Source organism: Hevea brasiliensis, chromosome 1, assembly GCF_030052815.1.
Source record: "Hevea brasiliensis isolate MT/VB/25A 57/8 chromosome 1, ASM3005281v1, whole genome shotgun sequence".
NCBI lineage: Eukaryota > Viridiplantae > Streptophyta > Magnoliopsida > Malpighiales > Euphorbiaceae > Hevea > Hevea brasiliensis.
The window spans coordinates 116,979,999-117,052,087 of NC_079493.1; the positions used below are offsets into that span (position 1 = coordinate 116,979,999).

The window sequence follows — 72,089 nt, forward strand, 5'->3', positions numbered from 1 at the left end:
TGATAACAGGAAATGTAAATTACAGGAAATTAAAATCAACTTAGATCAAGGAACCAGAGGTTGATAACAGGAAATGTAAATTGCAGGAAATTAAAATCAACTTAGATCAAGGAACTAGAGGTTGATAACAGGAAATGTAAATTACAGGAAATTAAAATCAACTTAGATCAAGGAACTAGAGGTTGATAACAGGAAATGTGGATTGCAGGAAATTAAAATAAACTTAGATCAAGGACCCAGAGGTTAATAACAGGAAATGTAAATTGGAGGAAATTAAAATTAACTTAGATCAAGAAACCAGAGGTTGATAACAGGAAATGTAAATTGCAGGAAATTAAAATCAACTTAGACCAAGGACCCAGAGGTTGATAACAGGAAATGTAAATTGCAGGAAATTAAAATCAACTTAGATCAAGGAACCAGAGGTTGATAACAGGAAATGTAAATGCATGAAATTAAAATCAACTTAGATCAAGGAACCAGAGGTTGATAACAGGAAATGTAAATGCATGAAATTAAAATCAACTTAGATCAAGGAACCAGAGGTTGATAACAGGAAATGTAAATTGCACTTACAAAGCAAGCCTAATCCGGACACAAGAAGTTCTTCCCCAATGAAGTGTACTTAACAGCATCCCGAAGGCCAATGATGAATGGAGGACGAGTTGTAAGACTTGACCTATGGCCTCATTTCTTCAAATGCCCCATTTCTGTTTTTTTGACTTTCTCCCGAAAAGCACCCTTGCGGGTTTTCACTTCCCCTTCGTCTATATGACTAGAAGCGCCCTTCCGGGTTTTCACCTCTAGTTTTCTCCTTTTTTTTTTTTTTTTTGCTCGCTCTTTTCAGGACACCCTTCCGGGTTTTCATCCTTCACTCATTTTACAGAAAGCGCCCCTTTGGGGTTTTCGCCTTCTTTCACACATTTTGCTAGGAGCGCCCTTCGATTTTCACTCCTACCCCCCTTTTTCTTCCAGGTCATTTCCTGCAAATCTCATAGTAAAGTACGTGAGGTTATCAATTGTCAAATCTTAATCTTATGGCAAAAAATTTTAACAGATTAATAGCGCATTAAATAACGAGATTGCAGAAAGATAATGTTAAAGAGTGAGTATAAAGGGAAGATAAAAGCATAGGGAACGAAGTATGACTTTATTATAGCTTTAATAAAAACAAAGATAGAGTTTCAAAGGAAAAGGGTACAAGGATAGATCTCACATATTCCTTGTGGTGGCTTTGAAATCCCTTAATCGCCATTATTTCAAGTTCTCTCAAGCCTCATGTCGTGACGCTTTCTTCTCCATCCTCGGTTTCATGCCCCATTCCTTATTTCTCCATTTTGGTTCTTGGGACTCCCTTTGGTTTTTCACCCTAGCGCCCCCTTTTTTTTTTTTTTTTAGGCTCGCTCTTTCAGGACGCCATTGCGGGTTTTCAAACTACACTCATTTTACAAAGCGCCTTTCTGGTTTTCGCCTTCTTTCACACATTTTGTTGGGAGCGCCTTTCTGGTTTTCACTCCTACCCTTTTTTTTTTTAGGCTCACTCTTTCAGACGCCTTCGTGTTTTCATCCTTCACTCATTTTATGAAAATGCCCTTCGGGTTTTCGCTTCTTTCACACATTTTTTGGAGCACCCTTTCGGTTTTCACTCCTACCCCCGCCCCTTTTTTTTTTTTTTTTTTTTTTTAGGCATAGTATCTCTGACGGTGTCGGCATTCACGTGTCTTGGCAATTCTTCACCATCCATGTGGGTCAAGATCAAGGCTCCTCCAGAAAATGCCTTTTAACCACATAGGGTCCTCGTAGGTTGGTGACCATTTGGCCCGAGGATCATTTTGATTCGACAAAGACTTTCTTCGTAATCGGTCCCGGTTGGAATTCGTGGGCGTAACGCTTTTGTCAAATGCCCTAGCCATTCTCCTCTCGGTATAATTGCCCATAAAATCTGCTGTTAACCTTTTCTCATCCAAAGAAGTTTAATCGATCCAACCTTGACTGGATCCATTCTGACTCATCAATCCCTGATTCCTTCAGAATCCTTAGGGAAGGAATTTCAACTTCAATAGGTAATACTGCTTCCATCCCGTAAACCAGTGAGTATGGAGTTGCCCCGGTTGAGGTTCTTATAGAAGTCCGGTATGCGTGAATAGCGTAGGGAAGCATATCATGCCAATCCCTATATGTGACCGTCATTTTCCGGATTATCCTCTTGAGATTTTTGTTTGCGGCTTCCACCGCTCCATTCATCTGGGGACGGTATGGGGAGGAATTGAGATGTCGAATTTTGTATTGATCACACAATCTCTGAATCTTTGGACCATTGAGATTCTTGGCGTTGTCAGTGACGATTTCATTGGGGAGACCATGCCGGCAGATGATATTGTTTCTGAGGAATTTGAGAAACGTGTTCTGTGTAATATGGGCGTATGACGTGGCTTCGACCCATTTAGAAAAATAGTCGATTGCTACCAGGATAAACCTATGCCCATTGGATGCCTTAGGGTTGATGGGACCAATCACATTGATGCCCCACATTGGGAAGGGCCATGGGGAGACAAGGTTGAACAACTTATGAGGTGGCACATTTATCGGATCTGCATAAATCTGACACTTATGGCACTTTCGGAAATACTCGATGCAATCCTTTTCCATTGTAGTCCAAAAATACCCACGTCGCATGATTTGCTTAGCCATCATGTGCCCATTGGCATGGGTTGCACAATTTCCCTCATGAGTCTCAAAAAGGATCTTCTTCTCCTCTTTTGCATCCACACATCTCAACAATTCGCCGTTGGGGCTCCTCTTGTAACGGGTTTCTCCACTGGGGAAGTATTCCAATGCTAATCTCCGAATCATCCTCCTTTCGTTTTTGCTCGCCCCCGAAGGGAATCCTCTGGTTTTGCAGTAAAACAGGATGTCATGATACCAAGGTTTACCATCAAGTTCTTCTTCAATCATGAAGCAATAAGCTGGCTCATTCCTTATCTTAATCTTTAATATCTGAGTCATCTGCCCTTCTTCGATTTGAGCCATAACAGCTAGAGTAGCTAAGGCATCAGCAAATTGATTCTTGTCTCTGCTGAGATGAGTGAAAGAGATTTCTTCGAATTTCTTAATCAGCTCCAGTAAGTATTTCTGATAAGGGATCAGCTTCGGATCCTTAGTTTGCCATTCTCCCTTGACCTGATAAATAATTAGGGCTGAGTCTCCGTACACTTCCAACTTCCTGATTTTCATTTCGATGGCAGCCTGTAGACCCATCACACAAGCTTCGTATTCTGCGACGTTGTTGGTGCAGTCAAATCTCAACTTGACAGCTATCGAAAAGTGTTTTCCATCCGGGGATATCAATACGACTCCAACTCCATTGCCGGACAAATTGACAGCTTCGTCGAAATATATTTCCCATACATCGGCTGGCCCCTCTTCTTCGCAGTCTACTTCATTAATATGCTCATCAGGGAACTCAAAATCCAGAGCTTCACAATCCTGGATAGGATTTTCTGCTAGGAGGTCAGCGATCACGCTACCTTTCACCGCCTTTCGGGTCATATAAACTATGTCATATTGGGAGAGTATGACTTGCCACTTGGCTATCCTGCCTGGCAAGAATGAGCTTTCGAATACATATTTGATAGGATCCATCCTGGAGATGAGCCATGTCTTGTGATTCAACATGCAGTGTTTGAGGCGATTTGCCGTCCAGGCTAACGCGCAGCAAGTTTTCTCTAGGAAAGAGTACCTCGACTCGCAATCATTGAACTTTTTGCTCAGATAATAAATAACCCTCTCTTTTCGGCCAGTATCATCATGTTGTCCCAAAACACATCCCATCGAGTTCTGTTGGACTGCCATATACAGGATCAGAGGCCTCCCCACCACAGGTGGAACCAATACGGGTGGGCTTGACAGATACTGCTTGATTGTCTCAAAAGCCTCTTGATAAACTGAATCCCATTGAGTGGTGTTGTTCTTTCGGAGCAGTCTAAAAATAGGCTCGGCCTTAGCAATGAGATTGGAAATAAACCTTGATATGTAGTTCAATTTTCCCAGGAAACTGCGCACCACCCTTTCTGTTCTTGGGGATGGCATTTCTTGAATAGCTCGAACCTTGTCTGGATCTACCTCTATTCCCTTCTCACTCACTATGAATCCCAAAAATTTCCCTGACCTAGCTCCGAATATGCATTTGGCAGGTTCTGGCCAACCGATATTTCCTGAGTCTCTCTAATACTTTCCTCATCACCTGCACGTGGCTCTCTTCTCCCCTAGATTTGATGATCATATCATCCACGTACACCTCTACTTCTTTATGCATCATATCGTGGAATAATGTGATCATAGCACGTTGATAGGTAGCACCTGCATTCTTCAACCCGAAAGGCATGACCCGATAGCAAAATACTCCCCATTGAGTGATAAAAGCAGTTTTCTCTTTGTCTTCCTCATCTATTGAGATTTGATTGTACCCAGATGCCCCATCAATGCATGAACACCTGCCCAATCCCGCAGCATTGTCTACTAACACATCAATGTGGGGGAGAGGGAAATCATCCTTCAAGCTTGCTCTATTAAGATCCCTGTAATCAATGCACACCCTAACTCCCCCGTCCTTCTTCATTACCGGGACAACATTAGCTATCCATTGGGGATATTTGACTACTTCTAGGAACCCAGCATCATACTGTTTCTTGACTTCATCCCGAACTTTGAGCAGTGTGTCAAGATTCATTCTTCTTAGTTTCTGCTTCACAGGGATTGTCCCCCGAATAAGGGGAATTTTGTGCGTCACTATCTGGGGGTCTAAACAAACCATATCATCATAGCTCCAGGAAAATACGTCGAGGAATTCTCTAAGCAAACTGATCATGTCTCCTGATTCTTCACTCTCCACTATCTTAAGCTCCCTTTTTACTTCTTTAGTGCCTAAGTTTATGGTGCATGTTTTGTCTCCACAAGGCACTAGGGAAGGTTCATCATTTTCACCTCTTTTTTCTGTAAGATCTTCCTCAGATTCCTTGAAGTAATGGCAGTCATGGGGATTTCAAAATTAACCAGAGGAATTTCTGAGTCTATTAAATTATTAGGTGTTAATTGATGAATGGTCCTGAATGAATGAAAATAGAACATATTATAAGGATGGAATTCAAAAGGAAAGAAAGAGAGAATTGGATTTAAAATGCACTATTAATTCATTAATATTTATGCCATAAGAAAAAGGTCCATTTACAGAGTTACACTTGCCACCATGGACAAAATGATCATGTGTAGATAACCAAATGTACTTTACTCGAGATTGAGTACAGGGATGTCCTCTGCTGTCCAGTTGTCTAGCTCTTGCCCCTCAGCTATTGGCGAGACCAGAGCCTCATATAAGGAATCCAGGTGGACGACATCAATGGATGGTTCATCAGGTGATTCTTCCACATCTGCCGGATTTTCAATGACCGGTTTAGTGAAGATCTCTGCGATTCTCGGGACTACCTTCCTTTTTCCCATTTTCTGGTCAAATCTTTGATCCCGAAGCATTTTCCTCATCCAGAATCGCCCATCCATAAGGGCGTCTTCCTCATATCCCAAACCACAATGGCCTACCTTCTGGATAGCCGGTATGGGTTCCACGATTCCCTGTAATGTGGCGCCTAGGCCTTTGCCTTCTTCGTACCCACTCCTCGACATTATCTTGGCTACTATAGCCATAGCCCCTTCATTTCTGGTTTCTTGTAACTCAAGGGCCTGGAAGGAGCTTTCCAACGACTCCTTAGCCGCTTCCACATAAGGGAGTGATTGTGGCTTGGTGACCAAAATGGCTTCTTCTCCTCTTACAGTGATGATTTTGCCGTCCATAATGTATTTTATCTTCTGGTGCAGAGTTGAGGGAACGACGTTCCCAGAATGGATCCACGGCCTCCCCAGCAACATAGTGTAGGCCGGTTCAATATTCATCACCTGGAATGTGACGTTGAAGGTACATGCGCCAATTTGGAGTGGTAAATCAATATCTCCCAACACTTCTCTTCTGGTACCGTCAAAGGCTCTTACCACCATAGCACTTTGACGTAAATCTGATTGGTCAACTGGCAATCTAGCCAAGGTAGCACTGGGCAGTACATTGAGAGCTGATCCGTTATCAATAAGTACCTTGGCTACTATACAACCCTTACATTTCACTGTTACATGCAGAGCTTTAGTGTGCCTTAAACCCGCTGGGTCTATCTCGTCTTCCGAGAAAGTAACAAAACTGGATGCCTGGATTTGTCCCACTATCTTCTCAAACTGCCCCGAAGTGATATCGGGGTTTACAAAGGCCTGATCCAGGATTCTCTGCAAGGCTTGTCGGTGCACTTCTGAGCTCAGGATCAGCGATAACAGTGAAATTCGGGCGGGTGTCTTTCTCAACTGCTCCACCACATCGTATTCACTCTGTTTCATTATTTGGAGCAGCAGTTCTTCCTCTCCTTTATGTCCGGTAGGTTCTACTTCCTCCGTTTTCTCAACCTCCTCTTCTGTATTCTTCAGTAACTCTCCCATTTTTACTTTCCCTTTTCTCTTTTCTTTCTCTTCGTTCCCGTAACACCTCCCACTTCGAGTTATGAACTCGACCTCTTTCTCAAGCGAGGAGGATTTTGTGGCAGCGACGGGCTGAAGATTAACCTGGGGAGTAGTACTGGTGTAACACCCTAGGCAAATCCCACATCGATAAAACACGGGAGAGATGCTGGGTTCATAAGATGGAGGTTCCTAACCCCTATTGACGCGTTTTAAAAACCGTGAGGGCTTCGGCCCAGAGCGGACAATATCACTAGTGGGCCGGGCCATTACATTTGTGGTATCAGAGCTGCTCCGCGTGCAACCTTGAACGATGGTGGGGCAAACCTCAGCGAGGACACTGAGTCCCATAAGGGGGGTGGATTGTAACACCCGAGGCAAATCCCACATCGACAAAACACGGGAGAGATGCTGGGTTCATAAGTTGACAGTTCGTAACTCATAGTGACGCGTTTTAAAACCGTGAGGGCTTCGGCCCAGAGCGGACAATATCACTAGTGGGTCGGGCCATTACATTTGTGGTATCAGAGCCGCTCTGCGTGCAACCTTGAACGATGGTGGGGCAAACCTCAGCGAGGACGCTGAGTCCCATAAGGGGGGTGGATTGTAACACCCTAGGCAAATCCCACATCGACAAAACACGGGAGAGATGCTGGGTTCATAAGATGGAGGTTCCTAACCCCTTTTGACGCGTTTTAAAAACCGTGAGGGCTTCGGCCCAGAGCGGACAATATCACTAGTGGGCCGGGCCATTACATTTGTGGTATCAGAGCTGCTCCGCGTGCAACCTTGAACGATGGTGGGGCAAACCTCAGCGAGGACGCTGAGTCCCATAAGGGGGGTGGATTGTAACACCCTAGGCAAATCCCACATCGACAAAACACGGGAGAGATGCTGGGTTCATAAGTTGACAGTTCGTAACTCCTAGTGACGCGTTTTAAAACCGTGAGGGCTTCGGCCCAGCGGACAATATCACTAGTGGGCCGCCATTACATTTGTGGTATCGAGCGCCCGCGTGCAACCTTGAACGATGGTGGGGCAAACCTCCGAGGACGCCGAGTCCCATAAGGGGGTGGATTGTAACACCTAGGCAAATCCCAAATCTACAAAACACGGAGAGATGCTGGGTTTATAAGTTGGTGGTTCAGAACCCTATTGACGCGCTTTAAAACCGTGAGGGCTTCGCCCGAGCAGACAATATCCCTAGTGGTCGTGCCGTTACATTTGTGGTATCAGAGCCGCTCCGCGTGCAACCTTGAGCGATGGTGGGGCAAACCTCAGTGAGGACGCTGAGTCCCATAAGGGGGGTGGATTGTAACACCCTAGGCAAATCCCACATCGGCAAAACACGGGAGAGATGCTGGGTTTATAAGTTGGTGGTTCAGAACCCTATTGACGCTGCTTTAAAACCGTGAGGGCTTCACCAGAGCGGACAATTTCACTAGTGGGCTGGGCCATTACATTTAGAACCAATTTGAGCCTACATTTATCTCTCTTATTCCTTTAGAACCCACATCAATGCCTAGCCATAAACCCAAACACTTACCCACCCTCTATGAGAATAATTCTTTGAGTGATAAATACACTTAAAAAGAAAAAAAAAAAAAAAAAAATATATATATATATATATATATATATATATATATATATATATATATATATAATAATTAGTTGGGAGAAGTGACTAAAGTAAAAATGCTAGCAAATTCAATTATGGTATGTAAAGTAATTCACCACTCAAGTACACAAAGAAATGAATTTGGGGGTGAATTGAAAGGGACAATTGTAATTCAAAGTCAATGTTATTTATGTAGTCCCTCCAAAAGCTTCAAAATTATATGCTAGCATTAGTGAATAGTTGTAAAGTTCCTTCTCCCATTTGATTCAAATATATATATATATATATATATATATATATATATATATATATATATATATATATATAATTTTGTGTGTCTTGATCTTTTAATAATTTAATTATTCTCATATTTTGTTACCTTTATCCTTTCCTTGTTAGCCACATTATCACCCCCTTAGCCCCATTACAACCCTTGAAAGTCCTTTTGATCTTTTGATGGTGTTTTGCTACACTAGTGGAGATTGGAATAGGAGAATTGCCTATGGGATTGGGATATCATTAATCCATTCACTTACTTCCATCATTATTTGAGACACTTTAGTTTATGGATTACCCTATAGTCTATTTAGGCATGATTATTCTTTGTGATTGATTGGTTTGGGCTTTGATGATATGGATAATTGACCCAAGGCTAAGCGGTGATAACTTTGGTGAGGATTAAACTCTTTGTATCTTAAAAGTGGGTATATGGTTTGTTGGTGGCTAAAAGCAAGCTTGAGAGTTTGGATAAGTAATTTTCATAAATTTAAGGTAAGGTACCCCAAATTGCATTAATTGTTTTTAATTTGCTTAAGGATAAGCAAAGGTTTGAGTTTGGGGAAATTTGTTATACTCATTTCATATAGGCATTTTAGGGTAGTTTTGCATCCATTTTGCCCTTATATTTTAGTATATTTTATGTTTTTAACTTCATTTTAGCTTATTTGTTAACTTTAGATACTTTATATTTGATTTTTATAATTTTATTATTTTTGATAGGATTTTGTGGCAAATCAAAGATCAATGAGTGCATTAGGAAGTGATTTGAAGAAATTTGGAATTCTTTAAGCATAGAGGAAAGTTGAAGAAATCAAGCTTTGAAAGAGCAAGTTAAATAAATTTGTTTGAGACTTTGCTTATGATGTTGCTTAGGTATGTCATATAAGTTTAACCTTAAGCCTGCTCAAGCCGAAAGTCAAGCACGGCTTAAATCCTACATATTCAAGCTTTTACTCTACAACCTACCCAGAATTGCTTAAGATCCTGCTTTGGGTAAAGCGGTAGTGCTTAAGGTGCAGCACAAGTCAAGCTGAAAGTCAAGCATGAGCAGAAAAGTCCATTTTACTCCAAGTATGTAAAGATTTGTTGAGGGTCTACTTAACCTTAACCAGACAGTACAACCAGAGGCTGAAATTTGGTAAGAAGCTGCCAGAATGTGAATAATGCTGCTGACTTGGATAATTTTATACCTCATTTCCTATCCACTCCTTGGCTCCTATTTACTTTTAGGGAAACTTTTTGGGACCATATAAATTCATCATTTCCTAGTTTTTGCCATAAGAGGAAACGGGAGAAAAGAAAAAGGAAAGAAATATAAATAGAGAGGAGGAGAATGCCATTTTTTCTGGAGAGGAGCTGCTGCAACCATCTTTTAGAGCTCCAGAAACCAGAGTTTTGGGTTCTTCTACCTGAGTTTTTCTATTTTAGTCCTCTTATCATGTTTTTCTTTACTTTTCCATCAATCTTTCTTGTAAATACCATTATGAGTGAGTAAACTCTTTAGATTTCAGAGTTGGGAAATATATTTTAGATTAATTTATGAATTTGGACTGGGTATTTCCTTATTTTACATAAATACAAGTTTTGATTCCTTCCTTATGTGCTTGATTTATTTACCTAATGTTGGTACCCATTGGGTACTGTGTTAATCTTTCATTGAAGGACCGAAAGGTGAAAGTCATTGATAGATAATCAAGGATTGGAACTTAAAATCGCCTAGATTAAGAAATAAACTAGGATTTTAAGAGGAATTAATGATTGGTTACAAAACTCAATGGGTTTTAAAGTAATCAAATAACATACGAAAGTAGGTTTGGTTATTTTAGAACATAATTTGATTTGCTTGAAAAAGATATCAAAAGAATTTAAAATCAATTTCCTTCAAACTCTATTTTTCCCAAAAATTGGAATGCCCAAGACAAATCCCAATTAATTTATGCATAAACCTCCAACTCCGGAATCACTTTTAACATAATTAGACTTTGATTTAAATTACCCATTATTAATTTAGTTTAATTACAAACTAGATTTAGAGTTTATTTATTTGCTCTTTACCCATTCTAATTAGATTAATCAATTTACCTTGCTCATTTACATTTATCATTTATTCATCAATCGTTAGCCCAAATAATCGCTTCATTCATAGTTTGGTACTCAAACGGCAAATCCTCGTGGGAACGATACTTGATTCATCACTCTATTACTTGAGACGACCCGTATACTTGCAGATATGCCCATCAGATCGAAAGGTGAAAATCTATGATAGATAATCAAGATAATAAGCTTAATCACCTAGTGTTAGAAATAAACTAGTGGGTTAAGAGGAATTTCAAGTTGATTAAAGTGCTTAAAGGGTTTTGGGTAATTAAACATCGTATGAGAATGGGGTTTAGTTTCCTTTAAAACACACTTTAGTTTACTTGAAAGAAAAATTGAAGGAAATCAGAATCAACTTCCTTCAAACATGTATTTTCCTTAATCTTGGTTTTGCCTACCCAAATCCCAATGAAATTTGAACTTTAACTCTGGAATCAATTTTTACCATTAATTAATTAAATCTTTTGTCACTTGCTGAAATTTTAGCAAATTAGTATAATGCTTAGAATTTTAATTGCTTAATTCATTATAATTTCCTTACTTTCTCAATTTATTTTGCTGCATCTTTTACTTTATTTTTGGAACAAATTATTTATAGCCCAAATAATCGTGACCTTTATAGTTTGGTACTCAAACAACAATTCTTTGTGAGACGATATCTTTTTTTTACTACTTGAACGATCCGTATACATGCGAAATACGCAATCATTTAAATTCTAAATTTGTTTGAAAAATAATTTAAACTTTAAACAGAATTAACTACCTTCATACTTTCTGCAGTGCAATCGGAAACTTGCCATCCATGATCTTTATTAGAGAAAGTCCATGATCCTTTGGATATATGACGAAACATACTTTTGCAGTCGCCAGGAGGATTCTTGGTGACCTTCCAAATTTTAAGTCAGAATAGAAAAGAGAGACTGAAATTATAATAGATGTCTTGATACTACAAAGGAAGAACAGTTAAGGACATAAACTTGGAAACCTGAGAATTCTTTATAAAGTTGTGTCCTTCCTTAAGTGTAGGCCCTATTTCATCAGAAAGGTTGCTAGCAATCAAACCTTGGAGGACAAGACTCGTATCCCATACTTGACTGCCAAAACTCTGCAGATAAATTCATCACTTTATCCTTTTTGCATGCTATTTGTTACTTAATAATCAAGTGCTTTGAAGACAACTATTAGGCACAAAGGGAGTTTAAATACGTAGATGTACAAACAATACTAAGAAAAGAATCGTCCACTTTCAATTAGTAATAAAACAGGAATTTCAGAATCTCTAGCACTATTATGCAGAGAAGGGTCTACCAACCTCCATCTTTATTCCATCTTCTCCAACCCACACATAATCTGCTACCCTAGCAAGATGCTTCTTAAAAGCATTCCCATTGGGATCTTCAACCCAACAAGCAAGCATACATAGTGGCTGTTCCAGTTGAGTCAGCACAAAAATCTCTAGATGATAAGAAACAATAGAAAAAAAATTATCACTACATCCGTTTTTTTTTTTTTTTTTTGGGGTCCTTATATTACCTTTTCCACACATCCAATGGCAATGTATCGACTGTTTTCATCTTCATAATGAATGTGATCCATCGTTGCTTTGAGAGCCTTTTCTCTCAATTTGTTGAAGGGCCAACGAGTGAAAAGAGGCTCACCAAATGTGTAAAGAGCATCCCACATCAATATTTGTATCAAAGTGTGAGGATAGTGATTATCTTCCTGCAATAACATTGTCATTGATCACACTGCTTATCTGAACACAAAATCAAGTTTCACAGGATAGAAAAATGCTTCAAAATTTTACAGACCATTATGTGTGAAGATCAAAATGAATGTCAATTCACCTTTGCACATAAATGGCGCACACTCTATGTGGCGCACACTCTTCCACGTGATTTCGTGATAAGGTTCATTATATATTTCTTCTCTTATTTGTAAAATAAGAGGTGTGATTGGACCAACAAACCTCTTCCCATACAAGTACGACATAGGCATGTAAGTAAGTCGACAGTAGCAAAACATTTTTGCTGCATTTATGTAATAAATGATGATTAGAATGTGAGAGGCATGAGCACACATGAATCTAAAGTATGCAGCTAAATTCAGAAAAGGGATGGCCCAAACAATTGGAAAGATGGATGGGAAAAATAAATTGCAAGCCTGGATGCATGGGAAAAATAGTAGGAAAGACCCAAAACTCTGGGGGCATAGGGTTGCTTCCACTCATAAACACCAAGTATCTGAAATTTCAATCAATTAGAACCAGAGTTAACAAATAAAAGCAATCTGAAAAGAATCTAGCAGACAAATTTCAGGTAAATTATAACAATGGTCAGAAAAACAAAATTATAATTCGGTGATGAAATTGTGAGACATTTGAGTTTTGCGAAGACAATAAAATCATTGTGAATTAGTGACCATTATTATAATAGACCCAAAAATTCTCCAAAGAAATTATTCCTTGGAGATTGGAAATTGATGTAAATATGTTATAAATATAAGCGTACTGATAGCCACGTCTTTCCCCATGAGCTTATGGTAGTGGCACCACCATGATCAAGAATCCATTGTCGCCCTCTTTCACAAGCATTATCCCTTCCACCATCAAGTCCTTGGCCAAGTCCGCGCATACATATATAGTTAAGAACTGTTCAGAACAAGGTACTGTGACCTTCAATGTGTAATCCCCACCCACCATCTTCATTCTACCATTACCATTTACCAAAATCAGAATTCAGAACAAGAAATGAAGAAAAGGGTAACTCTTAATTATAAAAAATATGAGTTCTTTTACACAATTAATTGTTAAACAGCAGCATCACATCTGATGACAGTATATGTAACGTAGGATCTCTTTGCGATGCTCTGCAGAGAACACAGTATTAAGATGGCCTGTAATATACAGAGAGAAAACCTGCATTTGGATGAAAATAGTTACATTGATTCTAACTCATATTATACTTATTTCTTTGCTATTATTTTATAATTTAGATGAAAATAGTAAATAATTTATTGAGGGTATCTGATATAATTTTTATGTAAAAATTATTAATTTAATTTTAATATTGTTTTAATAAATTATTATATTTATGTTACTTTATTAATATTTTATTTTAATATTGATAATTATTAGGAGAAAAGTCTGAATCATATAATATTGGAGAAAACATCATACATGGTTGGACTAAAGGTATGGCAGGTGGGATCTCAGCCGGAGGAGAAGGAGGTTGATATCCTTCTTTGCGTAGGATTTCAAGAGCTAGGTCATAAATGGGGAGTGACTTTTTGGCTTGAGTTTTTTTATGGATGTCAATCCAGGGACAGTATCTGGATAGTCATTATTCTTATTGATATTTTAATGTTAAAAATATATAATTATTTTTTTTAAAGAATACAATAATATTGTAATTTGAGTATAATAATGGAGAATCAAACTGAATCAGAAACAAATTTGAAATGGAAATCAGAAACAAAATTAGAATTGAATTGAAACTGGAAACATTTAAAACTGAATTAGAACTAAAATCAAAATTTAATTCCTCTTTTAGTTCTAAAAAAAAAATAAGGAATTGAAATTGGATTTTAATTCTACGTCTTACAAAAAAATCAAACTGAAATTAGACTAGAACTACACACCCATATATAATTCATTTATAATAATTGATTATATATAATGATTAACAATATTAATGATGGCAGGTATACATCTATAATAATGATTAGCGTATTACTGTTTAGTTTGTCTTAACAATTATAATTATTAATGTATTAAATTAATAATTAATAATAGTAGGTATACATTTATAATAATGGTACGTAATTTTGTTTGTCTTAACAGTTTATAATGATTAATTTAGTTTGTCTTAACAATTTATAATGATCAATGCATTAAATTAAATTTTTTTTTACAAAATTTTATCAATGCTTAAATATTCTAATTACTCTATCATAATAAAATTATAAATATTATGAAACTTTTTTTAAATGTACTATAATCACGTTAATATTATCTCTCTCACTCCACTAATTTTTCTCAACAACTTATAATTATAAATGTATTAAATTTTTAAAATAAATTTTCCTTAATTTTTTTAAACTTTAAGTTATAAATGCATTAAATCAATTATAATAAAGTTTTCTTTTGCTAAGCTTCACTCATATTTAAAGGTTCAAAATATTATATCATAATTAATATACTTAATATTTTGAAACATTAATTTCAAAGCTTGAACCCTTGTTAAATTGCATAATTATACAATTTATTAAAATTAATTAAATTATTACTATATATGAGTAATTATCACATGCGATCATTCAACTTTATGAATGTTTTCATAAAAGACTAAATTTTAATTTCTTTCATAGAATTCAATGAACATTAATTTGATTTCATAAAAGTTATTGTGACTCAAAATTAAAAATTTCAGGTTAACCTTATGATCGATCAACTATTTTACAAATAAAATTACTTAACTAGTATTTGCTGGTGAGGAAGAAACAGAGAAAGAGAAAGAGTTTGAAGGCAAAGGGGGTAGCTGGATGTGTTTTATACATCATATTTTTTTCCCTTTTTTAAAGAAATTAAAAGAATAAGGTAATTTTATTTATCAAGCAATCGACAGATCAGCAGGTTAATTTGAAAATTTTTAATTTCTGCTTATAGTGATTTTTATGAAATCAAATTAAAATTTAAACAATTTTTATGAAAGTACTTGAAAAATTGAGTGACGCGTGTGACAATGACTCTACTATATACTATGACAAATCAAAGTGCCAGAATATCTAGGTTTTTATATTTTCAAAGATACAATATTTCAATTTCAACATTTGATAAATTTTACCATCAATTTGTGCCTAAACCTTGCATGGAACTTCCTCTTGTTTTAGAGAGAAGCAAAAGGTCAGACATTATTTTAAAATCAACTTGTAAAGCCACCAAAATCTTATAAAATCTTAGTTTGGTATAAATTGATAAAATTTCAGGCTAATTATATGTTTGATTTCAAATTCATTTTACATTTTTAATTACTTAATTCTATGAGGTTGAATCTTCTCAGATTTGGTAATTAAATCTTGCAATACTAGTTTAGTAATATTCAAATTTGATTTCGCTTTGATGTTACTAAAATTATTTACCATTTTATTTTATTAATAAATTTGGTTCAATTTTCAATTAATAATTCCTATAATTTTATATTTTTTAGTTATTAATTTTATTATCTTTGTTCTGTAATCAAATATTCAAATTTTTATTAATTAATATATATTATAATTTATTAATAATATATTATTATAATTATTATATTTATAATTTTATTAATAATACAATTTATAATTATTCTTTAACTAAACATGAATTATATTAACTGATAATCAATTGAATATTGTCAATTTCAGTTAAGTTTGATTTTCTTTAAATTTTTATTGAATTTGATTAATATTTTAAAATCAATTAAATTTTTAATTAATTAAAATTACAATTCCTTCATTTCGGGATTAAATGCACACCCCCTTCTTCTAATTAACCCTCTTCTTATATAGAAAAATAGAGTAAGCTTAATATGCCCTTATCTTCTATGTTTAATGACCTTTACAAGTTTCTCTCTTTTCTTTTTTTTCTTTGTATTTTAACAAAAAAAAAATATATATTTTTTTTTTTAATTTAATGGAGGCACAATAAATTGGATAACAATTGGTAAGTTACATAACAAGAAATAATGATTTCCTTTTCTCATCATAAAAGTGATTATAATTTTTTTTTTCAAACCGCCCATAAATGTATTATTTTCCTGTGATGTTAATATGAGGAGAGCCTTGCAAGAAAATAATGCAAAATTAGGACGGATTCAAAAGGTTGGTCTTTTATTTTAAAAGCAAAGGATTTGCATATGCATAAAATTTACTGTATAAGCACACATGGTGCACATGCCATGCTTATACACAAACACACCCTAAGCTAATCAACCGGATCTGAGTCAAGTCCAAAACTAAAAGCCTCACACAATCAGCATGATAGCTTATTGACTCTCTCACACACGAATTAATTTTTCTTTTGATTTGTATATACATATAAGACTTATGTATAAGTATACACATTCAAACAATTACTAGCTAAATAGTATATTTGCCATGCTTATATACACATATCTCAAACTAATCAATCGATGGTCAAAAGCCTCACACAATCAGTATGATGGCTTATTCACATCAAATTGTTGTACCCATAATAATGCACAAATAATTTTAGAGGCTGTAAAAGAGATATTTATCAGAAACTATTTTGACTATTTTGCCAATATAATCAACATAACAGTTGGGCACAATTAATGCAAGTGAAAGATAAGTTAAGTTTTTTTTTTATATTTTTTTAAGAAATATCAAATTTCAAAGTTTTATTTTTTTTTATTAATGGTTATTTTATTTTTTTTATTAGATACTATGTTAAATTAATAATATATTTTTTATATTATGTATAAGTATTTTTATATTTTAATACAATTATTAAATTTCAAAAAATAATTTCCTTCTTTAAAAATAAAAAATCATTCTTTTAAAAATTAACTTAATTTTTTATTAGAAAAGTATTTTTTATCAAAAAAATTTTATAAAATAAATGGAGGCTAAATAAATTAAAATTTTCTTTTACAAAACTTTATTCATACTTAAAGATTCTAATTAATATATCATAATAAAATTACAAATATAATGAAACATTGTTTTAGGTAGACTATGGACATCTTAATATTAAACTCATTCCATTAATTAAAAAATTTGACGGAGAAGTATTTCAAATATCAGAAAGTAGGAGGGCTTAAAATGCAAATTAAATTTGATATAACCGAAAACAGAACCCAATTTAAAGTTTTTTTGGGACGGTAGATGTGCGCCTGACGACCAGATACCCTCATGTTCCTCGTAGACACGGAATCACTCCCTCGCGCCCCACATTGCGGGGAAAGAAATTCTTAAGTAAATAAGAGCCTACCACCACCTAGTTGCAGCAAATATGAGCTCAATTTTTATGAGTAATTTATAATTTTTATTTTTAATATAATAAAAAATTATATTAAATTAATAATAATGTATTGCACTATTTAATTTTAATAATAAAAAATATAAACAATTATTATTTATTAAAATTAATATTTTATTATATTATTTTTAAAAAATATTATATCTTCAAAATTTTATAAATTGTAATTTTTTTTTATTAATCTTATAGATTATAAAATAATTCTTTAAAAATGATTATTGCTTAAATTTATATTATAAAATACACAAATTTCATAAAAATTAAAATTTAAATGAAATATACAATATATGCATACATATTGAAATATCATCAATTTAGTCAAATTTTTCAATAAGGGCAGGGAGTGGCATAAGAGAGTAAACTCTTAGCAGGCTTCTAGGATGGCAAAGCTACCTAGGGTAGTGGAATGCGGGTATAGGAATGAATCGAATCATACATTGAAATGGAGAAAACTAATCACTAGAGGCACCTTTTAGTGGGAGAGTTGGAAGAACTCCGGGATTAAGCGTGCTCGCTTAAGAGAAATGCTAAGATGGGTGACCTCCTGGGAAAGTTCTCAATTCCATATATGGGACAAAACTGTGAGGCTCAGGATGGAGTGGGTCAAAACAGACAATTCATCTAGTGGTTGGAGCAGAGACGTTACAGATGGTATCAGAGCCGGACCTCTTTTAGTAGATGTGTGGTTCGAGAACGAACTAGGCAGAAGCTGGTGGGCTTATGACGACCCGACCTAGGAAAGTGGTCCGATGAGGGCAGAGAGTGGCATAAGAGAGTAAACTTCCGGCAGGCTTCTAGGATGGCGAGGCTATCTAGGGTAGTAGAATGCGAGGCGCATGAATGAATCGAATCATACATTGGAATGGGGGAAACTAATCATTAGAGGCATCTTTTGGTGGAATGACCTAGAGAGTTGAAAGAATTCACTAGTTAAGCGTGCTCGCTTGAGAGAAATGCTAGGATGGGTGACCTCCAGAAAAATTTTCCATTCCACTCATGCAACAAAACTGTAAGGCTCAGGATGGGATGGGTTAAAGGGGATAATTTCTCTAAGGGCGTTACAAATGGTATCAGAGTGGATGGTATCAGAGTCAGATCCCCTCTAGTAGATGTGTGGTTCGAGGACAAACCAAGAGGAAGCGGATGGGCCTGTGATGACCCGACCTAGGGAAGCGGTCCAATGAGGGCGAAAAGTGGCATAAAAGAGTAAACTCCTGGCAGGCTTCTAGGATAGCGAGGCTACCTAGAGTAGTGGAATGCGGGGCACAAGAATGATACTAATCACTAGATGCGCTTTTTAGTGGAATGGCCTGGAGAGTTGAAAGAATTCTGGGGTTAAGCATGCTCGCTTTAGATGAATGTTAGGATGGGTGACCTTATAGGAAAGTTCTCCATTTCACCTATTGGACAAAACCGTGAGGCTCAGAATAGGGTGAGCCAAAGCGGACAATTCCTCTAGTGGTTGGAGCAGGGGTGTTACTGAAGCTCTATTATTGCATATAAATCTATTTGAAAGATAATTTCTACATAAAAATATAGTTATTTAACTAAAATTGGAAAGTAATTCTTTTGAAAATTAATAATAATAAAATGATAAAAAATTAAAATATTAGTCAATGGTGTGGCAACATTGTCCTTAAAGATATAATTTTAACCCAAGCCACCATCTTCCAGGATTCAATACTCCTCTTAATTATATAGGAAATCAGGAATCAATAAAAATATAAATAAGTTTCGATAATGAGACCAATAAATTTTGAATAAAAATAATAAAAATAGAGCAAATCGGAGAAAAATTTAAAAGCAAAATATGAGAAGAAAATATTTTTCTAATAATTTTTTTCTTTTATGTATCTGAAATGATATATTGTGTCAACTATTTATCGGTAAGGAATAAGAAGTCATTTAAATCAAAATTTTATTTTATTATTAATTATTATTTAATTAAAAAATATTAATTCATTGGAAGAAAGTATTTAAAATTAGCCATCTAATATTAAAACATTGGCTAAAGAATTTGACTATTTAAAATAACATATGCAGCACATTATCAATTAAATGATCATAACTCAAATCAAATAAAAAGAAAAAAGAGAAAAAAAAATTATTATCCCATTGTAGTAATAATTTAAACGGTAGTACTCAACTTTTTAAGAAAATTTACATTAGCCATACAGAATGTAACTTATGATTTAGGTAAACTCTAATAATAAATTATATATATGAATTGAAAATTATATATAAATTAAAAAATATAAATGTAAAAATTATATATAAATTATAATTCAACATCAAATACAATTGATATTTGATCAACTTTTAAAAAGTTATTATTTTAATATATATATATATATATATATATATATATATATATATCAATTTATAATATTTTCATATATTATATTATGTTATTATATATATTAAAAATATGAATATAGACACAACTCATTATTAGAATAAAATTTTAAAATTAAATTATTTTTAAATTAAAAATAGAGTTAAAATATTTTAATATTTTTATTAAATTTAATGAGAAATTAGAGTGATTAACTTATAAATTTATTAAAATATTGATAACTAAACTACTTGAAAAGTACATGAATTAATTTATAAGTTTAGCTTGATTTTAGAAATTAAATTACTTTTAAAATAAATTTTAAAAATTAAATTATTTTTAAATTAAAAATAAAATTAGAGCTATTTTTAAATCTCTTAATCAAATTATTTATTTTTAAAAATATAAAAAATTAAATTATAAATTTTATAAAAATATAAAATTTAAATTATGTTTTACTTTACGTTAAAAATTACATCGACGATATTTTTTATATTTAAAAAAAATATTACTGTAGAAATATTTTTATTATAAATAAATAATTAATTATATAAAATTAAATAAATATAATAATTATATAAAAAATAATAACTAAATTTTTGAAATTTTATTGATTGTCACTTCTATAGTTTAATGCTTCGGTCAGACATGTACGTTTATGGCCCACCAACAGGTAATTAGATTTATTTTCAGTAATTTCTCAAGGTGTTGATATTAGGCAAAGAAAATCTGCAAAATTGACATTTCCGTGGCAAGCATTAATGAAGGAAGATGGATCCTTTTATAAAAAAAAGTACCATTAGATAGATTATTTGATAAAAAAAAGTACCATTAATTTTAACTTTTATAGCAAAGAGCGGATATAATTTAATCTATTAAATTTAGTAAATTTACATAAATTTATTTATTTAATTTTTTATATTTAAATAAATCTATAAATTAATCTTTTACTTAATTATTTGATTAATTTATTAAAATATTAACAAAAAAAATAAATAAGTTTTATTAAACTTTAAAAATTAAATTATAATTTACTCTAATAATATTTAAATAATTTTTTTATTAAGCTCATAAATTTAAGATTTTTTTTTGTCAAAAAGTTAATCTATGATCATGTATATACTTAAAAAATCATAAGATCATACTATATAATTTTTAAATTATTATTTAAACTAAAAAAATTTATTTCATTTATTAAGATAGTTTGACATATCATAAAATTATTTGGTAGTCTACTAACACGGAAGGCACTCTCCACGCTAAGCGGACCCTTTCTTGCCGCACTATTTTCTTAAGCAGTGGACAGCCTACCTAAGAATTTCTCCTCTCTCACTCTCACTCTCACTCCAAACTCTTTTAGTGCCACCTATAAATGTAATAAATAATCTAACGAAACTCTAAAACCCTAAAAATATTAAAGAAATTAGGAGTCCTTTTCCATAATATAACATTTGTAAAGTAATTAAATATATACACATAAATATGAATAAGACTTATTCGTACAAAATGGTTTCTCGTCACGTCCTGATAAGGCTGCTCTCTGTTTATCTTTATGTAGCTTTGAGGGTTTTTTTTATCACATAAATATTTAAATTTAATTTACTATCACCTATAATTTTTATAGTCAAATTCTGTTAGGTATATTTCAGCTAAAAATTAATTTGGATATCTTTACATGGAGTAGATATAATAAAAAATAATTTTCTCTTTATAAGTGGAAAACAATCTCTTTAATTATGATTAAAATTCTTTTACTTCATTCAATTTTTCCTTATTGTAGAACAGATCAAATTTTAAATTATTTTTTATTATGTTTAATTTATTTAGACATGTCTAAATCAATTTTTAGTTGCAGCACCCAATAAAATTTAGTCAGATGAATCTTGTATGATATTAAATTAAAGTTTAAATATTTTATGATACAAATTAAAATCAAGGGGACAATAACGAAACAAATCAGTAATAGACTCTAAAAATTTTCTTTGAGGGGCCTATATTTACATATTGAATAAAAATTTACAAATTATAATTCATAATAATGATAATATTAATAAGTTTAAATTTGATTTATTATAATAATGAAAAATGATATTAAAAAAATTATGGACTCTGTATATATATATATATATATTAAGTTACACTTTTTCAAACAAAATTGTATGTAAGTATAGGTAAAATGGAGAAAAAAAATTTAGCAAAAATTTATATAAGTGGAAAATAATAAGATCAAATTAAAATAACAATTAAATACCACATCAATCATAAATTATTTACAACTTAAATCAGTTACATATTGACAACTTATATTATTAAATATAAGTTTGAATCTCATGGTGAATCCGAGACTATCGGCGAACTCTACTCGGTGAGAACTTCGCAATGATATAAATTTTAAAATTTTTCGATACCGAAAATTTGATGCGTCTCGCAAACTTTACAGTTTTTTTTTGAACATTTAATGAGCTTATTTAATTAAATAAAAATTATATTCTAACTCCTAATGTTGCTAGCTTCGCATAGGTACCTTCGTTTCGCAAAAATTTCACCGCGCCTGGATTTGCATTTTTATGCTAGACAAATGAGCCGCTAGAGCCACCCTAGAAAAGGGTTGAAATTACAGTCCTCGCCATCATTTGTAGACACCTCAAATGCATTTCAAGGGTCAGAATTGAGGTAGATAAACTTAAACTTTAAGTTGTTTATTTTTGCCTAATACTGAGTTTATAATAAAAATTTATAAAATATTCGTGGATGGTTAGAAAATTATATTTCTTTTTGTAATAATGTTATAGCATTGTGGTGGATCACGGAGCACAATATTAGAATTTTTAGAGCTAGTTTAGATAATTTTTATAGAATGTCAATTTTAAGAACTATAATTGAATTGTCTGATTATGTGAATTTTGCCTGATTTGGAGGGCCTAGGAAGGGCCATGTGATGTTGCTAAAATATGAATTTGAGGGTTGTGACCTTAGAAGTATTATTTGAGCTACTTTGCAAGTTGGGTAGGTCATAGGTATAGGAAAAATTTTGCCAGATTTTCGGCATAAGTTAGAGTATCTTTTGTCTCTTTAAAGTCTTATTTTGAGCTAGTACAAATAAAAATATGATATAATTATTTAAGTGATCAGAGTCAGCCCTCTTCCTCCTCAGCCGCCACAGCAGCTTTTAGTTGATCTATGAGTAAATATTGATTTTATTTATAATTTCAATATAATTTTATATTCAAGACATGCCCATCCTTTAATTTATAAATATATGTATGTAGTTAATTATTAGACACACCTTGTATTACATATGTATGTAATGAATTTGTTGTACATAGACACACCTCTATGTGTGTGTATTAGCGTGCGTATAGTGTGATTATAGATATGGGTAGGCTGAGACCCTATCTTTTTGTGGATAAGTCAGGGTGTGTGCGACTTTGAGTTGATCTCACCGACCTTCGTATTTGGATTATTACTCGAAGCTTGAGTTGATCTTGCTGGCAGATGTTGAAATTAAGAGAGTTGCATAAGGGATCAGCCCCCATATATACATATATGTATGGATGGATTTGACATACGGGTGTATGAGTGCTCCAAATTACCTTTTATGTGAATATGATTTGATTTGTTTGAAATATGTGAATGTGTTGCATTTCATCTTCGGAGATGCATTAGACTTAGATAGTCATAGAAATTATATATAAAATCAATATCTTACTCTATGAGTCGAATGCTCACTCCTGTTCGCCCCAATTTTTCAGGTTACAGGAGGACCTTTTTGTGATTAACCTGTTTTTTTTCTTTTAGGTCTATTAACAACAAATATGTGTATTTCATTCTATTGATTTGAAATCTAGAACTTCGCATATACTATTAATATTCTGCTCTTGTCAGGGATTGTATAATTTAAATCTTTTGATGTTATTGTAATTTATTATGGTTATGTGGAGATGTTGAGAGAGTTACCTCTTTGGATGAGGGGAGCTGAGCTCCCATTTATTTGATTGACTATATTGAGGATAGTGAGGGTGAGCTGAGCTCTCCAAATTGAAATACGTTAAGTTATTTTATGTTTATAGGTCGAGTGAGTTGAAAGTTCTTTATTGGATAGTCTATTTTATGGCCGGACTCTGTCCATTTATTTTCTTAAAATTGGACTACAGTAATGGGTCTTATAGTTGGTTTAAGAACAGTTAGGCTTACTACGAGCTTTGGGAGCCTTATACTAATCCAAGTCCTAGTGCCGATCTAGCCCATAATTTGGGTCGTGACATTTTTTTACTTCAATATTTAATCTATTTTTTGCAATTGATGGTACATTTAATTTTAAATATTAAGTTTGAAAAAATTATTATTTTCTAATTTAGAGATAAATTTTTAGAAATAAATTAATAAAATTAGTCATTAAAATTAAGATTTTTAATAATTTAAATAATGTAAAAAGTCATTAAATCCTTATTTCTTTTTTTGTTTTATAACAAAAGGTGGTGCTAGGTACTCATTTAAATAGGGACTCATTTACCTATCTCCTAATTTAAAAATCAAAATGATAGGATTTAAATATTTAAAAAAAGGGAATGGGGGAGGGGGGAGCTCTCGCCATGTTATTGTTTCCATCTTTAGTCCTCTTAATTCTAATATCATTACTACTAAAATAGAGTAAAATTCCATATATAAATCATCCACTTTCCATTAATTGAGAAATTTTCTCCCACTAAAAAATTAGAAATTTTGTTTTTCAAATATCATTAGAATTTTGAGTTATAACAAAGTTTCACGTCAACTTAAAACTTAAAAATCATGCATAATTTAAATTTTTAAAAATCTTCGATCATTGAATTTTCATGTTTAAATTAAATATCTTCAATCATCAAATCCTTATGTTTAAATTTTAAATCTTTAATCTTTAATTTTTAATTCATCTTGAATATAGATTATTTTTTCATTTTTACTTTATTAATTTTATATTAAGAGCCTCACATTAAGATCAAATTAAAATAACAATTAAATACCACATCAATCTTAAATTATTTACAACTTAAATCAGTTACATATTGACAACTTAAATTATTCCAGTACTCAAGCTACTCTATCTTGGCGCCACTGCTGAGTTAACAACCTTAAAACATTATGATCAGAAGAAAAATGCTTATGGCTTATTGGTAAGTAAGTTGTTAAAAAGTGGGATACATTCACATGCTAGAGCGTTGGAAATGAAAAAGGTAAATATAAGGCTGGATTACAACATTAAATTGATTAATTATTTTGATATATAAAATAATTTAATTATTTATATAAATTTATATTAAAATGAACTGATACCTAAGATAATGGATTTGCTTACCCATTTAAGGTGTAATCAGGAATTAACACTTCCTTTCACATTCTTTTTTCTTTCTCTATTTTAGTAAGGAAATTAAAACCTCATAAATACACAACGCTAAAAGACATCAGTAATCACCTCCTCTAGCTTCTTTTTTCTTTTCCATTTCCTTCTTTTCTCTCCATTCTTATGTCCTATTATTATATTTCTTTCTCCTTCAGGAAATCAGTCCACTGTCATTGAAACAAATATAACAATATTTCCTCTTATTATATTTATTTGTCACAAAGTTAAACGGGACAAAGTACAAATATTATTATATTTCTTTCTCCTTGAGGAAATTTCACACTCTATTATTAGACTTATATGTAACTTGCCTGATTTCTGTTAGATCTTAGAGTTAAATGGCCTTAAATGAAAAGTTTTTGAATTATTTGAATCAAAATTATGTTTAAATTTAGCTTATTTGGAGTTTGAGAAAAAAATTAAGGGGCTTAATTAAACTTATTTCTACTAAAATTCACATACATTGAGTAAAAATGGTCACTAAGAATTGAGAGAAGACCTACTTTTGGGTTTGATAGTTGTAGCTTTGATAATCTTGTGGGAAGGAGAAGAAAATGGAAAAAAAAAAAAAAAAAAAAACTTAATTGTCTGCTAGAATTTTGGTGGAAAGAAATTTGGGTCTACTACAGATGCACTAAGGGGAATTGTAAATTGCATATGTACCCTCAAAATTTTTTAAAATTTTAGAGGCAGTACACTTGTGGTCGTACGATAAGCCCTATCAATGACTTTTAATTTTGTAACATCTAAGTTATTTTTGGCATTATAAGAATTTAAATTGAAATTAATTATACTGAAAAATTTTACCTAACATTATTGAATACAAATGGTTGCATTTGAGGTATATGAAATACGTCAATTTTCTTTTTTTTATCCCTATTTAAATAAAAAAAGGCACATTTGTCACTAAAATAATTTATATTCTTATTGTTAATCATTTGTAACGCCCTCACCATAGGTAATCCGTACATTTTACTGTTCCGATGACTAATGTCTATTCGGACAATCAAAATGCCTGGAACTACACTTAAACTATAATGAGGAGGAATAAACTGATGGAATAAATGTTAAGAAAATATATAAAAATTTAGAGAAAAATAAAATAAAATTTAGAGAATTCAGTAATTTGTATAAAAATAATAAAAGTGACCTGATATGCATTATGAAGGGCATTTTGATCATTTCACCCTAAAGGTGAATTTTGACCTAAATGTTAAAATAAAAATTTAGAGAATAAAATAATTAATACAAATTAAAAATTATGAATTTGAATTAGAGAAATGAGAAGAGAAAGAAGAAGAAAAGAAAAGAAAAGAAAAGAAAAGAAAAGAAAGGAAAAGAAAAGAAAAAGGTTTATGAAAATTAAAATAAATTAAGTACACATAAATATATAAATATATATAGCATAAGAAGACAAAACCCCACCAACTCACTTCTTCTTCTTCTTCTTCTCTTTCTCCTTGTGCCATCCACCCTTGTGCCCCCTCTCCACCATTTTTGTCAAGGTTTCAAGCTTGATTTCCCAAGCTTCCACACACCTAAACCCATAGTCCCCTTCATTAAAAATACTCCTCATACCCTAAGAAAGCTATAGATACCCATAAAGAAGAGAAAAGTTGAAGTTTAGGAAACTTGAAGTTGGGTCACCACAAAGGTTAGTGTTTTAAACTTTTAATCCCTACTTTAAGCATGAATATCATGCTAAATCAAGTGAAAATGTGCATAAAATAAAAAGAAAATCTTGAGAAAAGAACCCTTGAATTTTTGGCAGCCATGGAACTTGAAGTTGTTGCTTTTAAGTGATGAAAAATGGTTCCATGAGAATGTGTGATGAGTTAAAATGTTTGGGAGTTTGATTGTATAGTGTTTGTGTAAATTTGAAACTTTGAAAACTAGGGTTTGTGTAAATGCTTAAAATTGACCTATTGAGTTGAGATTATTACTTATAGAAGTGTATTGTATGCAAATGGAAGTAAGGAAGTTAGAGGAATTGAGATATTGGGAGTGTTTGATTTTCTGCAGGTTGGGACATAAGGAGTCCAATCCCTTTATTGAACCATAACTGAAAATATGTGACTCCAATTGATATGAGGCTAATTGGAAGTGAAATTAGACTCAAAATAGCCCATTTTTTATGCAGACACCATGCCCAAATTTTATCAAAATTATGACCAATTCTCTGTCCAAACCCCAATGACCAAACACTGAAATCCAGAAAATGACCAAATAAACAGTACGTGTTCATTTGGTCATAACTCTCTTTATACTGGTCCAAATGACCTAAAATTTATATCAATGGAAAGCTTAGACATAGGGCTACACTTTTTATGAAGACCACTTGACCCAGTTTTGTTTTTAACCAAGTCAAATTGTTAGCACAAGTTTGGTCACTAAAACTGCTAACCCAGAAATTGACCAAAATACTGTTCCTTTTGTATGCTTGACCAGTTTTGGCAAAAATGCCATAACTTGGTCTCCAAAGTTGCAAATTGAGTGAAACCAGTGCCAAAAGTTTTATAAGACATAACTTAACAATTTTTTTGACCAAGCTCTAAAACCCATTGCATCCTAGGGAAAATATTAGCGAAAATTAGGAATTGAAATCTGAAAAATGTTAAGTTGAACCCAGAATGCCATTTGATATCCGTGTGTTTATTTGGCCATAACTCTCACTAGGAAATTCCATTTAAGATGTGCCAATATGATATGGAAACATGATACTTAGGGTTAAAATATTGATTCAGACACCTTTGCCAAATTCAAAGTGTAAAGACCCTAAAAAGAGGGTTAAACATACTACCCTGAAGTTTGACTATTGCCTTTATAAGATTAAGAGTCTAGGTTAATACATTGACCATAACTCACTATGCCAAGCTTGAAAAATTATGAAATTGTACCTGGGAGTCCCTAAGACATAGAGGAACATATCTTGTGAAGGAACCTAAGTCTAAAAATGACTATAAAATGATCAAATGACTGGTCAAATTTTATTGACTAGAAATTATTAATTCTAGACAGCTTAGAGGCAAAGGGACCAATTATAGTATTTTGATAATAACTTGAGTTCTATAACCCCGAATTGAGTGATTCAAAAGTTGAAATTCAAGTTTAAACATAGAGGAGCAATTGTTATGAAGGAAGTGTGACCAAATAGACATCCTAACCTAGCCAAATTTCTTGATAAAAATAATACATCAAAATGAACCTAAAGAAAGGTTCATGGAAAAAATGCTATACATGGTAATTAAAAATACTCATAAGGCTAATTAAATATTAAAAATGATATGAATATGTAAATTGGGACTAATGTCCTATTAATATAAAATTAATGGTACCACTGAACAGTATTAGAAAATAGTAAAAGTGAATAGTGCTAAAATAATTAAAAATGTTTAATTGACCATAGTATACTTAGACTTTTTTATTTAGTTTGGATAAATTTGTATACTAATTAGGGACTACAGATAGCAGTACTACCTACTGAAAAAATTATGAACTGACAATATATGTCTGGTATGACAGTTCTATAGGATTTATGCCTACTTACTGACCATTGTGCCTACTTTATTTCTAGCTTTACAAGCCTGATAGCGAATATCGTGCCCGACAGCTGGCCACGTGCCTGACAGATGTATACAAGGTAGACATATGGTTGTCTAACCCGTATACTCCCGTGCATCCAGCTTTTATAAATTGTTATAAGTTTCTTGGACATTGATAATAATTAATTAATACTGAATACACAATAAGTAAATGGAAAAGATCCCAATAATTATTATTATTATTATTTTCAAAGTGCACTAAAAATGTAAAAGACCTAGAAATTATGAATTGCAATTATTATTTCAATTGTTAAATTATTGTTATTATAAAATATGCACCACTAAGCATTATGCTTAGCGCGTTGGTTTTTCATTGTGTAGGTACTGGATATCAGTCCCAGCAGCCGCAGCAGCAGCAGAAGTAGTGCTCACACAGAGACCGATCAGATCTGCCAGTGTTTACTAGTCACCTCTACAGTTGTATTTTGGTAGGACCCATGTATAAAGTAGTATTTTGGTTCATTATGTTTAGTCATGATGTAATTACTAGTTTATGATATATTTCATTTTGGACTTGTAATTAAACTTGAGATTGAAATGAAAACTTGTAATTTATTATCTATGAATTTCCATATGAATGCAATAGATGATACTTCATTTTGAGATCTCATAAATAGTTGTGAATGATATGATAAAAGAGAATATGATATGAAAATGTGTGAGATGACTATGAATATGTTAACAAGTGATTAGTGGAACCCGTCAGATGCTAATAAAACAGGGGAGGCTCTGTCCGGGTCTCCATAGAAATAAGTTATAAAAAAAAAAAAATTTCTACACATGGATTACTACTTTTAAATAATATTAAAAGTTTATAATAGATATGATAAAACAAGATAGAGTGCTCCGGCACCGAATGTAACACTTCTTACTCGGCTATACAGTAAACGGGTAAGAAGCATCACATCCTTATTGAATAAGGCATAAGAGTAGTCGTAGGCTACAAATATGGGATGAAGATAGTGATCATGGGATTATATATTAATTAGTGTATATAATTATTATTGATTAAATTAATTGTGGCCTAAGTGTGGCTATGGAAATAGGGGTTGCCTAAACTAACTAGCATGTCCTTTATGTTAGCAATTATGATACCACTTGTTAGCAAAATCAAAATTGATAGTGTTTTTGTGTAAACTAATTGTAAGTAAGAGTTGGATTGTGGGCGTACCAAGGATGCGCATAATCCTATTTGTAAGTGTATTTACGCCAGTCTGACTTTTAATTGGACCAATTGGTGAGAAATAAAGAATTAAATTTTCTCTTGAATTCTTTGATTTTATTGGGATGTGCTTTGTCAAGATCTTTACTTGATCAACTTAAAAAGTTTGAGAACTGAAACTTGACTGTTAAGAAATTAAAAGATCGCTTATACATGAAAGAGCAAATATTGTGCTTAAAAAGTAAACGCTGAGCATTGTTGATTACTTTGGAAAGTAAATATGTGCAGAAAATATAAAATTTATGCTTGATTGAAAAAATTAACTATTGAGAAAATATAAATATGTGCAACAAATGTAAATAAGAGTTTTGAGAAATTAAAATACTAATTTGCTTAAAAATGTACTTGTAGAAAATTGTTAACTTGTTTGAAATTAAAGAGCTGATTTGCAGAAACTAGAATATGAACAGAAAATTATAAATTTTATTGAAAACTGAAAAGATTAATTATAAGGATATAAATATTTGCAGGGGAAAAGTAAATGATTGCTTGAATTAAAAATAAAATACTAAAATTGAAAATGAGACGAGACCAAAATGTAAAATACTACTTAAAATATAAAGAGATTATTAAACTAGAAAAAAATTGAGTGTCAAGATTATTATTGTGTCCTCCTAAATGAAGCCTAACACATCGATTTATAAAAAAATATTTACTTGATGGTCAAGTTTGGTGGTTATCACTTTCACCACCACTTACACTTTCTTCTCACCATTACCCCACTATCCATAACCACTCATAATTGCTTGTAACTATCCATAACTCCCACAACTAACACCTATTAAATTTTTTGTCAATTTACTTATACGGATAATTATTTAATTAGTTTGACTGTTCATTTTTTTGTCAATTTGAGTTACGTAAGTTACATTAAATTGATAATTTAATTTAATATTTCAAATCTATTAATTATATAGGATTCAAAAATATTAAAATTAAATTGTGATATAAACGGATAAATACATGGAAAGGAAGGAGGTGATTCACACATTCATATCCATAAACATTCACTTTATTTGCATAGCCTTCCACTTCATCTCCATAGACATTTCCATACCCTTCACATGTATAATATAATACAACAAGGTTAGGCACACATTCTTAGATACAAAGGTCTTTGTCTAATCACACATTCCAAGATATACAAATAATTATTTAATCATCCTAATTCAGGTGCTTAACTTTCTATTTCTCTGGATACATGAATATAGTTTATTTTATCTTAATTATTAATTATAGTAATTATTTAGAAAAATCTTACATTGGCCAACACTTCAGACTTGATTTAGATATTTTTGGAAGGCAAAGGAACGTGGCGGAGGTATTCTGCCAGAGCCCACATGGGAAAAATATTCCTATATGCCGAGTAGTGTGACATACAATTCCTCATGAACACTCCCATTATTTCCTGCCATAAATTCATAAGCATGTCAATAGTAAACGTTTGAATATGAAGAAAAAGTAAACTGTAATTTACTAACACATGTTGTGGTTCTTCTCTTTCTCTAATCTTTACCTTTGCTTATTTAATATAATGTCCAATTGAAATCCTATTTCATTTTAAATCTCCATCTATTAAAATACACTCTAAAAGGAAAAAAGGGTTAAGATGGAAATGCAACAATGTTTGATTGTATACCATACACGTATATATATGTTCAAATCAATGAGATATATACCTGTTGTGGATAATCACCAAGTTCTGTCTGAGAATTGATTAACAACATTGCAGCGCGATGTAGAGGTGTAGGGTCTCTTTGGGCCTATCATATATGTACATGAAAATATAGAATTTACTCTCTGAGTTTGAATTGTGGGATAAAAACAATCCAGGAAGAGATTGGATATTAGATGTCGAGTTACAAGTATAAGCTGACACCTGTCCGCCATGAATCAAACCCATCATAGCCAGGGCAGTCTGTACCAAATTTGATCGGCTACCCTCAAGAGGAGTATATACCTGTAACAAAGTATACGCATGGTTGGTGAAGAAATAATCAAAGGAAGCACCTAATTTTAAGTACAAGCCAAAGGGGCTTACCTTCTTTGGGCAGGAAAGGTAACTTTCCCCCCATCCACCATCATCTCTTTGTGATTTAAGAAGAAAATCAACACCTTTACGAATAGCAGCACAATTGTTGTAAGTCTTGCCAGCAGCAGCTAACCCTCCAAGCCCAAACCATGTGCCATAAAGGAAGCATATTCCCCAATTTCCATACCTGTGGTAATCCTTGTTATATATATAACTGATTTCTGCATATATTTTGGGTTTACAACCAGCAATCATTAGTAGATTAATCATACCATGAACCATCAGGCTTTTGTATGTCTTCGAGGAATTGCACAGCATTTACGATGAACGTTTCGATCTCTTTCTTCATTTGCTCAGGATATAACTTCTCGAATAGAACTAAGGCCTGGATTGATGACGAAGTACACTCCACATACCTGGATAACTATTTTACGTCATCTAGGAACTCACATAATCTAGACATTCTAAAGAAAAACTTTGCATGCTATAGAAGGAAATGATGCAAGAATCTCACTCGTGCTCAATTACAAGGTCTTCAAGAAACTCCACAGGATTGAGCCACTAATTAAAAAGGGGAAATGTAATTAAAATCATTGAAAACTTTGGAGGAATGATATATGTAAAAGATTTTCAATTCACTTCTTTAAGATTAGTTCACCATCTTGAATTAGTTACCTCCAACCATAATCTTGCTCCTGCTGGTTCCCAGGCTGATAAACCACCATTTTTACTCTACAATATTTTACAAAATTTAGCTGATTGTTAATTTCTTTCTAAGAACCATGCATGAGGAAGAAGCAAACACAAGGAAATACTTTATGAGGTTAATAAGATATGAACAAGCACTGTATTATTGCGACTAATCCATACCTGAAGAGAAAGTAAGACATTGACAGAATCGTACAGCTTCTTAGGTTCTATTTTCTCACCAACAACTTGCGCGGGCATCATAGAGAAAAGCAGACAACACTATGAAACATATAGGAGAACTTAATGATGAACTTCGCCAAATATTATCATGATGTTTAAATTCTGAATTTGTTTGAAATATAGTTTAAACTTTAAACAGAATTAACTACCTTCATACTTTCTGCAGTGCAATCGGAAACTTGCCATCCATGATCTTTATCGGAGAAAGTCCATGATCCTTTGGATATATGACGAAACATACTTTTGAAGTCACCAGGAGGATTCTCGGTGACCTTCCAAATTTTAAGTCAGAACAGAAAAGAGAGACTGAAATTATAATTTACGTCTTGATACTACAAAGGAAGAACAGTTAAGGACATAAACTTGGAAACCTGAGAATTCTTTATAAAGTTGTGTCCTTCCTTAAGTGTAGGCCCTATTTCATCAGAAAGGTTGCTAGCAATCAAACCTTGGAGGACAAGACTTGTATCCCATACTTGACTGCCAAAACTCTGCAGATAAATTCATCACTTTATCCTTTTTGTATGCTATTTGTTACTTAATAATCAAGTGCTTTGAAGACAACTATTAGGCACAAAGGGAGTTTAAATACGTAGATGTACAAACAATACTATGAAAAGAATCGTCCATTTTCAATTAGTAATGAAACAAGAATTTCAGAATCTCTAGCACTATTATGCAGAGAAGTGTCTACCAACCTGCATCTTTATTCCATCTTCTCCAACCCATACATAATCTGCTACCCTAGCAAGATGCTTCTTAAAAGCATCCCCATTGGGATCTTCAACCCAACAAGCAAGCATACATAGTGGCTGTTCCAGTTGAGTCAGCACAAAAATCTCTAGAATAGAAAAAAAATTTATCACTTCATCTGTATAATTTTTTTTTTTTGGGTCCTTATTTTACCTTTTCCACACATCCAATGGTAATGTATCGACTGTTTTCATCTTCATAATGAATGTGATCCATCGTTACTTTGAGAGCCTTTTCTCTCAATTTGTTGAAGGGCCAACGAGTGAAGAGGGGCTCACCAAATGTGTAAAGAGCATCCCACATCAATATTTGTATCAAAGTGTGGGGGTAGTGATTATCTTCCTGCAATAACATTTTCATTGATGACACTCCTTATCTGAACACAAAATAAAGTTTCACAGGATAGAAAAATGCTTCAAAATTTTACAGACCACTGTGTGAAGATCAAAATGAATGTCAATTCACCTTTGCACATAAATGGCGCACACTCTTCCACTTGATTTCGTGATAAGGTTCATTATATATTTCTTCTCTTATTTGTAAAATAAGAGGTGTGATTGGACCAACAAACCTCTTACCATACAAGTACGACATAGGCATGTAAGTGAGTCGACAGTAGCAAAACATTTTTGCTGCATTTATGTAATAAATGATGATTAGAATGTGAGACGCATAAGCACACATGAATTCAAACTATGCAGCTAAATTCAGAAGAGGGATGGCCCAAACAATTGGAAAGATGGATGGGAAAAATAAATTGCAAACCTGGATGCATGGGAAAAATAGTAGGAAAGACCCAAAACTCTGGGGGCATAGGGTTGCTTCCATCCCACTCATAAACACCAAGTATCTGAAATTTCAATCAATTAGAACCAGAGTTAACAAATAAAAGCAATCTGAAAAGAATCTAGCGGACTAATTTCAGGTAAATTATAACAATGGTCAGTAAAACAAAATTATAATTCAATGATGAAATTGTGAGACATTTGAGTTTTGTGAAGACAATAAAATCATTGTGAATTAGTGACCATTATTATAGTAGACCCAAAAATTCTACAAAGAAATTATTCCTTGGAGATTGGAAATTGATGTAAATATGTTATAAATATAAGCGTACTGATAGCCATGTCTTTCCCCATGAGCTTATGGCAGTCGCACCACCATGATCAAGAATCCATTTTCGCCCTCTTTCACAAGCATTATCCCTTCCACCATCACGTCCTTGGCCAAGTATGCGCATACATATATAGTTAAGAACTGTACAGAACATCGTGCTGTGACCTTCAATGTGTAATCCCCACCCACCATCTTCATTCTACTATTACCATTTCCCAAAATCAGAATTCAGAACAAGAAATGAAGAAAAGGCTAACTCTTAATTATCAAAAATATGAGTTCTTTTACACAATTAATTGTTAAACAGCAGCATCACACCTGATGACAGTATATGTAACGTAGGATCTCTTTGCGATGCTCCGCAGAGAACACAGTATTAAGATGGCCTGTAATATACAGAGAGAAAACCTGCATTTGGGAGAGAGGGATGTTGAGAAATTGCATGAACATTTGGAGCAAAGCTTTGTCTAGAAGCAGAAAATAGAGAAAGAATTACCAGGGGAGGAAAATAGAACATCGGGCCTGCATTTTCTGCGCACCAGTGGCCATCGCTAGCCTGCAAGGCTGAGAACAAGTGGACACTCCTCCTTAATGCGGCAGTGGCAGTTTCAGATGTAATTTCCTCACCGTCCTGAATCTTTACTTGAGGAATTGTTTGTTTGAACTTTTTCTCTCTCAGAAACTGCGTTCCAAGCCAAGTGCTTTCAGTAACTAGAACGATAATCCAATATCTTTGGAGGAAACTTAAGTTCAAACAAGTTAAGTTTTTTTTTTTTTTTTTTTTTTTTTTTCAGAGTAAAATAAAGTTTTATAAAATAAGACTTTTTTTAGTTTTTAAATTTTTGTAACAGTGTTTTTTTATAAAATTAGAGAAGTTTTTTTTTAAAGTATATGGTCTTGTTTGATTCAATTTTTTCATTTACTGAGAGTGAATTTAAAGTAATTTATAAGATTAAATTAATTTAAACTTATAAGTATTTGATATTTTAAGTAATTATATATTTGATTAGATTAATTATAAATAATTGATAAAGAGTTGATTTATTTGATAAAAAATACTTATAAAAATATTTATTATTAAAATAATTAAAAAAATATTAAATGAGATTTATAATAAAATTTTAAAACTCAAATAAGTATAATAAAGTAAAAAATTTTATCAAATTAATATATAAATATTAAAATAAAAAGATAAGTCTCTCTTACTTTTTTTTTTTATGTTTAACTCGTAAATTCAACTTATAAATATAAAAATAGTTATAAACAAACAAGTTAACTCATATTTAGAGTTTATAAACTAACATAAACGCCTTTTATTTGGTCTAACTCATAAAAATTAATTCATAAGCATCTAATACTTATAAGCTAATTTGAATTTATAAGTATTTAAAATTTTAAATAATTACATATTTGATTAAATGCTAATAAGTGATTGATAAATAATTAATGTGTTTAATAAAAAATAACTTATAAGTATATTTATTATTAAAATAATTAAAAAATATATAAAATGAGATTTATTATTGAAATTTTAAAAATTAAATAAAAATAATATACTAAAATATTTGATCAAATTAATTTATAAATATAGAACTTATAAATGTCAAAACAAAAAATTAAGTTATCAATTTATTTTTTTTAATTTATAAACTCAATTTATATGTTTAAAAATTATTATAAATATATAAATTAACTTATTTTTAAAGCTTATAAAATAAACTCCCTCTAAATAAGTATAAACGGAAAGAAATTACATCTCTATGAGTTGAAATAAAATATCAATTAAATAAGATAAATTTTTACAATTCCTTGTAAATTGGAGTTTTCTAATGAAATTACTTTCAACCATACAAGGCCTTAAAGAGAAATTGAACTTCTTAATTTTTTTTAAATAAATCCAGAAATTTTACTTAAAAAAAAAAGAAATTTATAAAAAATTTGATATTTTCGTTAAATTAATTTAAATAAAAAATTAAAAATAACTAAATTAAACATTCATCAGATGAAATTGAATATTTCACTTTTTATTTATCAAATTTCAATAAATAATATATATATATAAGTAATACTAGCCTAAAAACAGGTTAAAATGTGTGTTAACTGATACATGCTATAATTAAGTAACTGAGCAAGTTTAACAATTTATAAGCATCCAAATATATATATATATATTAAGAGGTAATTGAGCAAGTTTTGTAAAGAGATGGAGAAAGAGGAGTTGAGTATGTAGTGGGACGTTTATTATATATACGTACCTGGAATTGCCAAAGGAGGTCAGAGCTACACCTGACCTGGAATCGATTTTTCCAGAAATTTTCACGGGCAGCCTCAACCTCAGCTCGCTCTTCAGGGAAGCCACCGTCAGGATCGAACTCCCATATTTGCCTTCCAAGAAAATTATTTGTGCTGTACTCGTAAGGATCATTGCCTCCTGCTGCTATCTTTAGCCTCCACATTGGTAGCTTATCTTCTTCTATATCACTAGTTTCGATTGTGGTTGATAATTAATAATGGAAAAACTTCAAGATGGTAAGGAAAAAAAGTAAAAGGTTTAATGGAATTAAATCTATGGGGGAGAGAGAGATGAAACAATGAAAATTATAAGATATAAGTTACCTTCAAGTTGGCAACCTTATACTCCTTATACGAAAACACAATAGAACACGCAAGAATATTTACATCTCAAAAAGTTTCTCCTTTCTTTGTCTGGAGCGTAAAATCACTAGAAAAAATAAGGATTGCAACTTCAGGATATGTTTTTCAAGCTTTAGATAGGTATTTATAATGTTTGAATATCCACTGTTATTAGGGTTGAGTTCAAGTCTAAATAAAATTAGAAATTAGAAGCTAAAATCTAATTACAAAGTTTAAAAAAAAACGATATATATATATATATATATATATATATATATATATATATATATATATATATATATATATATATATATATTTCAAGTCTACCATAGCTATAAAAGCAGGTGCAGAGTGCCCCAAGAAAGAGTTAGGAGGTAAATTCATGACACATTATTTGTGTAGTTTATTTGTGGTGAGTAGTGGTTGAGTAATTAATGAGTTAGCGTGTTTGGAAAAAATAATTACTATTTGTCATTTTTTTTATTGTTGATTATTTGTAAGCTTTTGTTTAATTATTTTAAATTATATATATATTTTTTATTTAACAGCTAACTTTATTAATAAGTGTAATCTACTTTTAGTGATTGTAAATGGGTTTATCCCAAAAATAAATTGTAACACCCTAAAATTTTAAATTTTATTATTTTATAAGTATTATTGATATTTTAATTTTATTTAAATTTTAAGAAATTATTTGAGATTTTTCAGATTTTAGAAACCGGGTTCGATTTTCCGAAAATATAAACTTTGATGATTTTTAAAAATTAATTTAAAGACCACGTGGCAAAATTAAAAATATATTTGGAGTCTATAAATTTTTCTGAGTTTTCTAGAATTTTTTTCAGAATTTTTGGACCTCGTTTTCTGTTCCAAGGAAGAGCAAAAATTTAAAATTTTGTATTCTGAATCGGACCGGTCGAATCGGACCGGCCTTTTCTTTTTCTTCATTCTTCTCCCCGCGCGCGTCCCGACCCTCCTCTCTTCCTCTCCCGTTTTCTCTCTCCTCCCTCCTCCGCTTACCGCGCCGCCACCTCCCCTGCCACCCCAGCCCGCCGGCACCCGTCCCAGCTCACCGGCAGCCGCCTGGAACGCCGGAAAACGGCGCCCGAAGCGACACGACGCGCAAGCGCGTCGCTTCGTCTTCCCGGCCAAAATCCGGCTACCAATCGGACCGGGTCTTGTGTCTAAATCCATCTACTCGTCGAGAGCTTTCCATAGACACCAAGAACACCGAAATTTATCGAGCGGTTTGTCCAATTTTTGCCTGGAAAGTTTTAGCTCATTTTGACTTTTGGGGCTAGATTTCTCCAAACCGTAAACCCCACGAGAAAACCGAGAGTACCAGAGCGCTCCACTCGTCGAGAGCTTCGCGGGGATATAAATTTTGAATTTTTCCGACACCGTTTTTCGGTGGGTCCCACGGAACTTCGCAGTGTTTTTTCGAGCATTTAATGAGCTTAGAAAATTTCGTAAAATTTATGTACTAACCCCCATGTTATGGGCTTCGTGTAGGTATCTTCAATTAGCAGAAATTCGATAGTTGTCCAGGTCTGTGAATTTCCGGCCAGACAGACCGGTTATCGGAAAAAGTCTCCAAATTGAATCGATGTTTTGGCTACCCCACCATTGTCAAATGTTTCGAGCGCGTTCCGGGAGTCGGAACCGGCAAAGGTAAAGCCGAACCTTGCTTTTTCATAATTTTCTAGTGCTTAAATAGGATTAAAAATTCATAAAATATTCGTGGTAGCTCAGAAAATTGTGATTCTTTTTGCAATAGCCTAGTAATATTGCTAAGGACCGCAGGGCAAAGTTTTAGAATTTTTAAAGCTTGTTTGGGCAGTTTTTACAAAAAGATCAATTATAAGGACTAAATTGAAATTTTACATATTATGATGGATGACTGATTTGATGGGCCCAGGAGGGGCTGTGTGATATGATTGAGTTGTGGATATATGAGTTGCGAATATAGAAGTGTGTTTTGAGCCCTTTTGCAGGTTGGGTAGGTCCTAGGTATAGGGGAGACTCTGCCGGATTTTCGGTACGACTTAGGACGTATTTGGTCTTTTCTTGATTTGTATTGAGTCAAATTTATTAAATGATTGTAATGTAATTGTCAGGTGAGCCGGGACAGCCTTCTTCCTCCACCCAGCCGCCACAGTGACCGTTGTCAAGTCTGTGAGTAAAATATTAATTTTAATTGTAATTTCGATATTATTATATGTGCAGGCATGCCCATGCATCACCTATATGTATGTATCTATGTAGTTAAACTCTAGGCACGTTTTATGTTGCATTCAAAACTGTGAAAGTGCCATGTATGTTGTTGTGGTAATTTGGAGCAGTGTGCGTGCGTTGGCGTGCGTGTGATGTGGTGTGGACTATGGATAGGACGGGTAGACACGGCTTGAGATCTTCGTTGGGACCCCGATTTGGTTATTAAGTGGAAGTCCAAGCTGAGTTCTTCGCTGGCACAGGTTGGATTTAAGAGAGCTGTATAGGGGATCAGCTCCCATATATATTATGATTGATATTACTGGGTGCGTGAGTGCTCCAAATTATCTTTTTGATGTTATGATGTGAAATTATTGCTGATGTTGCATTTCACTCTACAGAGTGCATTAGTTTTAGATAGTTATAGAGATTATGGCTAAAATTGATATTTTACTCTCTGAGTCGAACGCTCACTCCTGTTCAATATTTTTTTCAGGCTACAGGAGGATTTTATTGTGGTTAACCTGCTTTTCTCCTTCGCAGGTTGTTTATCAATATTTGTGTAATTTTATTTACTCCTAGAATTTTCGCATGTGTTAGAAGTATTTATTTGATTTTGGTTTGTAATATTATTATCATGTTGGACCTGTAGACGCATAATTTTATGCATGTTTGATGAGTTGGATGAGGGAGCTGAACTCCCATTTATCTTTGTGCTGATATGAGTATGTGGAGGGTGAGCTGAGCTCCCCAGTTGATTATTTATTGTGTTTACAAGTCGGGTGAGTCAAAAACTCCCCGTTGGAAGGTCCATTTTATGGCTGGACTCTGTCCGGTTGATTTCTTGAAATTGGGCCCAATGGGCCTTTGAGTTGGGTTGAGGAACAGTTAGGCTTACTACGGGCCTCGGGGGCTTTAGGCTGGCCCAGGTCCTAGTGCCGGTCCGGCCCATAGGTTGGGTCGTGACAATTGTGGTATCAGAGCTTAGGCTCCAGATTCATAGGGAAAAACTATCTAAGTGTTGGGAAGAGTCTACTAGGAGTCACATGCGGAAAATAGGGTCCACATTCGTCTTGCATTGTCATCTTTACTTCTAGTTTCTGCTTCATATATTGTGTGTAAATATGAGTCTATAAAGCTGTGTAACCTGTTGTTTTGAATTTTGTGGGCTAATACTGCTGAATTTCAGGAAAATGCGTAGAAGCAGGAGAGCTGCCACTGCACCAGAACCAGATGTGCCTGACGAGGTGTCAGCACAGGATGAGGCGCCTACCCCGAAGAGGTGGGGTAGGAGGCCTAGAGATGCTCAAGTAGAAGAGCAGCTGCCAACAGTTCAGGATCAGTCTTTCATGGCACAGGGTATGGGACCCCATGGCAGCTACTCTAGCTGGGTTGCAGAGAACCATCGACATGATGGCACAATATATGGTCCACCCTCTACAGCAGCAGCAGTCCACCGCACCAAGAGGGGAACCTTACAAACAGATAATCAATTTCAAGAAGTTGGTGCCTGATACTTATGACGTGTCAGACGATACATATCGGTTTTTGAATTCCTGCAGACAGGCAGGAACAGAATTGCAGTTGACTGATAGAAGACTTATAGAGTGTATGCAGCATGTCATGGGGCCTATGCTTAGACAATGGATGAATGATTACATATCACCTCGGATGGAGGGTTTGTCGTGGACTCAGTTTGTGGAACTGTTCATCAACCGGTTTGTACCAGAAAGTTTCAGAGACCAAAAGCAGTGGGCCTTTGAGGCCTTAAGACAGAATGGCAGGTCTGTAGATGAATATACTACAGAATTTCTAGAATTGAGCAGGTATGCCCCTACAGCGGTAGCTACAGAAACTATGAAGGTGAAGAGATTCCTAAAGGAGCTTGACAGGAGGTATGCAAACCTGGTCATGATGTCTGATCAGTCGTTTGATGTGGTAGTTGATCGAGCCAGACAGATAGAGATTAGCTATGCTGCGGATGACAGCGGAAGAGCAAAGAAAAATAGAGCAGAGGGTTCTTCAGGTGTTCCCTATATGGGTGCTCCAGATAGTGGTGGCCAGAGTTATTTCAAAGGAAGAAGTAGGAACAAGAGGAGTGGTTTTAGACACAAATCCCAAGGGTTTAGACTAGGGTACGGATCCAGCAGTGGTCAAAGTTCAGAATACAGCAGTTCTGGATCTTGTTCAGGATCCTCCTTGGCACCTTGTGCACAGTGTGGAAGAGGACATTCAGGACCTTGTATGATGGGTTCAGGAGTATGCTTCAGGTGTGGCCAACCAGGTCACTTTGCTAGGGAATGCCCCATGTTCAGCGAGCCACAGATGGGGTCACAGGGTTCTGTTGCAAATGTTCCTCGTCAGTTGTATCCGGGTGCTTCCAGCATGGCAGTGATCGATTCGATGGCTGGGCGGGCGAGACAAGCGGGGCGTGGATTTGGAGGCGGTCAGAGGTAGAAGTCGATGTCGAGTTACGCCACTCTGGGTAGGGGTCAAGCTCGGGTTTTCACCCTGACTCATCAGGATGCTCAGGCTTCAAATGCAGTTGTGGCAGGTATTCTTCTGGTCTGTTCCTATGAGGCTTGTGTTTTAATAGATTCGGGTGCTACGCACTCATTTGTCTCCCCTGTGTTTGCCATGAGGTTGGGTAGAAACCTTACAACTTTAGAATGCCCTTTGTCAGTAGCTACCCCACTTAGTGACAACATAGATGTAGATATGGTTTTTCCGGGTAGCCCAGTAGTGGTAGATGGAAAGATCCTCCTAGCAGACTTGGTTCCTCTACCAGTGATAGATTTTGATGTAATTTTAGGGATGGATTGGTTGGCAACTCATTATGCCACTTTAGACTGCAGGAACAAAAAGGTGCATTTCCACATACCTGGTGTGGAAGAGTTTAGCTTTGATGGTGACAGGAGCGTTGCTCCATATAATTTGGTGTCAGCAATTAGTGCTAGAAAAATGTTGACGCGTGGATGTCAAGGATATTTGGCATTGGTGAGAGACACATCTGTAGAAGGGGTTAACATGGAGAATGTTCCTGTTGTCAGAGATTTCATGGATGTCTTCCCTGAGGAGCTTCCAGGGTTGCCACCAGGAAGGGAAATAGAGTTCTGCATTGATATTGTGCTAGGTACAAACCCCATATCAATGCCGCCTTACAGGATGGCACCAGCAGAATTGAAAGAGTTAAAGGAGCAACTACAAGAGCTTTTGGACAAGGGTTTCATACGTCCGAGCACTTCACCCTGGGGTGCTCCTGTGCTATTTGTAAAAAAGAAAGATGGGTCATTGAGGTTGTGTATTGACTATAGACAACTGAACAAGGTGACTGTGAAGAACAAGTATCCGCTTCTTCGGATCGATGACCTGTTTGATCAGCTCCAAGGGGCTAGATTCTTTTCCAAGATAGACCTACGATCAGGCTACCATCAGTTGAGAATCAGGAATGAGGACGTGTCCAAAACGGCATTCAGGACAAGATATGGTCATTATAAGTTCTTGGTGATGTCTTTTGGACTCACTAATACACCAGCAGCCTTCATGGACTTTATGAACAGGGTGTTCAAGCCATTTTTGGACCGTTTTGTCATCGTATTCATAGATGACATTTTGGTATACTCTTGGACCGAGGAAGAGCACGTGTGGCATTTGAGGATGGTGTTGCAGATTTTAAGGGAGCACCAGCTATATGCCAAATTTTCAAAATGTGAATTTTGGCTAGAAAGCATCTCCTTCTTGGGACACGTGGTTTCTAGTGAAGGTATTCAAGTGGATCCCAAGAAAATTGAAGCTGTAATTGATTGGCTTAGGCCTACAACAGTCACTGAGGTGCGAAGTTTTCTGGGTCTGGCTGGCTACTATAGGCGATTTGTGCAAGATTTTCTCAGGATAGCGGCTCCCCTAACTAAGTTAACGCAGAAGAATGTTCCATTTATTTGGACAAATGACTGTGAGAAGAGTTTTCAGAAGCTTAAGGAGTGTCTAACCACTGCCCCTGTGTTGACACTACCTATGAGTGGTGAAGGATACACTGTGTACTGTGACGCCTCCAGAGTTGGCCTAGGGTGTGTGTTGATGCAGAATGAAAAAGTAGTGGCTTATGCTTCAAGGCAGCTGAAGAGGCATGAGCAAAATTACCCCACCCATGATTTGGAAATGGCGGCTGTAGTCTTTGCACTAAAAATCTGGAGACACTACCTGTATGGTGAAGTGTGCAAGATATACACCGACCACAAGAGTTTGAAGTACATCTTCCAACAGAGGGATTTAAACTTGAGACAGAGGAGATGGATGGAGCTTCTGAAAGACTATGATTGCACCATCCAGTACCACCCTGGGAAGGATAATGTAGTGGCAGATGCTTTGAGCAGAAAATCTTCTGGCAGTTTGGCGCATATTTCAGCAGAGAAGAGACCGTTGATTCAGGAAGTACATGAGTTGATGGATCAAGGTTTAATCCTAGATCTTTCAGATGAGGGGGTATTGTTGGCTCATTTTTTAGTGAGGCTAGACTTGCGAGACAGAGTTAGAGTTTCCCAGCACAGAGACCAACAATTGATGAAGATCATAGAAAGAGTACAGCAAGGTGAAGGTGGTGAGTTTGGATTTGCCAATGATGGCACCCTAGTGCAAGGTTCTAGGATATGTGTGCCCGATGTGGACAATCTCAGAGATGAAATCATGCGAGAGGCACACTATACACTGTATAGTGTCCACCTAGGTTCCACCAAGATGTACCATGATGTGAAAGATAGCTATTGGTGGAATGGCATGAAGAGAGACATAGCAGACTTTGTGTCCAAGTGCTTGACTTGTCAGAAGGTGAAGTTTGAACACCAGAGACCGTCAGGGAAGTTGCAAGAGCTCCCTATCCCAGAATGGAAGTGGGAAATGATTACTATGGATTTTGTGATTGGGTTGCCTCATACCACGCAAGGGTATGATTCGATATGGGTAATTGTAGACCGCCTAACCAAATCAGCTCACTTCTTGCCTGTGAAGACTACATATTCTGTTGCACAGTACACCCGACTCTATATTCGAGAAATCGTCAGATTGCATGTGTAACACCCCAAAATTTTAAATTTTATGAGCATTTTTGGTATTTTAATTTTATTTAAATTTTAGGAATTTTTTTTAGATTTTTCGGATTTTAAAAATCGGGTTCGATTTTTCAAAAATATAAACTTTGATGATTTTTAAAAATTAATTTAAAGACCACGTGGCAAAACTAAAAATATATTTGGAGTCCACGTATTTTTCTGAGTTTTCTGGAATTTTTTCGGAATTTTTGGACCTCGTTTTCGGTCCCGAGGCAGAGTAAAAATTTAAAATTTTGTATTTCGAATCGAACCGGCAGAATCGAACCGGACCGGATCGGACAGGCTCCCTCCCCTTTTTCTTCCTCCCGCGCGCGTCTCCTCCCCCTTCTCTCTTTCTCCCATTTTCTCTCTCCTCCCGCCCTAGCCCGCCGGCCAGCCACCTCCCCCTGCCACCCCAGCCGACCGGCGCCGCCTCCCAGCCTCCCCAGCCAGCCTGCCGCCGCCCCAAACGGCCGGAAAACGCTCACGAACTCCCCTCCCTCGCGCGCGACATTTCGACTTCCCGGCCAAAATTCGGCCTATCCGGCCACAAATTGGACCGAGTCTTGTGTCTAAAATCATCTACTCGTCGAGAGCTTGCCATAGACACCAAGAACACCGAAATCCATCGAGCGGTTTGTCCAATTTTTGCCCGGGAAGTTTTAGCCCATTTTGACTTTCGGGCTAGATTTCTCGCAAACCGTGAATCCCACGAGAAAACCGAGAGTACCAGAGCGCTCCACTCGTCAAGAGCTTCGCGGCGACATAAATTTCGAATTTTTCTGACACCATTTTTCTGTGGGTCCCACGGAATTTCACAGTGTTTTTTCGAGCATTAAATGAGCTTAGAAAATTCTGAAAAATTTATGTACTAACCCCCATGCTGTGGGCTTCGTGTAGGTATCCTCAATTCGCGGAAATTCGACAGTTGACCGGGTCTGCAAAATTCCGCATGCACTGCACGTTCTGGAAAAGTCTCCGAATTGCACCGAGGTTTTGGCTACCCCCCCATTGTCAGACGACCCGAGCGCGTCCCCGAAGTCGGAATCGGCAAAGGTAAACCCGAACCTTGTTTTTACCTAATTTTCTAGTGCTTAAATAGGATTAAAAATCCATAAAATATTAGTGGTAGCTTAGAAAATTATGATTCTTTTTGCAATCGCTTAGTAATATTGCTAAGGACCGCGGGGCAAAGTTTTAGAATTTTTAGAGCTGATTTGGGCAGTTTTTGCAAAAATGATCAATTATAAGGACTAAATTGAAATTTTACATATTGTGATGGATGATTGATTTGATGGGCCCAGGAGGGGCTGTGTGATGGGATTGAGTTGTGGACATATGGATTGTGAATATAGAAGTGTGTTTTGAGCCCTTTTGCAGGTTGGGTAGGTCCTAGGTATAAGGGAGACTCTACGGGATTTTCAGCACGACTTAGGACGTATTGGTCTTTTTCTTTGTCTGTATTGAGTCAAATTTATTAAATGATTGTAATAAAATTGTCGTGTGAGCCGATGCCTTTCTTCCTCCGCTCACCGCCGGTGACCATCACAAGTCTGTGAGTAAAATATTAATTTTAATTGTAATTTCGATATTATTATATGTTCAAGCATGCCCATGCATCACTTATATGCATATATTTATGTAGTTAAACTCTAGGCACGATTTATGTTGCATTCATAACTGTTAGCGTGCCATGGATGTTGTTGTGGTAATTTGGAGCAGTGTGCGTGCGTTGGCGTGCGTGTGATGTGGTGTGGACTATGGATAGGACGGGTAGACACGGCTTGAGATCTTCGCTGGGACCCGGTCCTTCGGGGTAGACACGGCTTGAGTTCTTCGCTGGGACCCCGATTTGGTTATTAAGTGGAAGTCCGAGCTGAGTTCTTCGCTGGCACCAGGTTGGATTTAAGAGAGCTGTATAGGGGATCAGCTCCCATATATTATGATTGATGTTACAGGGTGCGTGAGTGCTCCAAATTACCTTTTTGATGTTATGATGTGAAAATGTTGTTGATGTTGCATTTCACTCTACAGGGTGCATTAGTTTTAGATAGTTATAGAGATTATGGTTATAATTGATATTTTACTCTCTGAGTCGAACGCTCACTCCTGTTCAAAATTTTTCCAGGCCACAGGAGGATATTTTTGAGGTTAACCTGCTTTCTCCCTCGCAGGTCGATTACTAATGTTTGTATAAACTTGTTAAATCTTAGAATTTCCGCATGTGTTAGAAATGTTTATTTGATTTGGGTCTGTAAACTAAATTATTATTTTGGACCTGTAAACTTAATATTCTATGCATGTTTGATGGATTGGATGAGGGAGCTGAGCTCCCATTTATTTTTATGCTGATGAGTATGTGGAGGGTGAGCTAAGCTCCCCAATTGAGTATTTATTGTGTTTACAGGTCGGGTGAGTCGAAAACTCCCCGTTGGAAAGTCCATTTTATGGTCGGACTCTGTCCGTTTGGTTTCTTGAAATTGGGCCCAAATGGGCCTTAGAATTGGGTAAATGAACAGTTAGGCTTACTACGAGCCTCGGGGGCTTTAGGCTGGCCCAGGTCCTAGTGCCGGTCCGGCCCATAGGTTGGGTCGTGACAAATGTGGTATTAGAGCTTAGGCTCCAGATTCTTAGGGAAAAATTGTCTAAGTGTTGGGAAGAGTCCACTAGGAGTCACATGCGGAAAAATAGGGTCCACATTCGTCTTGCATTGTCATCTTTGCTTCTAGTTTCTGCTTCATATAATTATTTATAAGTATGAGTCTATAGAGCTGTGTAACATGCTGTTTTGAATTTTGTGGGCTAATGCTGCTGAATTTCAGGAAAATGCGTAGAAGGTGAGAGCCGCCATCGCACTGAACTGCATGTGCTCGACGAGGTGTCGGCACAGGATGAGGCGCCTGCCCCGAGGAGGCGGGGTAGGAGGCCTAGAGCTGCTCAAGTAGAAGAGCAGCTACCACCAGTTCAGGATCAGTCTTTTGTGGCACAGGGTCCCATGGACCCCATGGCAGCTACTCTAGCAGGATTGCAGAGAACCATCGACATGATGGCGCAATATATGGTTCACCCTCCACAGCAGCAGCAGTCCACCTCACCAAGAGGAGAACCTTACAAACAGATCATAAATTTTAAGAAATTGGTGCCTGGTACTTATGATGTGTCAGACGATGCATATCGATTTTTGGATTCCTGTAGACAGGCAGGAACAGAATTGCAGTTGACTGATAGAAGACTAATAGAGTGTATACAGCATGTCATGGGGCCTATGCCTAGACAATGGATGAATGACTACGTGTTACCTCGGATGGAGGGTTTGTTGTGGACTCAGTTTGTGGAACTGTTCATCAATCGGTTTGTGCTAGAAAGCTTCAGAGATCAGAAGCAGTGGGCCTTTGAGGCCTTAAGACAGAATGGCAGGTCTGTAGATGAATATGCTACAGAATTTCTGGAATTGAGCAGATATGCCCCTACAGCAGTAGCTACAGAAACTATGAAGGTGAAAAGATTCCTAAAGGGGCTTGACAGAAGGTATGCGAACCTGGCCATGATGTCTGATCAGTCTTTTGATGTGGTGGTTGATCGAGCCAGACAGATTGAGATTAGCTATGCTGTGGATGACAGCGGAAGAGCAAAGAAAAACAGAGCAGAGGGTTCTACCGGTGTTCCCCAAATGGGTACTCCAGACAGTGGTGGCCAGAGTAATTACAGAGGAAAAAGTAGGAACAAGAAGAGTGGTTTTAGACACAAACCTCGAGGGTTCAGACCTGGATACGGATCCAAAGAAGGGTCACGCTCAGTGGTACGAGTTCCTGGTGCAGTTCAGGATCTTCCTTAGCACCTTGTGCACAGTGTGGAAGAGGACATTCAGGACCTTGTTTGATGGGTTCAAGAGTATGCTTCAGGTGTGGCCAACCAGGTCACTTTGCTAGGGAATGCCCCATGTTCAGCGAGCCACAGATGGGGTCACAGGGTTTTGTTGCGAATGTTCCTCGTCAGTTGTATCCGGGTGCTTCCAGCATGGCAGGTAGTCAGTTCAGTGGCCAACAGGGCCGAGGACAAGGGGTACGTGGATTTGGAGGCAGATCAGGAGGTAGAAGTCAGTATCAGGGTTCTGCCACTCAGGGTAGGGGTCAAGCTTGGGTTTTCACCCTGACCCACCAGGATGCTCATGCTTCAAATGCAGTTGTGGCTGGTATTCTTCTGGTCTGTTCCTATGAGGCTCGTGTTTTGATAGATCCGGGTGCTACGCACTCATTTGTCTCCCCTGTGTTTGCCATGAGGTTGGGTAGAAACCCTACAACCTTAGAATGTCCTTTATTGGTAGCTACCCCACTTAGTGACAACATAGATGTAGATATGGTTTTTCCGGGTAGCCCAGTAGTAGTGGATGGAAAGATCCTCGCAGCAGACTTGGTTCCTCTACCAGTGATTGATTTTGATGTAATTTTGGGAATGGACTGGTTGGCAACTCATTATGCCACCTTAGACTGCAGGAACAAAAAGGTGTATTTCCACATACCCGGTGTGGAAGAGTTTAGCTTTGATGGTGACAGGAGCGTGGCTCCATATAACTTGGTGTCAGCAATTAGTGCTAGAAAAATGTTGAGGCGTGGATGTCAAGGGTATTTGGCATTGGTGAGAGATACCTCTGTAGAAGGTGTCAACAAGGAAAATGTTCCTGTTGTCAGAGAATTCATGGATGTCTTCCCTGAAGAGCTTCCAGGGTTGCCACTAGAAAGGGGAATAGAGTTCTGCATTGATGTTGTTCCGGGTACAAACCCCATATCAATGCCACCTTAGAGGATGGCCCCAGCAGAATTGAAAGAGTTAAAAGAGCAACTACAGGAGCTGTTGGACAAAGGTTTCATACGTCCGAGCACTTCACCCTGGGGTGCTCCTGTTCTATTTGTGAGAAAGAAAGATGGGTCATTGAGGTTGTGCATTGACTATAGACAGCTGAACAAGGTGAATGTGAAGAACAAGTATCCACTTCCTCGGATCGACGATTTGTTTGATCAGCTCCAAGGGGCTAGATTCTTTTCCAAGATAGACCTGCGATCAGGCTACCATCAGTTGAGAATCAGGAATGAGGACGTGTCCAAAACGGCATTCAGGACAAGATATGGTCATTATGAGTTCTTGGTGATGTCTTTTGGACTCATTAATGCACCAGCAGCCTTCATTGACTTGATAAACCGGGTGTTCAAGCCATTTTTGGACCGTTTTGTCATCGTATTCATAGATGACATTTTGGTATACTCTCGGACCGAGGAAGAACACATGTGGCACTTGAGAATGGTGTTGCAGACTTTGAGGGAGCACCAGCTATATGCCAAATTTTCAAAATGTGAAGTTTGGCTAGAAAGCATCTCATTCTTGGGACACGTGGTTTCTAGTGACGGAATTCAAGTGGATCCCAAGAAAATTGAAGTCAGAATCGATTGGCTTAGGCCTACAACAGTCACTGAGGTGCGAAGTTTTCTGGGTCTAGCTGGCTGCTATAGGCGTTTTGTACAGGATTTTTCCAGGATAGCAGCTCCCCTAACTAAGTTAACCTGGAAGAATGTTCCATTCATTTGGACAGATGACTGTGAGGAGAGTTTCCAGAAGCTTAAGGAGCGTCTAACCACTGCCCCTGTGTTGACACTACCTATGAGTGGTGAAGGATACACTGGTAATCGTGACGCCCAGAGTTGGCCTAGGGTGTGTTTTGATGCAGAATGGAAAAGTAGTGGCTTATGCTTCAAGACAGCTGAAGAGGCATGAGCAAAACTACCCCACCCATGATTTGGAAATAGCGGCTGTAGTCTTTGCACTAAAAATCTGGAGACACTACCTGTATGGTGAAGTGTGCGAGATATACACTGACCATAAGAGTTTGAAGTACATCTTCCAACAGAGGGATTTAAACTTGAGACAGAGGAGATGGATGGAGCTTCTGAAAGACTATGATTGCACCATCCAGTACCACCCTGGGAAGGCCAATGTAGTAGCAGATGCTTTGAGCAGAAAATCTTACAGCGCTTTAGCGCACATATCAGAAAAGAGACCATTGATTCAGGAGGTACATGAGTTGATTGATCAAGGTTTAATCCTAGATCTTTCAGATGAGGGGGTATTGTTGGCTCATTTTTCAGTGAGGCCAGACTTGGGAGACAGAGTTAGAGTTTCCCAGCACAGAGACCAACAATTGATGAAGATCATAGAAAGAGTACAGCAGGGTGAAGGTGGTGAGTTTGGATTTGCCAATGATGGCGCCCTAGTGCAAGGTTCTAGGATATGTGTGCCCGATGTGGACAACCTTAGGAATGAAATCATGCGAGAGGCACACTATACACTGTACAATGTCCACCCAGGTTCCACCAAGACGTGCCATGATGTGAAGAATAGCTATTGGTGGAATGGCATGAAGAGAGACATAGCAGACTTTGTGTCCAAGTGCTTGACTTGTCATAAGGTGAAGTTTGAACACCAGAGACTGTCTGGGAAGCTGCAGGAGCTCCCTATCCCAGAATGGAAGTGGGAAATGATCACTATGGATTTTGTGACTGGGTTGCCTCGTACCACGCGAGAATATGATTCCATATGGGTAATTGTAGACCGCTTGACCAAATCAGCTCACTTCTTGCCTGTGAAGACTACACATTCCGTGGCACAGTACGCCCGACTCTACACTCAAGAAATAGTCAGATTGCATGGAGTTCCAGCTTCCATAATATCTGACAGAGGGCCCCAGTTCACTTCTCGGTTTTGGAGAAAGTTGCAGGAGGCACTTGGCACACAGTTGAACTTTAGTACGGCTTTCCGCCTCGCAGACGGACTGATGCGAAAGGACAATCCAAACACTGGAAGACATGCTTCGCATGAGTGTCTTGGATTTTGGAGGTCAATGGGATGAGCAGCTAGCTTTGGTGGAGTTTGCCTACAACAACAGTTACCACTCCAGCATAGGGATGGCACCCTATGAGGCATTATATGGAAGAAAGTGTAGGTCTCCTCTGTGTTGGATAGAAATGGGGGAAGCGAAGGTGCATGATGTAAACCTAGTGCAGTACACTTCAGAGGTAGTTCCTTTAATCAGGGAACGACTAAAAACTTTCAAGAGGCGTAAGAGTTATGCACACGGACCCAGACGGAGGATGTGGAGTTTGCGATGGCGACTATGTATTCCTGAAGGTTTCTCCAATGAAGGGAGTCATGAGATTTGGAAAGAAGGGCAAGTTGGCACCTCGGTATATCGGACCTTTTGAGGTTACTGATAGAGTTGGAGCAGTTGCCTACCGGTTGGAGCTACCACCCAACCTTTCTCATGTTTATCCCGTGTTTCACATCTCCATGCTCAGGAAATACATTCCAGATCCTTCTCATGTACTACAGCCGGATGTGATAGAGCTAAAAGAGAATTTGACATTTGAGGAGCAGCCTGTAGCCATAGTGGACTACCAAGTGAGACAGCTGAGATCAAAACAGATCCCTATGGTTAAGGTTTTGTGGAGGAGTCAGTCGGTGGAAGAGTGCACCTGGGAGTCAGAACGGGACATGCGTAGCAAGTACCCCTATTTGTTCAATGTATAATCATGTACTTTATTCTGCCTTGTGTAAAAATTCGAGGACGAATTTTCTGTAAGGGGGGAAGAATGTAACACCCCAAAATTTTAAATTTTATGAGCATTTTTAGTATTTTAATTTTATTTAAATTTTAGGAATTTTTTTTAGATTTTTCTGATTTTAAAAATTGGGTTCGATTTTCCGAAAATATAAACTTTGATGATTTTTAAAAATTAATTTAAAGACCACGTGGCAAAACTAAAAATATATTTGGAGTCTAAGTATTTTTCTGAGTTTTCTAGAATTTTTTCGGAATTTTTGGACCTCGTTTTCGGTCCCGAGGTAGAGTAAAAATTCAAAATTTTGTATTTCGAATCGAACCGGCAGAATTGAACCGGACCGGATCGGACCGGTCGAATCGGACTAGCTCCCTCCCCTTTTTCTTCCTCCCGCGCGCGTCTCCTCCCCCTTCTCTCTTTCTCCCGTTTTCTCTCTCCTCCCGCCCTAGCCCGCCGGCCAGCCACCTACCCCTGCCTCCCAGTGGCCAGCAGCCTCCCGACCTCCCGGCCAGTGGCCGCGCCCAACGGAAAACGCTCGCGAACTCCCCTTCCTCGCGCGCGACATTTTGACTTCCCGGCCAAAATCCGGCCGATCCGGCCACCAATTGGACCTGGTCTTGTGTCTAAAATCATCTACTCATCGAGAGCTTGCCATAGACACCAAGAACACCGAAATCCATCGAGCGGTTTGTCCAATTTTTGCCCGGGAAGTTTTAGCCCATTTTGACTTTCGGGCTAGATTTCTCGCAAACCGTGAATCCCACGAGAAAACCGAGAGTACCAGAGCGCTCCACTCGTCGAGAGCTTCGTGGCGACATAAATTTTGAATTTTTTTGACACCATTTTTCGGTGGGTCCCACGAAATTTCGCAGTGTTTTTTCGAGCATTAAATGAGCTTAGAAAATTCTGAAAAATTTATGTACTAACCCCCATGCTGTGGGCTTCGTGTAGGTATCCTCAATTCGCGGACATGTGTGATTGGCCAGATGCAAAATTAGGCGAACGGACAGTTCTGGAAAAGTCTCCGAATTGCACCGAGGTTTTGGCTTCCCCCCCATATTCAGATGGCCCGAGCGCGTCCCCGAAGTCGGAATCGGCAAAGGTAAACCCGAACCTTGTTTTTACGTAATTTTCTAGTGCTTAAATAGGATTAAAAATCCATAAAATATTCGTGGTAGCTTAGAAAATTATGATTCTTTTTGCAATCGCTTAGTAATATTGCTAAGGACCGCGGGGCAAAGTTTTAGAATTTTTAGAGCTGATTTGGGCAGTTTTTGCAAAAAAGGTCAATTATAAGGACTAAATTGAAATTTTACATATTGTGATGGATGATTGATTTGATGGGCCCAGGAGGGGCTGTGTGATGGGATTGAGTTGTGGACATATGGATTGTGAATATAGAAGTGTGTTTTGAGCCCTTTTGCAGGTTGGGTAGGTCCTAGGTATAGGGGAGACTCTGCCGGATTTTCGGCACGACTTAGGACGTATTGGTCTTTTTTTTTGTCTGTATTGAGTCAAATTTATTAAATGATTGTAATAAAATTTTCAGGTGAGCCGGGACAGCCTTCTTCCTCTGCCCAGCCGCCTCAGTGACCATCGTCAAGTCTGTGAGTAAAATATTAATTTTAATTGTAATTTCGATATTATTATATGTTCAAGCATGCCCATGCATCACTTATATGCATATATTTATGTAGTTAAACTCTAGGCACGATTTATGTTGCATTCATAACTGTTAGCGTGCCATGGATGTTGTTGTGGTAATTTGGAGCAGTGTGCGTGCGTTGGCGTGCGTGTGATGTGGTGTGGACTATGGATAGGACGGGTAGACACGGCTTGAGATCTTCGCTGGGACCCGGTCCTTCGGGGTAGACACGGCTTGAGTTCTTCGCTGGGACCTCGATTTGGTTATTAAGTGGAAGTCCGAGCTGAGTTCTTCGCTGGCACCAGGTTGGATTTAAGAGAGCTGTACAGGGGATCAGCTCCCATATATTATGATTGATGTTACAGGGTGCGTGAGTGCTCCAAATTACCTTTTTGATGTTATGATGTGAAAATATTGTTGATGTTGCATTTCACTCTACAGGGTGCATTAGTTTTAGATAGTTATAGAGATTATGGTTAAATTTGATATTTTACTCTCTGAGTCGAACGCTCACTCCTGTTCAAAATTTTTCCAGGCCACAGGAGGATATTTTTTGAGGTTAACCTGCTTTCTCCCTCGCAGGTCGATTACTAATGTTTGTATAAACTTGTTAAATCTTAGAATTTTCGCATGTGTTAGAAATGTAACACCCTAGGCAAATCCCACATCGACAAAACACGGGAGAGATGCTGGGTTTATAAGTTGATGGTTCGTAACCCCTAGTGACGCGTTTTAAAACCGTGAGGGCTTCGGCTCAGAGCGGACCACATCGGCAAAGCACGGAGATGGTCTTGGGCTCAAAAGTAATGATATATAAGATGGGGGAACTAATCACTAGAGGCGCCTTTTGGTGGAATGGCCTGGAGAGTTGGAAGAACTCCAGGGTTAAACGTGCTTGTTTGAGAGAAATCCTAGGATGGGTGACCTCCTGGGAAGTTCTCCATTCCACCTATGGGACAAAACCGTGAGGCTTATGGCCAAAGCGGACAATTCCTCTAGTGGCTGGTTCCCGATCGCTACAATTGGTATCAGAGCCGCTCGCGTGTCCTCTTGGGCGATGGTGGGGCAAACCTCAGCGAGGACGCTGAGTCCCGAAAGGGGGGGAGAAAGGTCCCTTAGGCAAATCCCACATCGGCAAAGCACGGAGATGGTCTTGGGCTCAAAAGCAATGATATATAAGATGGGGGAACTAATCACTAGAGGCGCCTTTTGGTGGAATGGCCTGGAGAGTTGGAAGAACTCCAGGGTTAAACGTGCTCGTTTGAGAGAAATCCTAGGATGGGTGACCTCCTGGGAAGTTCTCCATTCCACCTATGGGACAAAACCGTGAGGCTTATGGCCAAAGTGGACAATTCCTCTAGTGGCTGGTTCCCGATCGCTACAATCAAATGTAATGGCCCGGCCCACTAGTGATATTGTCCGCTCTAAGCCGAAGCCCTCACGGTTTTAAAACGCGTCACTAGGGGTTACGAACCATCAACTTATAAACCCAGCATCTCTCCCGTGTTTTGTCGATGTGGGATTTGCCTAGGGTGTTACAATCCACCCCCCTTATGGGACTCAGCGTCCTCGCTGAGGTTTGCCCCACCATCGTTCAAAGTTGCACGCGGAGCGGCTTTGATACCACAAATGTAATGGCCCGGCCCACTAGTGATATTGTCCGCTTTGGGCCGAAGCCCTCACGATTTTAAAACGCGTCAATAGGGGTTAGGAACCTCCAACTTATAAACCCAGCATCTCTCCCGTGTTTTGTCGATGTGGGATTTGCCTAGGGTGTTACAATCCACCCCCCTTATGGGACTCAGCGTCCTCGCTGAGATTTGCCCCACCATCGTTCAAGGTTGCACGCGGAGCGGCTCTGATACCACAAATGTAATGGCCCGGCCCACTAATGATATTGTCCGCTCTGAGCCGAAGCCCTCACGGTTTTAAAACGCGTCACTAGGGGTTACGAACCATCAACTTATAAACCCAACATCTCTCCCGTGTTTTGTCGATGTGGGATTCGCCTAGGGTGTTACAATCCACCCCCCTTATGGGACTCAGCGTCCTCGTTGAGGTTTGCCCCACCATCGTTCAAAGTTGCACGCGGAGCGGCTCTGATACCACAAATGTAATGGCCCGGCCCACTAGTGATATTGTCCGCTCTGAGCCGAAGCCCTCACGGTTTTAAAACGCGTCACTAGGGGTTACGAACCATCAACTTATAAACCCAGCATCTCTCCCGTGTTTTGTCGATGTGGGATTTGCCTAGGGTGTTACAATCCACCCCCCTTATGGGACTCAGCGTCCTCGCTGAGGTTTGCCCCACCATCGTTCAAGGTTGCACGCGGAGCGGCTCTGATACCACAAATGTAATGGCCCGGCCCACTAGTGATATTGTCCGCTTTGGGCCGAAGCCCTCACGATTTTAAAACGCGTCAATAGGGGTTAGGAACCTCCAACTTATAAACCCAGCATCTCTCTCGTGTTTTATCGATGTGGGATTTGCCTAGGGTGTTACAATCCACCCCCCTTATGGGACTCAGCGTCCTCGCTGAGATTTGCCCCACCATCGTTCAAGGTTGCACGCGGAGCGGCTCTGATACCACAAATGTAATGGCCCGGCCCACTAGTGATATTGTCCGCTCTGAGCCGAAGCCCTCACGGTTTTAAAACGCGTCACTAGGGGTTACGAACCATCAACTTATAAACCCAGCATCTCTCCCGTGTTTTGTCGATGTGGGATTTGCCTAGGGTGTTACAAGAAATGTTTATTTGATTTGGGTCTGTAAACCAAATTATTATTTTGGACCTGTAAACTTAATATTCTATGCATGTTTGATGAATTGGATGAGGGAGCTGAGCTCCCATTTATTTTTATGCTGATGAGTATGTGGAGGGTGAGCTAAGCTCCCCAATTGAGTATTTATTGTGTTTACAGGTCGGGTGAGTCGAAAACTCCCCGTTGGAAAGTCCATTTTATGTTCGGACTCTGTCCATTTGGTTTCTTGAAATTGGGCCCAAATGGGCCTTAGAATTGGGTAAATGAACAGTTAGGCTTACTACGGGCCTCGGGGGCTTTAGGCTGGCTCAGGTCCTAGTGCCGGTCCGGCCCATAGGTTGGGTCGTGACAGCATGGAGTTTCGGCTTCCATAATATCTGACAGAGGGCCCCAGTTCACTTCTAGGTTTTGGAGAAAGTTGTAGGAGGCACTTGGCACACAGTTGAACTTCAGTACGGCTTTTCACCCTCAGACAGACGGACAGTCCGAAAGGACAATCCAAACACTGGAAGACATGCTTCGCATGAGTGTTTTGGATTTTGGAGGTCAATGGGATGATCAGCTAGCTTTGGTGGAGTTTGCCTACAACAACAGTTACCATTCCAGCATCGGGATGGCACCCTATGAGGCACTCTATGGAAGAAAGTGTAGGTCTCCTCTATGTTGGATGGAAATGGGAGAAGCAAAGGTACATGATGTAGACCTAGTGCAGTACACTTCAGAGATAGTCCCTTTAATCAGGGAACGATTGAAAACAGCTTTCAGTAGGCAGAAGAGTTATGCAGACCCTAGACGAAGGGATGTGGAGTTTGCAATAGGCGACTACGTATTCTAGAAGGTTTCTCCAATGAAGGGAGTCATGAGATTTGGAAAGAAGGGCAAGTTGGCACCGCGGTATATTGGACCTTTTGAGGTTACTGATAGAGTTGGAGCAGTTGCCTACCGGTTGGACCTACCACCCAACCTTTCTCACGTTCACCCTGTGTTTCACATCTCCATGCTCAGGAAATACATTCCAGATCCTTCCCATGTACTGCAGCCGGATGTAATAGAGCTAAAAGAAAATTTGACATTTGAGGAGCAACCTGTAGCCATAGTGGACTACCAAGTAAGACAGCTAAGATCAAAACAGATCCTTATGGTTAAGGTTTTGTGGAGGAGCCAGTCGGTGGAAGAGTGTAACTGGGAGTCAGAACGGGACATGCATAGCAAGTACTCTTATCTGTTCAATGTGTAATCATGTACTTTATTCTGTCTTGTGTAAAATTCGAGGACGAATTTTCTGTAAGGGGGGAAGAATGCAACACCCTAAAATTTTAAATTTTATTATTTTATGAGTATTATTGATATTTTAATTTTATTTAAATTTTAAAAAATTATTTGAGATTTTTCGGATTTTAGAAACTGGGTTCGATTTTCTGAAAATATAAACTTTGATGATTTTTAAAAATTAATTTAAAGACCACGTGGCAAAACTAAAAATATATTTGGAGTCTACAAATTTTTCTGAGTTTTCTAGAATTTTTTTCAGAATTTTTGAACCTCGTTTTCTGTTCCAAGGCAGAGTAAAAATTCAAAATTTTGTATCCTGAATCAAACCGGCCTGATCAAACCGGTCGAAATAGACCGGCCTTTTCTTTTTCTTCCTTCTTCTCCCCGCGCGCGTCCAGACCCTCCTCTCTTCCTCTCCCGTTTTCTCTCTCCTCCCTCCTCCCCTGCCGCACCGCCACCTCCCCTGCCACCCGCCGTGCCAGTCCTAGGCGTCCCAGACCCACCGAACCGCTCGAACGGGAAAAGCGAGCCGGCGACACGACGCATAATCGCGCCGCTTTGTCTTCCCAGCCAAAATTCGGCCGATCCGGCCACCAATCGGACCTGGTCTTGTGTCTAAATCCATCTACTCGTTGAGAGCTTTCCATAGACACCAAGAACACCGAAATCCATTGAGCGGTTTGTCCAATTTTTGCCCGAGAAGTTTTAGCCCATTTTGACTTTTGGGCTAGATTTCTCGCAAACCGTGAACCCCACGAGAAAACTGAGAGTACCAGAGCACTCCACTCATCGAGAGCTTCGCGGCGATATAAATTTTGAATTTTTCCGACACCATTTTTCGGTGGGTCCCACGGAACTTCGCAGTATTTTTTCGAGCATTTAATGAGCTTAAAAAATTCCGTAAGTGTTGTGGGCTTTGTGTAGGTATCTTCAATTCACGGAAATTCGACAGTTATCCGGGTCTATAAATTTCCGACTAGACAGACTGGCTATCGGAAAAAGTCTCCGAATTGAATCGAGGTTTTGGCTACCCCACCATTGTCAGACGTTTCGAGCGCGTCCCCAGAGTTGGAATCGGCAAAGGTAAATCCAAACCTTGCTTTTTCGTAATTTTCTAGTGCTTAAATAGGATTAAAAATCCATGAAATATTCGTGGTAGCTCAGAAAATTATGATTCTTTTTGCAATAGCCTAGTAATATTGCTAAGGACCGCAGGACAAAGTTTTAGAATTTTTAAAGCTTGTTTGGGCAGTTTTTGGAAAAAGATCAATTATAAGGACTAAATTGAAATTTTACATATTGTGATGGATGACTAATTTGATGGGCCCAGGAGGGGCTGTGTGATGTGATTGAGTTGTGGATATATGACTTGCAAATATAGAAGTGTGTTTTGAGCCCTTTTGCAGGTCGGGTAGGTTCTAGGTATAGGGGAGACTCTGCCAGATTTTCGGCACGACTTAGGACGTATTTGGTCTTTTCTTGATTTGTATTGAGTCAAATTTATTAAATGATTGTAATGTAATTGTCAGGTGAGCCGGGACAGCCTTCTTCCTCCGCCCAGCCGCCACAGTGACCGTTGTCAAGTCTGTGAGTAAAATATTAATTTTAATTGTAATTTCGATATTATTATATGTGCAGGTATGCCCATGCATCACCTATATGTATGTATCTATGTAGTTAAACTCTAGGCACATTTTATGTTGCATTCATAACTGTGAAAGTGCTATGTATGTTGTTGTGGTAATTTGGAGCAGTGTGCGTGCGTTGGCGTGCGTGTGATGTGGTGTGGACTATGGATAGGACGGGTAGACACGGCTTGTGATCTTCGTTGGGTCCCCGATTTGGTTATTAAGTGGAAGTCCGAGCTGAGTTCTTCGCTGGCACAGGTTAGATTTAAGAGAGCTGTATAGGAGATCAGCTCCCATATATATTATGATTGATATTACTGGGTGCGTGAGTGCTCCAAATTACCTTTTTGATGTTATGATGTGAAATTATTGTTGATGATGCATTTCACTTTACAGGGTGCATTAGTTTTAGATAGTTATAGAGATTATGGTTAAAATTGATATTTTACTCTCTGAGTCGAACGCTCACTCATGTTCAATATTTTTTTCAGGCTACAGGAGAATTTTATTGTGGTTAACCTGCTTTTCTCCTTCGCAGATTATTTATCAATATTTGAGTAATTTTATTTACTCCTAGAATTTTCGCATGTGTTAGAAGTATTTATTTGATTTTGGTTTGTAATATTATTATCATGTTGGACCTGTAGACGCATAATTTTATGAATGTTTGATGAGTTGGATGAGGGAGCTGAGCTCCCATTTATCTTTATGCTGATATGAGTATGTGGAGGGTGAGCAGAGCTCCCCAGTTGATTATTTATTGTGTTTACAGGTCGGGTGAGTCAAAAACTCCCTGTTGGAAGGTCCATTTTATGGCCGAACTCTGTCCGGTTGATTTCTTGAAATTGGGCCCAATGGGCCTTTGAGTTGGGTTGAGGAACAGTTAGGCTTACTACGGGCCTCGGGGGCTTTAGGCTGGCCCAGGTCCTAGTGCCGGTCCGGCCCATAGGTTGGGTCGTGACATAAATAAACTAAATAATAAAATAATAATGTTAATGTGATTCACTCTCTTCATATATAATTGCATTTATAAACGTGATATTATCTTCTACTACTATTAAATAATAATTATAATAACAAAATTAAAGTATCACTCTATTCATTAATCTAATTAATTATACTTAACAGATATTACACTATTAACTACTCATAGCAAATATATTATTATTTTAATTTAAATACATTTAATATATTTACTATTATTATTTTTATGTGATTTGAATTTTGAATATATCTTTCATGAATCTAAATTGTGATCAAACCCAAAAATTTCATATTGTAACATAATTGAGATAAAAAGTAAGGTATATGGTGATAGCAGATTAATTAATATAAATATTATAATATTCTACCATTTACAATAAAATTATAATAGCCGCTATAAAAACTACTTTAACTTCATAATGCATCGTAAAAAGTGTCTTTACCATATGGCAATACTATTCTTTTTTGATTTTATGCTCTTTGTACACATGGACCAAAGCTCTATAATCTCTTCTATAATTCTTCTGTGTATGGTGTTGTTCTCCTTTAAGGCAAACACAAAATTATATGTAAAGTGTCAAAATTTAAATTTATATATTCACTATGATTAATAAAAATTTATATATTACACTTTTATCAAATAATGGTCAAATTCATTGTTTTTTGATAAATCATATATGTAAATTATACATTAAAAAAATGACAATGAGTTGCGCATCTCATACACATTATATAAAAGTGAATTAACTTTGTGGGGAAGTATTTTGCACAACTATACAAAGACAATAATTGTAGAATCATAAAAATTAAAAAATACATATAGACAGGAGTGGACAAAGTAATGCATGGACAAAGCAATGTAACCATAAAAAAAAGTCTACGTGAGCCGCCAATCTTGCACAATACGTTAAAATTGAGACAAGAAGTATAAATTGACATTGTTTCTTAAGAATTTTCCTAATAAAAAAAATTAAATATATCTATTATTCATTTTTTACAAGACACAAGATGAATTAAGGATAGTTTAATTTTTTTTCCCTTTTTGCTTTTTACGATTTTATTTGCTTCTTTTAGTAGTTTAGCAATCGGTTTAGAGATAAATTTTTTGAGAATTGATTTAGGTTTCGGAATTTAAAAGCTAAAGTATTATAGAAAAATTAAATTTAGGTTTTAAGAATTTATGTGTTTAAAAATATTTTTAAATAATAATTTAAAATTATTATAATAATTAAATATTTTAATTTTATAGGAATAAGATAAATAGAAATAAATTTTTGTGCCATAAAAAATTAAAATTTTTGTAATACTTTAAATTTTTAAATAATTATTTCATATGTAAATTATAATATTTTATTTTATTAAATATAATGGGAATTAAATTGGAATTTTCTGGATTTTTAAAATTGGGTTTGATTTTCTTAAGACAATAAATTTTATCTATTTTTAAAAATTAATCTAAAGACTAGGTGGTAAATTTAAAAGTATATTTGGGCTTCACAAATTTTTCTGAGTTTTCTGTAATTTTTTTCAGAATTTTTGGATCTCATTTTGGGTCCTAAGGCAATATAAAAATTGAATTTCAGATACTTTGAATCGAACCGGCCCAAATTAGACCGATCCAATCGAACCGGTCCATTTCTCTTTTTCTTCCCCTTCCCCTGCGAGTTCGACACCCTCCCTTCTCCTCCCATTTTCTCTCTTCTCTTCCCTTCCCCACGCCGGCCTGCCACCCTCACCTGCTCCCCCCTTGATGGTGCTCCCTTAGGCAGCCCATTGGCTGGAAAAACGCGCCAAAAGTCCCCTCCTCACACGCGCATCATTTCATTTTTTCGACTTGATTTTGGCCGATCCGACCACCAATCGGATTGGATCTTGTGTCCATTTTGTTCTACTCTTCGAGAACTTTCTAAAGACACTTATAAACACTTATTTTCATTAAGCGATTTGTTCGAATCAAGCCCAGAAAGTTTTAGCTAATTTCGACTTTTGGACTAAATGATTCCCAAACTAGGAATCTCATGGTGAATCTGAGACTACCAGCGCTCTTTGCTCGGTGAGAGCTTTGCGGTGATATAAATTTTAAAATTTTCCAATACCTAAAATCTGAAGGGTTCTGCGAACTTCACAGTAGTTTTTTTAGCCTTTAATAAGCTTATTTAATTAAATAAAAATTATTTTATATCTCCTAATGTTGTTGGCTTTGTATAGGTACCTTCGTATCACGAAAATTTCACTGGCGCTGAGATCTGCATTTTTGGGCCGGACAGATAAGCTGCTAGAGCCGCCACAGAAACGGGTCGAAATTATAGTCCTAGCCACCATTTTCAGATGCCCCAAACGCATTTCAAGCTTCAGAATTGGCACAGGTAAACCCAAACTTTGAGCTGTTCATTTTTGCCTTATACTGAGTTTAAAATAAAAATCCATAAAATATTCGTGGGTGATTAGAAAGCTATATTTCTTTTTGTAATAATGTTATAGCATTGTGTTGGACTGCGGAGCACAATTTTAGAATTTTTAGAGCTAGTTTGGATGATTTTTGTAGAATGTCAGTTTTTTAAGGACTATAATTGAATTGTCTAATTATGTGAATTTTGCCTGGTTTGGAAGGCCCAGGAGATGCCATGTGATGTTGTTAAAATGTGGACTTGAGGCTTGTGACCTTAGAAATGTTATTTGAGCTACTTTGCAGGTTGGGTAAGTCCTAGGTATAGGGAAAACTCTGTTTGATTTCCGACATAGATTAGAGTGTCTTTTGTCTTTTTAAAGTCTTGTTTTGAGTTAGTACTGATGAAGGTATAATATAATTATTTAGGTGATCAGGGTCAGCCATCTTCCTCCACTCAGCAGCCACAATAGCTTATAGTTAATCTGTGAATAGATATTGATTTTATTTATAATTTCAATATTATTATATATTCAAAGCATACTCATGCATTTACTTATAAATATATGTATGTAGTTAATTATTAGGCATGCATTGTATTGCATATGTATATGATGAATATGTATATGATGAATTTGTTGTGGATATTGCTTTACGGTATTTTGGAACTCTCTCTATGTGTGTTGGCGTGCGTGTGGTATGATTATGGATGTGGGTAGGACAGGTAGACGCAGCTGGAGCTTGACTTGCTAGGACTCGATCCTTTTTGTGGATAAGTCAAGATGAGTACGGCTTTGAGTTGATTTCGCCGACTTCCGCATTTGGATTATTACGTGAAAATTTGGCTTGAGTCGATCTCGCTGGCAGAAGTTGAAATTAAGAGAGTTGTATAGGGGATCAGCTCCCATATATATATGTGTGCATGTGTGTGTGTGTGTGTGTGTGTGGATTTGACACGCGGGCATGTGAGTGCTCCAAATTACCTTTTATGTGAATATGATTTAATTTGTTTGAAATGTTGCATTTCATCTTTGGAGATGCATTAGACTTAGATAGTTATAGAAATTGTATCTAAAATCAATATCTTATTCTATAAGTCGAATGCTCACTCTTATTCACTCTATTTTTCTATGTTACAGGAGAACCTTTTTGTGATTAACCTGCTTCCTTTCTTACAGGTTTATTAACTGCAAATATGTGTATTTTATTCTATTAATTTAAAATATAGAACTCCGCATATACTATTAATGTTCTACTCTTGTAGAGGATTGTATAATTTAAATATTTTGATGTTATTGTAATTTATTATGATTATGTGCGGATGTTGAGAGAGTTACCTCCTTGGATAAGGAAGCTGAGCTCCCATTTGTTTGATTAACTATATTGAGGATAGTAAGGGTGAGCTGAGCTCCCCAAATTAAGATAAGTTGAGTTATTTTATATTCATAGGTCGGGTGAGTTGAAAACTCTTCGTTGAATAGTCCAATTTATGGCCGAACTCTATCTGTTTATTTTCTTGAAATTGGACTACAGTAACGGGCTTTATAGTTAGGTTAAGAACAGTTAGGCTCATTACGGGTTTTGGGGAGCTTATGCTAACTCAAGTTCTAGCGTCGATCTGACCCATAATTTGGGTCGTGACATTTTTTTACTTCAATATTTAATCTATATTTTTGTAATTGATGGTACATTTAATTTTAACTATTAAGTTTGATAAAATTATTATTTTCTAATTTAGAGAAAATTTTTTAGAAATAAATTAATAAAATTAGTCATTAAAATTAAGATTTTTAATAATTTAAATAATGTAAAAAGTCATTAAATCCTTATATCTATTTTTTTTTATAACAAAAGGTGGTGCTAGGGACTCATTTACATATCTCCTAATTTAAAAATCAAAATGATAGGATTTAAATATTAAAAAAAAGAAAAGGACCGGGGGGGGGGGGGGGAAGAGGCTAGGCCCTCACCATATTATTATTTTCGACTCGGTCCCCTTAATTCTAGTCTCATTACTACTAAAATAGGAGTAAAATTCTATATAAACATCATTCTTTATCCATTAATTGAGAAATTTTCTCCCATTTAAAAATTAGAAAATTTTGTTCTACTCTCTGAGAACTTTCCAAAGACACCTAGAATGCCTATTTTCATTGAGCGATTTGTTCGAATCAAGTCCGGAAAGTTTTAGCTATTTCAACTTTTGGGCTAAATTTCTCTAAAACTGGGAATCTCACAGCTAATCTGAGACTACCAGCGCGCTCTCCTCGGCAAAAGCTTCGCAGTGATAAAAATTTTAAAATTTTCCAACATTGAAAATCTGAAGGGTTCTGCGAACTTCGCAGTGTTTTTTCAAACCTTTAATGAGCTTATTTAGTTAAATAAAAATTATATTCTATCTCCTAATGTTGTGGCCTTTGTACAGGTACCTTCATTTCGCGAAAATTTCACCAGCACCGAGATCTGTATTTTTGAGCCGAACAGATGAGCTGCTAGAGCCGCCCTAGAAACGGGTCGAAATTATAGTCCTTGCCACCATTTTCAGATGCCACAGACATATTTTAAGTGTCAGAATTGGAATAGGTAAACCCAAACTTCGAGCTGTTCATTTTTGCCTAATACTGAATTTAGAATAAAAATCCATAAAATATTCATGGGTGATTAGAAAATTATATTTATTTTTGTAATAATGTTATACCATTGTGGTGGACTGCAGAGCACAATTTTAGAATTTTTATAGCTAGTTTATATGATTTTTGCATAATGTCAATTTTTTAAGGACTATAACTGAATTATCTGATTATGTGAATTTTGCCTGGTTTAGAGAGCCCAAAAGAGGCCATGTGATGTTGCTAAAATGTGGACTTGAGTCTTGTGACCTTAGAAGTATTATTTGAGCTACTTTATATGTTGAGTAGGTCCTAGGTACAGGGAAAACTCTGCCAGATTTTCGGCATAGATTATAGTGTCTTTTATCTCTTTAAAGTCTTATTTTGAGTTAGTATTGATGAAATATAATATAATTGTTTAGGTGATCAGGGTCAGCCCTCTTCCTCCACTCAGCTGTCACAATAGCTTCTAGTTAATCTGTGAGTAGATATTGATTTTATTTATAATTTTAATATTATTATATATTTAGGGCATGCTCATACATTTACTTATAAATATATGTATGTAATTACTTATTAGGCACACCTTATGTTACATATGTACATGATGAATTTGTTGTGGATATTGCTTTACGATAATTTGGAACTTTATGTGTGAATGTTGGCGTGCGTGTGGTGTGATTATGAATATGGTAGGATGGGTAGACGTGGCTAGAGCTTGACTCGCTGGGACTCAATCCTTTTTGTGGATAAGTCGGGATGAGTACGGCTTTGAGTTAATCTCGCCGACCTTCATATTTGGATTATTACGCAAAAATTCAGCTCGAGTTGATTTCGCTGGCAGAAGTTGAAATTAAAAGAGCTATATAAGGGATTAGCTCCCATATATATATATATATATATATATATATATATATATATATATATATATATATGTGTGTGTGTGTGTGTGTGTGTGTGTGTGTGTGTGGATTTAACACACGGGTGTGTGAGTGCTCCAAATTACCTTTTTATGTAAATATGATTTAATTTGTTTGAAATATATGAATATGTTGCATTTCATATTTAGGGATGCATTAGACTGACGGGTGTCGAATCCACCAGAAATTAAATTAACTGAAATTACCAATTATGAAATATTTTCTGCAGTAAGTGGTAAATTCAGGTCGAACCCTAGAGACTGAACTACTAAAATTCTATGCACTTGTGTAATGGAAAAAGAAACAAAGGTTTGGGTGTTAGTAGTATGCCCTAGAGCATATCATTTAGTATGTATCTTGTATATATTTTTATTAATAAAAGGCATTTCCACTTTTCCGTTTACATAATATATTTATGTGTAATAGAAAAGGTCCATTGATATTTTGTTAGAAATATTATTCTTAAGTTGTTAAGAATATGAGTGACAATATTTCTAGCACAAAGTATCATAAATAGGTTCACAATCGAGGATACTTCATAATAAGGACATGACTTATCCAGAAAGATTGTATTCATGTTTGTTCTCAAGTTATTTATATGAGATATAAATAAGATGGAATGGTGAGTCTCATGCCATATAACAAATATGATAGGCACTTATAAATGATAAGTAGGCCGAACCAGTGACACTTATGACAAGCACATGGAGTTTACTCTTGTCAATGTTTTGTCATAAATCATATCAGTGCATATAATCTTTAGACTTGAGATAGCACAGTTATCGTGTATATAGGTAGTTTGAGTTTGATACTGCTTTCATACTTGTACTGTGTATGGGTATATGGGCATGTGTTGGCTCCTACTAGTTATATATGGAGGTAGGTGTTGATCAAGATGAAATCTGTTCCTCTAAGTAAATAGAGATAAAATCCTATGTTCATTTAATTGTTCTTGATGTTTCAAGTTCTGGCAGACAGATAGATTTATTGAAAGAGTTTCGATGGGAAAATCTTTTAATCAAGAACTGGAATTAAAAGAGAACATAATATTCATAGCAAATGGAGTTTGACATAAACCATGACTCGGCTTGAGTTGGGATTTTGTAACAGAGAGATTCTAGTGCATGGTAACATATGATTATAGGTTCATTTAAGGTAAACCTTATTACTAATTGGGTGGCCATGGCATGCTATGCTAGGTGTTAACCATGGTCTATGAGGTTCATAAAATGATTTAGAGAAATCATTTATGGTAAGAAAGAGTTCTGATGATATTAAGAGTTGATATCATGTCTCATTGCCAATTAGTGATGAGCCTAGTAAGTCACACACATACACAAGTTATCACCTATTTAAATATGATTTAATTAATTAATTAAAGAGTTTAATTGATTAATTAAATAGGTTTGGTTTGCAATTAAATTGCAAAGTCCCTAGCATGACTTGAAACCAAATCTAGATTATTGGATGTATAATATAAGTTAAATTTATATTTAAAGTGTTTAAATATGAATTTAATTAATGAGAAATTAATTAATAGAGATTAATTAATTAATTTATATTTGATATAAATTAATTAGAAGAAGAAAATAATTATTTTGGTTTAAGAACTCAAAATTAAGACACAGGGGCATTTTGGTCATTTTGCAGTGTGACACGTGGCACCATGAGATGGTGACACATGAGATTACACATAAGCTTGCCAAATGTTTTTTAATCATGCAAGATGATTAAAATCAAGATTAAATATAGGTTTGACACTTGGCACAATGTGATTGGGTCACTTAAACCTAGAGCTAATCAAAAGGTGACATGTGGCAAGGGTTTAATGTGTTAACCTAGCTATTTAAGTGTTGTTATGAGAAAATAAAACACAACCAGCAGCCACACTCCTTTGTCACGCCACTTTGAGGGTTTTTATCTCTTCTTCTTCATCTCTTATCAATTCAAAGAGATTAGCCATCAATCTCTTGAATTAAGAACACTAGGAATTATTTCTAGTGTCCTGTTTACATCTCTAATCTCTTAAAAGGCAGAACTTGAATTTCTAATTAATAGAAAAGGCTTTAGAAGCTGTTCAAGGGCTGCCATAGGTGTTCTTGGTGTGGACAAGCTAGAGGGACAACATCTAGTGTCCTGAAGACGAATCTCAAAGGCGCAGACACGCTGCAGTGCATAAAGAGGTTAGTGTAATCATTCTTGATTTAATCTAGGGTTCTAAAATTAATCTGATTAATTTTAAAATCTTAAATGGCAAATACAGATCCAAAAACATATTAAAAGAGTTTTAATATGTTGTTTATCATTGAAATCAAATAGATAAAAATAAATCTTGCATGATGCATGTGAAAATTTTTTGAATTCAATGGTATAAACTTGTGTTTTTCACGCTTTCCGTTCCTTCAATTGGTATCAGAGCCACTATATTTGCCATTTAGATTATTGATTATATGTTTTAATTGTGTGTTTGATCATGAGATCAAATGTTCATTGCTGGTTGCAAAGCAAGTTGGCGGCATACTTGAAAAAACACCATCAATGGTGCGCATGGTTTGGCTTCCATGGGTGGTTTAAAGTTTGGCTTTTAATTCTGCAATTGTTGTATGATCTAAGTCCTATTCTTTGACTAATTAAAGTGTTTAATTAGTAGTTTTTATCACACAATTAAATTATGATTCAAATCAGAATTTTAAAAAATTGTTTGAATGTGATTCAAATCTGAATTTTAAAAGTTGTTTGAATGTGATTCAAATCTGAATTTTTAAAGTTGTTTGAATCATATTTAAATCTGATTTTTTAAATTTGATTGAATAAAATTCAGATCTGATTTTTTAAAAAATATTTGAATGTGATTCAAATCTGATTTTTTTAAAAAATGTTTGAATGTGATTCAAATCTGAATTTTTAAAGTTGTTTGAATGTGATTCAAATCTGAATTTTTAAACTTGTTTGAATGAGATTCAAATCTGAATTTTTAAATTTATTTGAATCATATTCAAATCTGAATTTTTAAGTTGAATATGAGATATTCAATTTAATTTAAGTATGTATGTTTTATTTAATTGTTAAATAGTGATATGCATGATGGATGATCATGGACTATAAAAGACCAATGTGATTGGATTTATTTCTTTTATGTTTCTTTGGGATTGTAAATTAATTAATTTATTTTAATTTATTTTGGGCATATATTATTAAGTTTGTAATAATTTTTGGGTTGTAATTTCATTTATTTAAGTTCTTGTAAATTCGCCTTGGTATGCCAAGGATTACTATGTAATATTGGATTGCAAGAAGTTCAAGGAGGTCAAGAGCATTGGTGGGACCAGTGGGAGGAATTCAAGATCAAGTGTTGATTATGTACTCCTTCAGCAACTCTTGTAAAATGAATGAATGAAATGCACCTAGGAATGCCCTGATTCAATTCTTGGTGGCTCAAAATTGAATCCCTTAGAAAGTCCATGATCATACCATATTTACTGCTTATCCATGAATGCATGAGATGTATAGGAATGTATGCAATTATATGATATATGCATGCTAAATGGATAATGTGCAAAGTGAGACCTTAATAGTAAATAGAATGACCATAAAATCTTCCAAACAAATGATTAAGTTGGAAATGCTATAATTAAAGTAATTATAACATAGGCCCTCCATTGGGGCAATTATTTTAAGAAATTTTAAATAGTTGCATAAGATGCAATTTATTTAAGAGATTTTCTTAAGAATAATTGTTAAGCATGAGATGTTGTAAATATGTAAATGGTTTAGTGGCCAATATTGGATGTACCTGAGGACATTAAAATTATTTGCATAATTACTGGCTTAATGGGATCAACTTAACTAATGCAAGATAAGTCAATAATGGATGTACCTGAGATTTTGAGCATTAGGGGCTAGGTAAAGGATTGAACCTCACATGAGATGTGATGGGCAAAGAGTTGCTCACTTATAGTTTATTGTAATTCCAATAATGGATGTACCTGAGGATGATCAATAGAATTATAAGAATTCAATCACCCACTAGAAATCCATCCAACTAGGATTTCCGTTTTCTACTTTGGAAGTGTAGGATTCGCTAAGTTAGTGGGAGGACCAATTTGATTAAAAGACCATAATCATTTTGGTTAATTACATGATACATTTACTAATTAATCTGGTTATTTTCTGCAGTTAATTTTCTGATAAAAATGATCACAAAACAACCATCACCATCCAATATCCTTGCAAGCATACTTGATCACAATAGGTTGACAGGACCTAATATGTCTGATTGGCTAAGAAATTTGAAACTTGTCCTGAACCTTAAACATATAGGATATGTTCTAGATTCAAATGTTCCTGGTCCCTTACCTCCAGAGGCCACACAAGAGGAACATGAAACTTTGGACAAGTGGAAGGAGCATGTTATGAGAGCTAAGTGTTACATGCTTGCTTCCATGAGTAATGAGTTACAGAAGCAACATGAGAACATGTAGAGTGCGAGTGAGATCCTCATTCACCTACAAGAGTTGTATGGTGAGCACAGCAGGAATGCTAGGTATGAGATATCTAGGCAGTTGTTCCGCATGAGGATGTCTAAGGGACAGAATGTTGGGGATCATGTCCACAAGATGATTCGGCTGATTGAGCAGTTGGAATATCTTGACTTCAACATGGATTTCCAACTACAGACGGATTTGATCCTTCAGTCCCTTCCTGGGTCTTTTGGGAAATTTTGTGACAAATTTCCATACGACTCAACAGGAATGCATCTTAGCTGGTTTACTCAACATGCTGGTTATTGCCCAAAAGAATATGCCAGGCAATAAAGGAAAAGAGGTAGCTTTGGTTGCATCTTCTTCTGCTGGAAAGTCCAACAAGAAGAAGGGCAATAAGAAAAAGAAACCTCAGATTCCTGGTCCTTCTAAGAAAATAGCTAAACAGAAAAAGAAAACCAAAGCTGACAAAGGCAAAGGAAAGTGTTTCCACTGCCAACAGGAAAGTGTTTCCATTGCCAACAGGAAAGTGTTTCCATTGCCAGTAAGAAAGTGTTTCCAATGGCCAGAGTATAGCAATCTAAATGAATGCAATGCCATGGTGAAAACCAACTCAAGTTCAAAATATATTTGGCACTTAAGGTTATGTCATGTTGTAGAAGATAGGATTACAAAATTGGAGAAAATGGGTATTCTATCCTCATTGGGCTCTGAGCCTACTCCAACTTGTGAATCTTGCCTTCAGGGCAAAATGACTAGATCACCCTTTGTTGGACAAGGGCTAGGAGCTAAAAATATTTTGGAGCTAATACATAGTGATGTATGTGGTCTATTTAAAGAAATGGCTAGAGGGGGTTTTCATTATTACCTTTACTGATGATAAATCAAGGTTTGGGTATCTGTATTTGATGAAATACA

The 72,089-nt window shown here is 36.1% G+C and overlaps 1 protein-coding gene across 2 annotated transcripts; it reads right to left on the reverse strand.

The window, feature by feature from the left end:
• Positions 1 to 31,111: 31,111 nt before the first annotated feature.
• On the reverse strand, positions 31,112 to 37,779 carry LOC131180761 (lupeol synthase-like). Of its 2 annotated transcripts, none has more exons than XM_058148380.1 (19): positions 37,563 to 37,779; positions 37,202 to 37,427; positions 35,443 to 35,628; positions 35,265 to 35,354; positions 34,948 to 35,145; positions 34,596 to 34,680; positions 34,296 to 34,462; positions 33,984 to 34,172; positions 33,776 to 33,889; positions 33,449 to 33,568; positions 33,227 to 33,349; positions 33,018 to 33,116; positions 32,823 to 32,879; positions 32,662 to 32,708; positions 32,420 to 32,563; positions 32,157 to 32,334; positions 31,995 to 32,075; positions 31,795 to 31,878; positions 31,112 to 31,523 (listed from the first exon to the last, which is right to left on the reverse strand). In XM_058148380.1, the coding sequence occupies exons 2-19, from the start codon at positions 37,400 to 37,402 to the stop codon at positions 31,401 to 31,403; spliced, it is 2,286 nt and encodes a 761-aa protein (XP_058004363.1). In that variant the 5' UTR covers positions 37,403 to 37,427; positions 37,563 to 37,779; the 3' UTR covers positions 31,112 to 31,400. The 2 variants fall into 2 exon arrangements, with proteins under 2 accessions (XP_058004363.1, XP_058004366.1); XM_058148383.1 differs by having other exon boundaries at positions 31,382 to 31,523; positions 31,979 to 32,075; positions 37,563 to 37,778.
• Positions 37,780 to 72,089: the final 34,310 nt, after the last annotated feature.

Coding starts and splice junctions, on each gene's coding strand:
- LOC131180761 (XM_058148380.1), bottom strand. CDS start 37,402: ATGTGGAGGCTAAAGATAGCAGCAGGAGGCAATGATCCTTACGAGTAC. Junction 33,569..33,775: donor AAGATGGAATAAAGATGCAG/GTTGGTAGACAC, acceptor ATTTATCTGCAG/AGTTTTGGCAGTCAAGTATG. Junction 32,880..33,017: donor ATGTCTTACTTTCTCTTCAG/GTATGGATTAGT, acceptor AAAATATTGTAG/AGTAAAAATGGTGGTTTATC.